The sequence below is a fragment of the Papio anubis genome, chromosome 18 (genome assembly GCF_008728515.1).
Source record: "Papio anubis isolate 15944 chromosome 18, Panubis1.0, whole genome shotgun sequence".
In the NCBI taxonomy this organism is placed as follows: domain Eukaryota; kingdom Metazoa; phylum Chordata; class Mammalia; order Primates; family Cercopithecidae; genus Papio; species Papio anubis.
Genome location: NC_044993.1, coordinates 35,344,495 through 35,416,583, shown reverse-complemented (window position 1 = coordinate 35,416,583; position 72,089 = coordinate 35,344,495). Strand labels below are relative to the sequence as shown.

Below are 72,089 nucleotides of genomic sequence, written 5' to 3'. Positions count from 1 at the left end.
CCCTGCAAGCCTCCGGTGGCAGGGAGGCCACCTGGAGAGTCTGGTTGCCTTTGGTAAAGGCCCTTGGGCACAAGGTATCACATGGGGACACGCAGCTCAAGGAGAATCATGCTGGGATTGTGGGCATAGCAGGCAGGGAGGCAGACTGACTAAACCAGTTATGTGATGGTTCAGTGTTTCCCAGATTACAGTCATTTCTGTACTACCTGTCCAGGCCTCCCATATCCTCCAGCTTCTGCACTGGCCTTCACATTTTATTTATTTATTTATTTTTATTTTTTTGAGACAGAATCTGGCTCTGTCGCCCAGGCTGGAGTGCCGGGGTGCGATCCCGGTTCACTACAACCTCAACATACGGGGCTCCAGTGATTCTCCCACCTCAGCCTGCTGAGCAGCTGGGACCGCAGGCACACACTGCCACAACCAGCTACATTTTTTGTAGAGATGGAGTTTTGCTATGTTGCCCAGGCTGGTCTCAAACTCCTGGGTTCAAGCGATCATGGGATTACAGGCGTGAGTCACTGCACTAGCCTATATTATATATATATACACACACACACACATGAACACACATGCTCATACAACATACATATATATTTGAACCACTTTTTCAACATAAATTTAGCATTTTTAAAAGCAGTAATATCTGTAATAATCACACGCAACACTAGAGAACACTTATGCTATGCCAGGCACTGCTGTAGGTAATCAAATAGATTACTCTGGTCAACATCAGCTCCCTTGAGGTGGTTCTATTTTGTGTCATTTCCTCCCATTTAAAATGTAGGGAAACTGAGGCACAGAGATGTTATAAATTACCTGCCCAAAGTCTCACTGATTCAAACCCATGCTGTGTCTGGCACCAGACCCTGAAACAGGCTGCCTCTTAAGGAATGAGTCAGATATGGATTAGGTTGATTTTTTTTTTCCCTAAGTCATATTAATAAATCACAAATAATATATACATATCAAAGTCTTTTTAAGCTCATCTGTGTACCATCTGGTTCTTTCTGCAAACCGCCAGTTTTGGGCACCCACTTAGGCATTGCTGAGCCCAGGAGGTGTAATATATGTGTCCCGTCCAATTCTGGAGCCCTGACAGCTTCCTTCCCCTGGGTGGTGGGACAAGCAAGGCCACCATTCTCCTGACGCACGTGATTTAGCTCCATCAGCTGTCTATATAATTTATACCTGGCTGCCACCTCCAGCCACTGTGGGGATTTGGTGTGCATGTGTTGGACAGGAGAGTGGGAGGAGAGAAAAACCACGCAGAGTCCTGCAGATCCCATTGATTCAAGCCTCGCTGTCATCAAGCACCTTACCTTACTCACTCCTGAAAGGTTCTCCGTGAAGTCGGCAAGGAGCAAGTTCAAGGTCCAGCTCCGGAGCCGCCCCCCATGACCAGGAGGGCATGACCCTCAGCACCAGCCTCTTTGTGGTTTTCATGAGCAGTTGCAGCATTGTTTGTCGGGTCACGATCACCTGGGTGTCTTATGGGAGAGCTGGGCAGCTCTTTGGGAAACCCTGGGGCACATTCCATTCCCCTTAGCTTCAGCCCATGCTAGAGTGAAGTTTGAGAAATTATCTTGTCCTCTTTTGAAAGCAGCAGGTCACATGGAGAAGGAATAGGCTTTTTCTCCAAGCCTTGGCCTGTGGCCTGCTACCTGTCCATCAGGCTGAGCATCTGGAACTGAGATTTTAAAGGCCTGGACTCATGAGGCCTCCTTTAAAGAATAACTTAGTCCTGTCCTCTGCTCTCAGCTGTGGATAATTAGAGCAGGTGGCTCTGGGTCAAATCCTGCTGCTCCTAATGAGCTGGTGGCAGGGCAACTCATTTAGCCTCAATTACAGGCCAGTTTCCCATCTGTAAAATGGGCATAACATTGTCTACTTTGCAGTGTTGCAGAGAGAGTGGGATGAATTAATTCATGGAGTCCTTGGCCCCTAAAAGCTGCCCAAGAAATGTTGGCTGATGCTACACCAGTGTGGTGCCTGTTGTTGGCTTGCTTGTCTGTTTCCACCCCTGTATTTATTGTGTACCTCCTCTGAGCCAGGCTCGGTGTTACATGAAATTCAGTGGCAACTGACAACAATGTAGTTCTAACCCTCATTGACCAAAATGACTATTTTTCCCTGGTTCTATATCACAGATTTTTGTATCTCTTAAAGAGGAGTCTTTTCTAAATCTTAGTGGGAAGGTCATGAACTCTTACAAAAGTCAGACAAGTGCACATAGGTACAAGGGACATAAATTTGCAAACAAGTTCTTGCTTTTGCAAAGCAGTCAGGACCTCCTCTTGGTGCCAGGCTAAGAAATCCTAAAGATGGAATGCAGATAGGAAAGGTACCTTCAGCAATTTATGCTCATTCTATTTTCCTCTTCCCAGCCTCCATGGGTGCCCAGGGAATGGTGAAATGCTCTCTTTAAAAGCCGAGTTGTTTACACTGACCATATTTATTCCCAACTTCTAATTATTGAGTCAATATCATTTTGCCTTCTCTCCTTCTGCCCCTTGGCTCACAAAGCAAGCAGCTGTATGAAATCTACCTGACTGTATCTCTTTATTCTATTTTAAATTTCACTCGCACCAATAATTAAATTACAGAGGCCAGGAGGGTCTAGAAGAGAGCCACTGTCTAGGCTGATGTGTTTGCTGCTTCTGCTAGCATTGGCACCTCCCTCTTCTCTTGACATAGCTTTCAGCCCCCCATGTCTTAGGTGAGTTTTCACTACACCTCTCTCACATTGTAAACATTTTTTCAAAGTTTTCCTCCCTAGCTATGACCTGAGACGTTGCTACAACCAATGTGGGAGGGTGAGAATTTTCTCCACATCTATGACCATCAGGGAGTTTCTGAACATACTGTGATTACAGGAACCAACCCTCTTATCGGCTCTCCCCATCACTGCCTGTGTGAGGCTTTCAGGCTCTGCCCTGCTCCTGGGCACCCTGTACCCAGAAGTGAGCTTCCAAGCACTGAGCTGTACTCAGCAAACTGATTTGTTCAGTCATATCTCAGATGCCATGGGCAGATGAGAGTGATAATACCTCCTCTGTTTTGCAATGGTGGACATGATTGAGATGGGAGATAAGGCGAGGGAGAGGTGTGGCGCAACCTCGAACCAACTCCCTGGACAGCAGTGAGGCCACACAAATCCTTTTTCTTGTTGAACAACATGTCCTATCTCCAGTAGTCGTCTTACCAATCATCCTGTAATTAACCATGCTAATAGCATTCTCTGCGGTGCTAGCGCTCAGTGCTCTCCTAGGACCCCTTAGGAACAATGCCCTGCAATTAACAGCCAATGGTGACTCAGATCTCCTGGCTGGATGGTGATGGTCCTCAGATACCATCCCAGGGCCTGCCCAATTCTGCAGAATTTCACCTGGGGCTCTTGTCATCCTGGAGTGAAGGGAACCTTCTGTTCCCCTTCCAGCAATTCCTCCTCCTGCCAAAAAATGTGGGCTCAGCAAACTGGTTTGTATCTGTACGTCTCTCTTTCTCCCCACAACAGAGCTTCTCAAAGCCTCAGTCTGTCTCTGGTCAGTTCACCTCTGGGTCCCCAGAGAGCCTGGTGCTGGGCCCAGCCTCCTCCTGACCTGTGACAAATGTTGAATGAATAAATTCTAGAGAACAAATACACCCCAGCAATCCCCCGTGGGTGCCAGTTGATTTCACAAGTCTACTTTCTATCCTGCTCCCACCTCCTTCCTAGGCCTAAGGACAAGTTGCAATCTATAAGCTGAAAGGAAGCTGAGCAGTTTAGTTCTGAGGTGTGAGTACAGCTCTTGCTGTGGGTGGATGAGATAAGGCAATAAAGGCTGGTGGCTGTCGTCGCTTCCAGAGAGCTCTGTAGGGCACTGTGCATAGGTGTTCTTAATGAACTGATGTCAGCCATCCACTCTGCAGACACGTGGAGGCTGCAGTATTGGTGAAGAGAGAAGTGGGGCGGGGCTGAAAGGGGGTGTCATAGGTGAGGGGGTGCCATGAGTTCAGCCCTGTTGTATTTCCAAATACTAGGAGCTAGGAGGGAAAGGCAGGGAGTAGATACAAAATAACACCAATATTTGTTGGTATATATCCATATAGACCTATATAAATTGTTTCTTTAATATACATGACCATTTTCTGAGCTGTTATTTGATGTGGTTGGTTCACTGATTGGAGTCACTGCAGGAAATAGATTCCAACTCAGATGGTCCAAAGGTCTTTAAGGAAGGGCCTGCTTTGGGGGATATTAAGGGCATGATCAGGGGATGACAAGAACCCCAGAAACTAGTAAGGTGTTGTGACTGCCTCTAGGTCTGAAGGGGCACAGGAGGAAATGGGACATCAGGGCTCTATGAGGGTGGAGACCATGGAGCAGCACCGGCCACCAGGAGCTGGAGCCTTGGAGGGACATGGCCACTGCCTGCAAACGCCGCCTGAAGCAAGAAAAGAGAGGAACAGCTTGTCCCGTCCTCTTCCTGATTTTTTGCTGGGGCATCCCATTGGCCAACTGGGAAGAGCCCATGGAGGTCTGAGTGTGCCATCCATGGGACCAGCTTCATACAACACAGGGTCGGGCAAAGCAGGGAAGAGAATGGATGTGGGGTACATGGCAAGTGGGGAGAGCAGCACAGTTGGGGGACAATGACATCATTGCCTGGTCCTGGGATGGAAGTCCCCCTTGGCTGTGTGAGTGATGCTGCTGGCTGTCCTCCTGTGTCACCTGCCTAGGAGATGCTAGCAGTACACAGTAGGTGCCACATTGGTTCCTTTAATCCATTATCTATTAACTCTAACACACTGACTATTACTTAGCTACTTTGATGCATCCTTTTATTTAATTCCAGTACAGTGCCTGGCACTAGGAAGATGCTCACTAAGTACTTCTTAAATAATGAGTAGGTGAATAAATTAATACATGAGTAAACAATTGGATGGGTGTGAGTCACCTTTGGAGGGGGAACTATGAAACCTCTTTGACACCACTAGAAACTTGGGTTGTGAGAGGTTAAGAGAGCAGCCCAAGTCCATTTTATCACTCAGTGCATTCCATAAATACAGTTGTCCTTTGGTATCTATGGAGGATTTGTTCCAGGACCTCTGCAGACACCAAAATCAGCAGATGCTTGGGTCACTGATATAAAATGACATAATATTTGCATATAACCTATGCACAGCCTCTCGTATACTTTAAATCACCTTCAGATCACTTACAATACATACTACAATGTAAACCCTATGTAAATAGTTTCTATACTGTACTCGTTAGGGAGTAATGACAAGAAAAAAGTCTACACATGTTCAGTACAGATACAGCTTTTTTGAATGTTTTTGATACTGGTTTGGTTGAATCCACAAATGTGGAACCCATGTACACACAAAGCCCTGTGTGTATTGAGACTATAGACTATCTGTTGAGCACTCACTGTGTACCAGTGGTGTTACATTTGACTGGAGGAGAAAAAACACACAAACCTATATATCCTGTATAATATCTAAGTGCTACAGATGAATAAAGTAGACTAGAGGGACAGGGAGCCCTGTGCCCAGCTTTTTAGAGTGTTGACAAGGATGGCTTCTGTCACAAGGAGGGACATGGGAAGTGAGACCTGAGGGAGGTGAGGACATGTCATGTGGCTTTCTGGGACAAGAGCCTTCCTGGAGGAAGAGAGTGAGTGAAGAGGCTTCGAGTAGGAACGTGTCTGAGGGATTTGGGAAAAAGCAAGAAGACCAGTGTGGCTTGGGCAGGTGTAACTGGTGCTGCTCTCTGCCCAGCAGCTGGAGGGATGTCCTGTAATGCCAGTCTGATGCCATCTTTCCCCAGTTGGAACCCTCTAATGACTTATCCTTTTACTTGGAATGCAGGCCAAACTCCTACCTGGCCAGGCCTACTTGGCAAGGCACAATCCATTCTACCCAACTCTCTGAGGCTCACCTTCCTCTGTGGCTCCCCACCTGACTGCCCCACGGCTACACTTGCCTTTGCCTGTCAAGCCTTTGCCCTGGCCATTCCTCCTGCTTGGAACACTTGTCCTGGCTCTCCGGCTGCCACTCCTGAGAACGGCGTCTTCTGACTCCCACTCCCGAGAAGGCTGTCCCCAGGCTCTCGCAGTCTATCGTGGCACCCTTTTTGGTTTCTTCTTACTTGACATTATTATCTCCTATTACCTGGTGGCAGAGGAAGGAAAGAATGAAAGGGATGACTCAGAAAATTTGCCCCAGGATGATGGGAGTATAGGAGAAAGAGAGAGAAAGATGGAGAGAAGAGAGATGTCACTACCAGGTAATTCCACATCACTCTGCCTCACTGTGAGCGTCTTGAAGGAAGGAACCTCATCAGTCTCATCAGTTTTGCTCTTCACAGGGAACAGCTCTGAGGGACATCTGCAGTCACCTGAGTATCTTCTGTGCTTGAAGCAGTGCCGGGCACACAGCAGCTCTTCAGTAAATATTTATTGAATAATGAGTGAATGGGTGAACCAGCGAGTGACCTTTGTTTGAGACATCAGAATGAGACTCAAGAACATATTATCCTTTTCCTTGATCTTTTGACCTTACAGGTTTTCTTGTGAGACTTCAGGCTTCCCAGGGAAGATTTAGGCCAAACGTCTACACTCAAATGTCCACATTTGTTGACCAAAAGAGAAAATCTGTGGGGATGCCAGGTGGAGAGGTTGGGGAAGGCTTTCTTTTGCGCTCTCCCCATGTTTTCATCAAAAAGACGTTTTATGCAAGTTCTCCCCAGTGCCAGGAGCTCCTAGAACCCTGGGCAGCCCTTGAGGGCTGATTATTGTTGGGCACACCAAAAAATCTGCTGCCAGCACTCTTGTTGTGACGTTTTTCCTTTTAGCAAATGAATTAATGAACAAGAAACCACCCACTCATAGAGCCTAAAGCTGACTCGAGTTTGTGCTTTCTACCTGGGAAGCTTTGAGAAATCCAGATTCTCTCACCTCCAGGGTGAGAGGTCCCAGATCCAAACATCTAAGCTTAGATGGGGATGGGCTTGGCATCCTGCCTTTAGAACAAGGTTCCCAGTTACTTTAATATATTTGATCTGAGCACCATACTCTGAGGGTCATACACTGGGTCTTGGGCCCCAGGCTTGGTTTTGGGTATGAAGAGGTGGTGTATGTGTGTAGTTTGTGTGTATTAGTGTGTGTGTGTGCAGTCTATATATCTAGGCAAGTTTTTAATGTCTGATAAAGACGTCTGATAAAGTCCCATCAGAACACTGGCATAGAAGTCTGCCATCATCAACCTTATCCTATCACTTTCAATTATAATGCCTTTCCTGTCCTTTAAATTTTCTAATAGGGCTCTGTGGTAGATGGGACAAGCATGTTTCTTGTCCCCATTCTACAGAGGAGGACACAGTTCTGAAGTTAAATGGCTTCAAATCTCAGGATCCTCTCACCAGGGACTCTGCAGTCCACCAATTTCCTCTATACTAATGGGCAACCATGTCATGACATGCTGGTGGCCGAAGGAGAAAGGACAAAGATGGAGACAACTCAGAAAATCTGTCCCACATGGAAGTATAGGAGAGAGAGACAGATAGAGGGAGGTGAAGAGAAGAGAGGGGTCGCACATAGGACTGTCCATCACCTGGAGTCCCGCCTGTGTATTTCAGAGAAAGCAAAATACCAAGAAACCTCATGCGCTGAGAAGGAAGTCCTGGGATCAAGACGAGCCTTGGTTCACCTCTCAGTGCTGTCCCCCAACTGTCTTGTCTTTGGCAGCACATCTCAGCCTGCGGCCCAAACAAATACCCCCGAGGAGGCTGGGCTCCAGAGAAGCCGGTATTTACACACAATCTCTGTTTTGGAAGTAATTAATCTTCGAATGCAGGAGCCCCTTTGTGGTGGAAAGCGCACGCTGACACTTTTGTGTAAACACCCAGCTTAGCATATTGACAAACTGGTGGCTGTTACTTTGATCCCAGGCTGCTGGCTCTGAAAAGGCAAGCCAGCTCTGGGCTGCCCCACCGGCCACAAAGGCAGCTCTAATCCCCTCTACACTCCTCTGCAATCCATATTTAGAATTCGGAGTCTTTATTTTCTATATCCACTTAAGCTCTGCTTGGAGTTTGTTTAGTAACCTTCTTCCTTCTTCATGCTCGCTGGTGACTCAGAAGTTCGTTTTCTTAGCAAGGCATGCAGCAAAATGCCAAAGTAGCAAATGACCCGAATGAAAACCCTTAAACTCACATAGATTTAATCACTGCAGCAAATTGGAACCATTTGTGGTCAGGTTTTGATGGCGATCTATAAAGATTTCTGCCATTCTCCCCTCTGCTTTCTTTTTAAGTGGCTTAGTGAAGGTTAGTGAGAAAAGAAGACATTGATGCCAAGGTCCGTGGGGTGGGGAAAAGGGACACTTACATTGTTTGTCATCAGCTCTCAGGACATCTGTAGTGTCTTCCAATAGCATGGGGCAAATTTTTGGGGTAGCCAGCAACTGAGTGTCTTCCAATAGCGTGGGACAAATTTTGGGGGTAGCCAGCAACTCTCCCACGCATCACAGTAGCCAGGACTGTGCAATCCAGAAAACAGGGAGGTTTCATTGCTAGAGTTTCTGCTGAAGGCTTGGGGCCCTCTTAAGAAAATATTGTGTTTTGTGACTTTTGTCGCCTCCAGATACCCTAATGAGGTAAGGGAAAGGTCGGTGCATTTTTTTTTTTCATGAACAAAGAAGAAATCGAACCCGATCTGTTATGATTTCTCCTTAAGCAAACCAAACAGAGAGAGCTTTAATGAAGACGCCGATCTGGGACTGAGGCTGACCCAGGCAGCGCCATGAGAGTGTCAGATCTGTTTCTGATAAAATCGACATTGAGGTTTTGAAGAATGAATCAGAAAGGAAGTTCAATTCTATTTCATGACTGGGCTGAACTAAATAGAAGGGGAAAGCTCATCTGTAATTAAAGGGAAGCTTTTCTTAAATTTTTTTTTTTTCTGCAGCATTTTTAGAAATTTCCAGAATTTGGATTGCTCTCAACAATCGGTTTTCAGGGTTCTGTTTGATTTCTTGAGAGCAGATGGGAAAGCAAATTTGCAGACTTCGGCAACAAATTTCACCGAACGAATGATGGAAAAAGTTACCCAATAGGGTCCTTTCCCCAACCTCCTTTTTTTTTTTTTTTTTTTCTCTCCGTCTCTAGTTTCTATGATTATAGTTGGAGAGAAAATTCAGGCTGAAAGAAATTTGATATTTATTTTCTGTGAACTTTAATAAAGAAAGTGGTGGGTTCAGGATTTTTTTTTAAGGCCCTTTGGACAAGTCAATTTTTAATTTTTAAAAATAGCACCTTTTGGCATAAAGCTGCCGGTGTGTGATTTATGGAACTGTGAAGGGGTTGTGCTGAGAGCTGTTCCCGGCAGGTTGGTGAGAGACTTTGAAGAGGCTTTTGACTCTGGGAACCCACTCTTCATAGGACCTGTGTTCACCCAGGCAGGCCTTTTAAAATGTTTAGTTCCTGAGCCTTCGCTTGAAGTCCCATGTTTGTTTGGGTTTGTGGAATCCCTTTCCTTTCTTCAACATTCTCAGATATCCTCGGTTTAGGCCCAGTGATCAGCCATAATCCACTCCAGCCCTGCCTAGGAATAGTCCACTTTGTTCGTAAGCACATAACATAACTTCAGCCCCCAGGGACTCTGTTGTGAAATGGAATCCCAGATGCTCCAAGATGTCTTGGAAGATAAGCGCAGCTCTAATCCCAGGGTCACCCCGGCCCTGAAGGAGCAGGAGTTCACCTATACATCACGACATCGTTATCAGCCGGGGACCCCAAGCAGCCACAACCCGCCACATTTTCCACAGGGTTTGGCGGTGTTAAGAAAATACCCTCTAGCACAGTGTTATTTTAGGCTGAAACAAAAGTCGACATGAATGGCTGGGGGGAACAGAGGGGGCATTGTTCTCCCTGCGGCTGGGTGCTCAGAACTGGCCTGAAACTGGAATCCAACAAACGGAGAAGTAAATGCCATCACGTACAAATGAGCTCTCGAATGTCCAAGGGATCAATGGAGCACAGAGGGCGGCCGGGCCGAGGATTTTGCCAGGCCCCAGGTCATGGGAAGTTTGGTTTCCAGAGGACAGACGGAAAGTGCCACCTGATTTGCAGTGGTGTGACAACTGCCTTCTAGGGGAAGCCACCTGCTCGTGAGAAACAGGAGAACCAAATATCAGGGGCTGGCTTTGGGGGGACACTGACCGGGGCATGCCAGGCACTCTCGTGAGCCCCTCAAACAGATTGTCCCATTCGATCTTCCCAGACACCCTATAAGGTGGGTACTATCGTATGTCCCTTTTACAGATGAGGAAACTGAGGCAGAAGGTGGTAGACTTTCCCAAGGCCACATGACCGGAGGTTGGAGGACCCATGATTTAAAGCCGGGTAATCTGGTTCTAGAACCCACACCCCTTTCATCTGTGCCTGATCGCCTTATTCTCCTTTTCCTTCTCCCTGTGTTTCTTATTCTTGGCACCTGGATGATGTGGCAGGTGCTGTCAGTACCCTGCACAGAAGCCCTCAGCTCTTACTGTGTCAGTGTGAACTGGTAGCCCAACTTTCATCTGCCAGTATCTGCATGCTTTTGCTTGAGGGCTTTCTTTTGCCGTGGGAGTCTACTCTGCCCATTTTTGCAACAGACCAGAAGTGCCAGGAAATGAACACCATAGAAGTGCTGGGAAATTCACAACCAATGACAGTTGGTGTTTCAATACCACCGTTCCCTTGTCTATCTGGTGGGAAAAATCTGAGGTGGGTGTTTTACGCTGGTCCCCAGAGTTCTTTCCTGTGGTTGAGCCCACAATAGTGACCTCCTTGAAAATGCATGTTTTAGTGGCCCCCTTTTCTTCCTGGCCTCACATCCTTACTCCCCAGCAGTCATCCTGAGATTCACTTCTTAATATCACCTTCTTTTTCTTTTTTCCTTTTTTTTTTTTTGACAGAGTCTCGCTCTGTTGCCCAGGCTGGAGTGCAGTGGTGCAATCTCGGCTCACTGCAATCTCCGCCTCCAGGGTTCAAGCTATTCTCCTGTCTCAGCCTCCCAAGTAACTGTGCCACCATACTTGGCAATTTTTTTGTATTTTTAGTAGAGACGGGGTTTCACCACATTGGTCAGTCTCCTCCCAAACTCCTGACCTCAAATGATCCTCCCACCTCGGCCTCCCAAAGTGCTAGGATTACAGGCGTGAGCCACTGTGCCCGGCTACCTTCATTTAAATCCTCATCTCTAGAACAGTTTCTGGAAGAACACAAGACAAACCTGAGGATCGTACCTCTGTGTGATTATTTGATTAATGTCTGTCACCTTCATAAACCTGTGAGTTTAACATTGTATTCCTGGGGACCAGCTGAATGCCTGGCTCATAGTAGGTGCCAAGTAAATACCTACTAAATGAAAGGATTTTGAAGTAGAAAGTCCCTTTCTATCAAACAGAAGTTTATACTTTGATAGTTCTCTTATGACATTATCTTACATTTAAAGCAGTTTTATTTATTTATTTATTTAGAAACAGGGTCTCTCTCTGCTGCCCAGGCTGGAGTGCAGTGGTACAATCACAGCTCACTGCAGCCTCGACCTACTGGGCTCAAGTGATCCTCCTGCCTCAGCCTTCTGGAGTGGCTTGGACTACAGTAGCATGCCACCATGCCCAGCTAATTTTGTAAATGAATAAAAATTATTCTTTTGGGGATGAGGTCTTGCTATGTTACTCAGGCTGGTCTCAAATTCTTGGCCTTAAGCAGTCCTTCTGCCTCAGCCTCCTGAGTTACTGGGATTGCAGGCATGAGCCACTGCACTTGGCTAAAGTAATTCTATTTAAAGTAGTTTCATTCTTCATTGAGGAGCTACTTTGTGGGAGGTTGGAGACCCCCTTCCTATTCCTCTTCTGTCTTGCCTAGAGTTAAGATGAACCAGCTTCTCTATTAGGGTCAGATTAAGACCTTTGGAAGTTGTTTCAGAGACTGGCCAGCTTTTACCAAATCTTTGTCCTCTTCCTAGACCGTATTTCCCAGTTTCCTTTGTAATTAGCTTTAGCCAATGGAATTTGAGCAGATATATATACCATTTCCAGCCCAGCCCAGCCCACAAACATCCCCCACTGGCAATCTTCTGTGCTTCCCCCTTCTGTGGGCTAAGGCCAATGAATGGCCCACATTAAGTGCAGCAGAGAACACCATACAAGAAGTCTAGGTCCTGGAGTTGCTGCTTGGAGGAGAGCTACACATTAACAAGTAACAGTCATTTTGGACTTTACTAGTAAGAAATTTTCTATTGTATTTGAACCCTCACACATTTTGGGGCTTGTTTGTTACAGCAGCTGATGTGATCCTAATACTGAAGCTCTAGGTACTAACAAGAGTTAATGTTCTTTGCTTCTTCCCAGTTGTGTATAAAATAAGTATTAAATGTGTCCAACACAATTCCAATTTCCCTATGATAGCTACTCTCATTAAAAAACAAATCAACTAGCAAAGTCTTAATTATTTTCAGTACTAAAAGGGTAGTGTCTTGCTTTACTGGCACCGTAAGTAAATACTTATTTGGCCTCCTAGATAATCCCACAAGCTGTTTTTTCTGGAAAGGACGTGTCTAATCGGCTGGTGCACAGAAACCTGCTTCATCCAATAACCTTGGGTTGACCAAATGGAATTCAAGGGCACTGCTGTTTTCTATAGAGGTTCAAGGACATTGCTGTTTGCTACAGAGGTTTAGGCAGCAGTACCTGGCCTCCTATAGGCTCCAGGACCAATGAAGGTGGGTCTGAGGATTAAGGACAGAGAAGTGCTGATCCCTCGGACCTGTCTTTCAGCTTCCAAGCTTTGGAAATGTTTTCCTAAGCTTCCATAGAACCCAGAGGGAAACACAGGCATGCAACCAGTAGAAGGCTCTGTGGTCATTCTCCTCACCAGTTGCTACCTTTCTTGAGAGGAGCTGGGCGTGCTGGGAAGCTGATGATTCTGGAACCAGGTGGAGATTAGGGTTTGACTCTTTGATCTGTCTTCTCCTTGTCATTATCCCCATTTTATAGATAATAGTTGGGGACTGATTCCTGAACCTACACCTTGACCCCAAATCAAGCCATACTTTTGTAGTGAGATATGGCCCATTTAGAGGCAATGGTCTGGGTAGAGAGTGCTATAGGGTACTTAACAGCATGGGCCTTCCCAGGCTTGCAGCATGGCTCTGCCTCCATGGACAAGTTACTCAGCCTGCCTGTGCCCATGTCTTCATGTGTGAAATGGGATGATGAATAGTATCTATGTCAGGGGCCCATTGTGAGACTGAAATGAGGTGATGCCTGTGCATTTATGACAGTTTCTGCAGACAGTATGCTCTTATACTTCTTATTGGAAGTCTGTGGGAATTATCAGACCCCATCCTTGTGGTCAACAGCCCTGTAGCTTCTCCAAAGAAGGAGCAGGCGACAGTGGTCTGAAGATACGTTTGGGGCCTAGCCTGTGAAGAGAATGGTCACTGGGGTGGGGGTACATTTGGAGCCTTTGCAGTCTCAGGAGACCACAAAGCAGCACTCCTTTGACCTACAGGGTAGATGCTCTGTCTGAGGGGTGAGCCTCCATCACAGGAAGGCATGGGTCTTTCACTGGACCCTCCTTCCAAAGGCACAGTGACTGCTGAACAAGAGAGAGGAGCCCTTTGCTGGTTTTTGGGCTTAAAGAAGCTGTTTCTAGGTGGAGGACTGGGGAAAAACCCAGGAGATTCTGGTCTGAGTTGATCACCCATGCCAGAGGAAACATAGCATTCCTTACGGTCAAGGACCTGGCCATTAGCCACACATACCTGACTATGCATTCCACACATCCACATAAGCAAGTCTTTAACTTCTCTTCCCCAGTTTCTTAGCTGTAAAATGGGACTGTTGATAGTACTTTCCTCATAGGACGGCTGTGAGGACTGTGTGGGATGATGACGTCCATATAAACACTTTGCATCATGGAAGCAGTCAATGTATCCCTGAATACATTTTTTCCTCAAGTGTAAAATTGGCATAAGGCTTAAAGGATTCTAGCAGTATAAAACGTTATGCAGCGAAGAGTAACTCTTTCCTACTCTTGACCCCTTAGTCACAGAGGGTGTCTACAGAGAAGACACTGGTTATCAATGTCTCGTGTAAAATGCCAAAGATGGTCTCCATATACCAACATGGAAATTTTATACACACACACACACACACACACACACACACAGAGCAATTTTGGATCTACAAAAATGGGAGTTTCATATGGTTCAATCTAAATGGTACGTGTGTGTGTATAAACAATGGTAGCCTGCTATATACACTGTTTACATCTTGTTTATTTTTTAACGTAATAATATCTTTTAGAGAACATTCCATGCCACTTCTTACAGACATTTCTCATTCTTTTCAACAGTCGTGAAGTCGTCCAGCATGAAGGCATACCTTCTTTTATTTAACTCTTGGTGAATAATACCTGGGTTTTTTTGTGTGTGACATTTTTGGAGGAGGAAAGGAAAGTCGTGCATTCAGGCATTCTCCATCCCCCAGACCCCAGGCCAGGCCCCAGCCTCCAGCACCTGTTATTTCTTCTCTGTTCAGTAATTCCCTGGAGTGCACATTTTTCTCATCGCAACTGCACTAGACCCAAGTTTTGGGTTCCTGCTCTGTGCCTAAATATGCCTTAGATCTCTTCATAACTCAACTTGTAAGTTGAGGCCTCTTAATTTGGCCCACAGGACTCTTTAACGCCCTTTAAACCCCGTTAAACCCATGTAATGAGTTTCCCCTTGCTGTGCTCCTGGCCGTGAAAGCTGAGAGCTGAGGCTCAGGCCTCCCACCTGTTCCAGAGATTAGGCTGCGCTGCGGAGGCTGTGGGGCCAGAGGGAAGGGACAGGGGTCAGCTGTGAAGCGGGACTTCTGGTTGCAGTGGGTGTGTGGGTGCCCTGAGGCCATGGGCAGGCATTCACTGGGAGTGTCAGAGCATTAACCTGTGGTGGCTGGGGACAGTTTCAGCACCCAGTGTTCCCATGGTGTGTGGCGGTGTGCGGGCCACTTTGCGTGGAGCAGGGGAGTGGGTCAGAGCTGTCAGGGGTTGGCTGGGATGGGACGCAGATGCTCGAGGTGGCTTCCTCTCTTTAGAGAACCTGGGGGCACAGAGATGGTGTAATGAGTCTTCCTAAAATGCTGTCCTCAGCATGTCGGCATTGTTGCAGAATCTTCTTTCCATGGCTATGAGGGATGTCTCCTGGTTTATATGCATGGGTCCCTGCCTCCTCCTTTAGCTCTCACACACAGAGTCTGCGTGACTAGAAAGGGCGGACTCCGCAGTTCCCACTTCCAGCTCCCTGCACGTGACCCAGGACTAGCCAATCAAAGTATTCAAGGCTGCTGCCCATCATGATTGGTTCAGGGGGTAGTCCCTGCCCAGCCTGTGATTGGTTAAGGGGTGGGCCCATGACCCAGATCTGGCAAATCAGAATATTTAATCCATTGGCCATAGTCGCTGTTTTAGAGACAGTCGCATAGTTCAATGGTGGTTCAAAGAAATTCGATCCCAGAATACTATGTGGGAATAATTAGGAAAGAGATACACTCTTTCCATGGAGGTAACTGGAGGTGAGAATGCCAGCTTAGAGGTTGGAGGCCAGCTTGTCACCATGAGGGAAAGCCTGCTTGACATGGCTTAGACAGAGGAGAACAGGGGCTAGAGAGAGAAAAGGCAAGATTGAGGCTGCTGGTATCCTTGAGTATCTGGATCCACCCATACCTGAAGATGTATATTTACATGAACAGATACACCTCTCTTTTTAACTTAAATTATCTTGAACTGAGTTTGTGGATTTCTTTCAACTCAGAGGTCTAACTAAAACACATCACCCACTACAGATACCACATTCTGCAATACGACTTTCAGAGTGGCCTCAGCCTACCTCTCCTTCCTTTCCTCTCTGGGCAACCTTCCTTCACATAGCACTAGAATTTGCCTTTGACACATCCTGCTTTCAGTTCATCGTTCAGTCCTTTTTCTCTACCTTGTAAGTCATTTTCCACTCCTTCTCAACAAGTCATTGCCAGCTAACATTTGGCTCCTAAGGCTCTCAGTCTGGGGAGAGCACAATGTTCTTTTTAACACACAGGAGCTTGTCATCCAGTTGCGGGTAGCTTTGCACAAAATGCGTGCTCAATAAAGAACAAATGAAGTAATTGAATGAATGAGGAAGTGGGTCAAAGAGAGAGGAGGTGGGCTTATATTAATAATGTTTATATCCATCCAAGACAGACTTAGCTAGTTTCCAAATGAGAGGGACAGACAATCCAGCGTTCTGGGAGGGATCAGGAATACGAACGACAGGCACTAGGAAAGATTTGGAGGAAGCTGCCAGTAGAATGTCAAGCTAAAGCTTTTAGATGCTTCTTATGGGCAATGGACATTCACTGAAGGTTTAGGAATGTGCGTGTCACGTGCAAAACTGTGTTTCAGAGATGCTAAGCAGACAATGGTAAGAGGGCTGGATTGGACAGGAAAAGACCAGTGACAGATGAACTAATGATGGGGGATTTGAAATACATCCTCTGAGGGTTGATGTGAGCCTGGCATAGGGGGCGATAGAGATAGATCATGGGTGGCTTTGGGGAGCTTCCTAGGTTCCACTCTTGAAAACTCTTCTTTAGTAGGTCTGAGGTCGGGCATGATGATCCCCATTTCTAAAAGAACTCGCAGAAGATTCCAGTGTACACTTGTGTCCTAGGGTTCGGGTTCATGGGTACCAGAAGGGTGATGGGAGAAAGAGAGACATATGAGAGAGTCATGGGTTTGGAGGGAAAATAGCAAGTCTCCTATTTTAAAAAAAAGTTAAAGAAATGGCAGCATTTTGGGAATTGGTAGGATGTTCATGCGTAAGCCCCCAGCACATCCATGAAGAAAGACACGTAGCTAGAAGTCAACAACACTGGAAACCAGATCGGGAGGCTGTTCTTGTAGAGCTGGTGGACTCATCAGAATTAGTTGCCAATAGATTAAAATAGGAAAATATCATAAAATGCTGGATTTCTGAATTTTGTGGAAAAGTTAGCAGATCTGCCCTGTTGGAGCCACCTTCCCATGTGGTATCCCTAGGTCAGAGCTGAGATGTGGCTGCTTCTCTTAGCAGGAGTCTGTGCTCTCAGCTTGTCACAGTTTCCATCATTCCCTAATAACTCATACACAACCCATGTGGTTCATTGACATTACCTGTCTAACATCTGTTGCCATTTATAATAGGGACCTTCAGTGTCCTCACATATGGGGATAAGCATGTGAGTGAGAAGGCAGAAAAAGACCTAAAATGTGACCCTAAGAGGTTGAGTAAAACAGAGTCTTGGATGCCCTGGAAAAATAAAGGCTGAAGTTAACAGTGTCAAGGGAGCAGCTCTGATCATGAGTAAATGATTATTTTACTGGTCCCAGTTTCTTCTTCTTCATCTTCTTTTTTTTTTTTTTTTTTTGAGACAGGGTCTCACTGTCACCCAGGCTGGAGTGCAGTGGCGCGATCTCGGCTCACTGCAACTTCTGCCTCCTGGGTTCAAGTGATTCTTGGATTCTCATGCCTCCCGAGTAGCTAGGATTACAGGTGTACACCACTGAACCCAGCTAATATTTGTATTTTTAGTGGAGACAGACTTTTGCTATGTGGCGAGGCTGGTTTTGAACTCCAGACTTCAGGTGATCGGCCTGCCTGGGCCTCCCAAAGGGCAGAGATTACAGGCATTCACCACTGTGCCCAGCCTCAATTTCTTATTTCTAAAGAAAGCGTAATAATATCTGTTAAAAGGGCTGATAGGTGCTTCAGATGTCTTAATGCTCGTGAGACTCACTTATGGCTTAGAAAGGGCTGCAGAGCAGTAAGTTATTGCTGTGAGAGGTGGGTGGGGTAACCCAAGGAGCATAGGTTTGCATTCCACTTCTGCAACTGACTAGCTGTGTGACACTGAACTAGATAGTTGATCTCCTTCAGACTAAACGTCCTCCACTGTAAACTGGGACAATGATGGCCACACATCAGGGCCGTTGGGAAGATAAAATGAGACACAAGAGAATTTCATTTTCTGTGGGTATTAGGTTCTGAGAGCCAGCACATAAGCCAAAAATTGTGTACATTTAAAATTATCATTGCAAATTATTAAAAATAGTCTTGAGCAGTTTTGAGGACAGACATAAAGCATGTACAGTGATGGACACTATATAAATAGTGTAAATACCAAATACACTTCTGTGGAATGCCAAGTATTTTCAAGTAAAATTATTTGGCTAAGCTCACGTTGAAGATTCGTGTATACTTACTAGCAGCTTCCCTATATAGGTGAGCAACACTTGAAAACTTCCTGCAGGACTTTTGGGCTGCTGACTGAATACTCTGTATGCTCTCACCAGGTGAGGGTTTTAGGAGGTCATTAAGAGGCTTCATAGTTGCAAACAAAATCTTTGAAAGCAACTGTTGGGGTTACATAATGCTTTGTAAGAGCTTTGATAGTCAAGAATAGTTGACTTAATTAATGATGTTTTATTTTAGAGAATATCATTTTAAATGCATGAAGTACGGTTAAATGAAGTGCTTACCATATACCAGATACTTTTCTAAGTGCTTTCATTGTGTTACTTCATGTAATCTTTGCAATGACTCTGTGAAGTAGGGGCTTTAATTATCCCCATGAAGGCATTGAGGCATGCCATATTAAAGTAAAGTCACATAGCTAGACAAGAGCAGAGCCACACCTGAGCCATCACTGCTGGGTCCCATATCCTGATTTTAGTCGCAGTGTGGAGGGAATTGTTTAAATGTGTGAAGTATTTGGAATGTATTAGATGGAAAAGTATGTGTTTAAATAGGTGAAAGTGATTGCTCCCTCTGTAGACCTTGGGTGTATCATCGGTTGCCAAGGGATAGGGAATGCCTTGGTTTACACATCAAAGCTCCTACACATAGGAAGGAGTCCTTTGCATGGTGGATAATTTGGTTACTGTCTCAATGAGAGCTAGTTTAGGGGCTCAAGGAAAAATCCCCGGAGGCTGGAGATCTCCCTGGAGGTGCAGATGCTCCAGAAAGGACAGTGACTCTGAGTGACAACTTTCTATTTGTGGCTACTCATTCTCAGGCCATGAACATCACGACCTTGGGGGGAAGGTGTTCCTGGGGTTGTGGGGCTTGGGAGAAGTACCAGGGAGACACATAAAACCTCTCGCTACAGACTAAAGCTGGTGCTTCACCAAAAACAAGGAGAACAGGAGAGCTGTTGGGTATGTCTTTGGGTCTTTGCATCACGGGAGGGTAAAGTGAGCACAGAGAGACCTCCAAGGGGCTAAGGTACAGAGGGGCCCTGCATGCTGGCTCACCACTGGGGAATATGGACATTTTTACAAGCAATCGATGGCTCTCAGCTCCCTCCTGAAGGTCACTGTTTATGCTGGAAACTTGGTTGTTGTAGCTGAGGTTGCTGAACCTCAAATGAACCCCTCTTTTATGAAGTAAAGAGTTGCATTGTCTTTCTTCCAACCCACAGTTCTCAGAGGTGAATTGTGCTCTCTTCATCCTCCACGATCCCAAATGCATCCCCTTATCGCATCACACTTTGGACTTTCTTATCTGAAAGTGCAAGAAGGCCCACGATACTGATATGATGCTAGTAAAGACAACCTGGTTAAGACCAGTGGCAGTTTTTAAACTATGGATCCCAGATTTTGTGACTCTCCTCCCATGAAGAGATGGAGTCCCTTAAATCTGGTGAAGCTAGGGACTACTTTGTCCAACAGGGGCTGGTGGAAGCTATACCATGTGACTTCTGTGGTGAGGACAGAAAAATGCTATGCAGCTTCCTCCTGGTCCTTGGGACTTTTGTTTTGGGGTAGCCAGACAGGTGCAAGGAGTTTGACTACCCTGAGACCACCACGCTGGGGAGGCCACACGCAAATGCTGAGATTGCTCAGATCGGCAGCCCAGCTGTGCTTCAACTGTAAGCCGTGTGGATGAGCCTTTGGGAGGTTCAGCCCCCTCAAGCCCTCAGATGTGTGCAGCCCCAGCTAACAGTTGATTGCAACTTCACAAAAGACCCCCAGTGAGAAGAACCTCCCAGCTGAGCCCTTCCCAAATTCTTGACCCACAAAGTTGTAAGCAAAATAAAATTGTTATTTTAAGCTGCTGGGTTTTGGGTACAGTGTGTTGTGTAACAGTGGTAACTGGAACAGGACCAAAGCTTCCTGAGAACCTTCTGGAAATCTTGAGATGGAATATAGACAGGGAAAAGGGTTCCAGGAACAGACAATACCAACATCTTCAGGTGTGCCTCACTTGGAAGGACTGAGTGGACTGAAGTGCATGGAGGGGAGGAAGCTTTTGTCTCATGCATCCTGAGTTAGCAGCCTTCCTTGAATTGCACTCAGGGCATCTCCCCAGAGGAAGCCTGAGGCTTCAACAATCTCCTGACTCACTGGTACACTCAGCACATCGGGCATAGTCTAGGGGTACAAGGGGAAGCCTGGCTTTCCTCCTCACCTAGTAGGCCTCATTAGGCGATATGTCCCTGGTGAGGCAGTATTGACCCATGGTTAGATGACTGACTCTGGCTTCAGAGAGATCAGGTTCAAATTCCAGCTCTGATGACACACCTGTGAGCCCATGGTTGAGTAATTTACTCCCTCTATACTTTACTTTGCTCTCCTATAAAGTGGGACTCATAGATATGCCTACCAAGTATATGGCTAGGTAGAGAATTAAATTAGATTGTAAATAGCAAGAGTTCAGAACATATAATAAAAGTTGGACACTATTTGTTATTATTTAATTCACCATGTTGAATTTAGGGATCTGGTTCTCAAGCTTTTAGGATTAGAAACTCAATTGTATGGGCCAAGGGAGAATGAAATAGTCTCACATTAACCAGAATGGAGTCTGATGTATAAACCTGAATGTTTCTAAACTAAATGACAATCAGAAATATGGCTATCCAACAATGTGGTGTGGTCACATGGGCAAAGCAGTGTACTCCTTTTACTTGTGGGAGGACTAATTTTAATGGGAAGGTTACTTTGGAGAGTATACAGTGGGAAGAAATAGGAGTAGAATCTCAACTAATCTGAGGCCTCTCACCTCTCCAGAGAGACTTCTAGAAGGAAATGCAGTGTTCAAGTCTACCAGGCCCCGATGTCCTTCCTTTGGGACCCACAACCTTTTGACTGCATAGGTTTTCTTTTTCTGTGACCTAAGCCAGCATGGCCCGGATTTCAGTCATTTCTGTTGGGAGATAATTCTCCATGGACCTCTCCCATTTCTGGGTCTTGCAAGGGAGGTACTAACTGGCTTTTGTCATCTCTGCAAGGAGAGCAAGAGATGCTGTTTGTACAGCAAACAGCTTTGGAAGATGGAGATAGTGTCTGTCTCCAAAACAAAGGACAGGCATATTTATTGCCCATTATAAAATATTCTGGTTCCCTAAGCTATGGGTTTCTCTTCCATGAGGCAACCCTCTGCATGTACAGAAATTCATCTGGCCATCTGCATCACTCCTGTGGGTTTCAGAACAACAGGAACTTTTGCAAATATGTGGTACTCACATAATTTGCTGAACCATAAGTAATCGAACTCTTTGTCTCTGACCCCAAAGTCTTGTGTCTTCTGCCAGCATCCATGAAACTGGCAAGTGAACTTAACTTGCAGGTAGGATGAAATTTCAGATCCTTTCAAGTTCTTAACTATTCCCATCCACTCTTTCTGATTTTTTTGCCATGTCTGCAGAATACCTATGCAATTACTACTTTATATGTCTATAAATCAGAACCCTCTTTGAAATTGTTGATTTATTTAAAAAGAAAACTTTATAGAACAACAGTCTTTCCCCTCTTATCTGTGGTTTTGCTTTCTGAGGTTTCAGTTACCCACAGTCAACCATGGTCCAAAAATAGGTGAGTACAGTACAAGAAGATATTTTGAGAGTGAGATGACATTCATATAACCTTTATTACAGTACATTCTTATAAATGTTCTGTTTTATTGTTGATTATTATTGTTAACTTCTCACTGTGTCTAATTTATAAATTAAACTTTATCACAGGTGTATGTATAGGAAAAAAACAGTCTACACAGTCTACTATCCATGGTTTCAGGCATCTACTGGGGATCTTGGAACATATTCCTCATGGATAAGGAGGAACTACTCTACCTTAAATTAAAAACCAGTTGCTACTTCATAAATCTAAACTCAAGATAAGTACAAGATAAAAAAAGAGTACACATTGTATGACTCTATTTTTATGGAGTTCTGGAAAACACAAAACTATAGGGACAGAAAACAGATTATTGGGTGTCAGGGGCTAGGGAAGGGAGGAGAATTGACATCAAGGAGCATGGGGGAGGTATTTTGATGGTGGAAATCTTCTTTATTGTAATTGCGGTTGTGGTTTTTCTACTGTATGTGTTTGTCAAAGCTCATAGAACCATATTACAAAAAGGGTAAATGTTATTGTATGTAAATTTTACTTTGATAAACTTGACTTGCAGAAGAAAAATTAAAACCAAGGTCATTAAATTCTGGTCAGGTATTCTTGCTTGCCCAAGGCTTGAGCCTAAAGTCTGTTCTTTCTTTGCCAAAAAGGGAGGTGATGACCACATGTTGAAGTGATATTAAAGATCTCTTAGCACCAAACTGAGACTTTGTCCTTGTCCTCATCAGATGGACCAATCCCGTGAATCATGGGATCCAGTGCTAGGAAAGATGCATCCTCAAAAAACCCCAAACCTTCTGTGTACTACCTGAAACAACAGTGGCATGTTTTGGAAACAGTGCTTCTAAGCTGACATCTCTTCTTAGCTCTCCACTGACTCCCAGGTCTGTCTGCTTGAAATTACTCCCAGGCAACACAATTCTCCTGCCGCATTGTACGCTGACAACGCCTGGTTGCTCCAGAGAGAGCCTTGCAAACCTGCTGCCTATAGAATTTATTCACCACACTCTCTGGGGGAACTTGCCTTGGTCAGTACCAAGTTCTTGGGATCATTTTGTTGTTGCTTGAATGAACAATTAATGCAATGAAACTGCATATACCTGTGCCTCCATTTCCCCTTCTGTCTCAGTCCACCCCCTCTCCCCACCCCCTGCTCCAGCCACAAATCCATCTGCCAGTCTCAGCAATGCCCCACTGGGCCCACCAGTCAGTCTCCCAGACTACAGTGGGGGAAAATGGTGGCTTCCTTTCACTAGAGGGTGTGATAAATGCTACTGTGTTTTTCTTGACTGCTCCTCTATTTTTCCTGGCATAGGCCTGGAGCAGGGAGTGCTTTGTGGCTGTGTCACTGCCAATTATTAATGTGAACATCATCATCGGTGGCTGTTGCTGCTGCCTGGTGTTGCAAGTTAAGCTCAGCCGGGCTTTGCACGGCTCCGCAATGATCTCTATAATTAACTTAGATGATTCACTGCTGTACACCCATTGTGCTCTTTTCAAGGCCGGCGACATCCATTTACATGAGGAGCTAAAAACAAGTATTGCCTTCTCTTGGAGGAGTTTCCAAGTGCTCACCCACCCGTTCTCTCCCTAATGAAACAACTTGACCTCACCCTGCCCTCGCCGCCTGTCAGAAAACCTAGTACTTGAAACTAGGCCACTGAGGATAAACTAAGTGTTTGGTCCCCCTTTTTTCAAGGCAGGGGGCCACATGCACTGCCCTCCACCTTTTTCAGAGACAAGGTCTCATTCTATCACCCAGGCTGGAGTGCAGTGGTGCAATCATAGCTCACTGTAGCCTCAAACTCCTGGGCTCAAGCGATCCTCCTGCCTCAGACTCACAAGTAGCTAGGACAATAGGCACGAGCCACCACACCACAGCTACCCCTTATTATTGACCCTGTTCAATGCTTAGCACAGGGCCCAGCAGAGAGTAGACATGCAGGAAATGCCTTATTTGAATTTTTCTCTCCCAAATTTCAGCTGTCCAAGAGGATAGAAGCTTAGAAGCGTGGTCCTCAGCCCAGAGCGCTTTTGTGCTGCAGGGGACACTTGGCAATGTTTGGGGATGTTTTTGGTGTAGGGAGGTGCTACTAGCGTTAGTGGGCAAAGGCCAGGGATGATGCTTAGACATCTTGCAGTGCACAGACAACTCCCTTCCCCCCTCCATACACCAAGGAATTATCTGGCACCAAACGGCAGTAATGCCAAGGTGGAGAAATGTCAGCTTAGACGGTATTGCACCAAGCTCATCTCGCCTGGATTTATTCCTGTTGGCCTTTGGTTGGGCTCGGGGAAGCCCGGAGAAGTTTTTGAAGCTCTGGAATGATTGACGTTTTACTGCCTGGATTTTATGTGAACTGCTGCTAATGAACACGGCCTGCCTTGATGACTCTGCAGAGGGCACCATTCAAACGAACCAATTATGAAGGATTTTTTAACGTAAACTTTTAACCAGGTAGCCCGAGGGCTTGCTGAGCATAAAAGTACAATTTAGAAAACATGAGGTTTCCTGAGGTTCCGAGAGGCCCCAGCAGGATCGATGCTGGTGCAGGAGCTTCAGGGTTGAGAACACGGTTCTCTGAAGTCGGTGGGAGGCTCCAGCCACCGTGTTGCCCCCAAACCTTCCCCGGCAAAGAGGGGCAGAGGGCTTTTTCTTTGGGAGGAGCTGGGTGCCAGGGCGGATAGGTCTGGAGTGGGGCACCTGGAGGTCGGGGTCCCTGGCATACACTCCCCAGGCCGCTGCCATGCTCCAGCCCTTGCACTAAAATCACTGATTCCCAGCACCTTGCTGACTCACTACTTTCCTGCCTTTAGCCAGAGTGCTGGGATTTTAAGTAATTTAATGATTCATTCCCTCCCTCCCTTGGCAGTTATCTGCTCTGACACCTTGTGTGTCATCCATCAGAAGCTGGGACTCAGCTCCCCCAAGATAACATGAAGGCCAGGGGCCCCCCTTTGTTTTTCCTGGTTCCTCTTCTCTCTCCAGCCCTGATTCTCCTGTAAACAGGGGATGCTGCCCAGGAAAATCGCTTCCTTCAGGGAAGCTGCTAAGGACCCTCCTGCCTGCCTCTGTTATCTGCAGTGTTATTTCTTCTGCCGCTCCACACTTCTGGGCTTTTCCTGCAGAGTCCCCCACTCCCGTCTTCTTCATCTTCCCTTTGCCACTTGATGCTATGTTACCACTCCAGGCCCTTTGCTTTGCAAACTGACATTTGACCTGGTGTGGTGACTCACATCTGTAACCCCAGCATTTTTGGAGACTGAGGCGGGAGAACTGCTTGAGCCCAGGAATTCAAGAGTAGCCTGGGCAACGTGGCAAAACCCTGTCTCTACAAAACATACAAAAGTTAGCTGGGCACCCCGGCATACGCCTCTGGTACGAGCTACTCAGGAGGCTAAGGTGGGAGGTTTGCTTGAGCCTGAGGATTGCTGGAAATAGAGGCTGCAGTGAGCTGAGATCAAGCCAGTGCACTGCAGCCCAGACGATAGAGCAAAACTCTGTGAAAAACAAACAAATAAACAAACAAACAAAAACAAAAATAACTGACATCAACACAAATCACAGAGTGGTGCTGGTATGACCCAACCATGGATTTTGTTTTATTTATTTTTTCTTGAGACAGAGTCTGACTCTGTCACCCAGGTTGGAATGCAGTGGCGCAATCTTGGCTCACTGCAACCTCCGCCTCCTAGGTTCAAGCGATTCTCATGCCTCAGCCACCTGAGTAGCTGGGACTACAGGCATGAGCCACCACGCCCGGCTAATTTTTTGTATTTTTTTTCTTTTTCTTTTTCTTTTTTTTTGAGACAGAGTCTCGCTCTGTTGCCCAGGCTGGAGTGCAGTGGCATGATCTTGGCTCACTGTAACCTCCGCCCCTGCAGGTTTAAGCAATTCTCTGCCTCAGCTCCCAGAGTAGCTGGGATTACAGGTGGGTGCCACCACACCTGGCTAATTTTTTGTATTTTTAGTGGAGCTGGGGTTTCACCATCTTGGCCAGGCTGGTCTTGAACTCCTGACCTCGTGATCCAACCACCTTGGCCTCCCAAAGTGCTGGGATTACAGGCATGAGCCACCGGGCCTGGCCATTTTTTGTATTTTTAGTAGAGACGAGATTTCACCATGTTTTGGCCAGGCTAGTTTTGAACTCCTGACCTTAAGGGATCCACCCACCTTGGCCACCCAAAGTGCTGCGATCACGAGCCACCATACCCGGCCCCAACCATGGATTTTAGACCCAGCACTAAACTGTTGGCTTTAGATATTTTCTTTTCTAGATCTGTGGGCTTTAAAATGTCTTTTTATTTATTTGTTTTCTTAGCAGGAGAACCTACTCATTCATTCCACAAATATTGAATGAGCATCTGCAGTTTGTCCAGCACTAGTCTAGCCACAGGGGAGAGAGCTGTGAACAAGATGGACAGGATTCCTGCTCTTCTGAAACTTACATTCTAATGAGGGAAAGTCAACGATAAACAAATGAAAAACTATATAGTAAGTCAGGTGGTGACACATGCATTGAAAAGAAAGAAGCAGGGGAAAGGGTGTGAGAATGACAGTGGGGAGCGCATTACTGTGGATGGGGTGCACGGGAAGCCTCTTTGGGGGAGATCTTACTTGAATGAAATCTTCCCTGAAATTCCAATATTTAAAATAGCTTAAGGCCTGCTTCAGTGTCTCACGCCTGTAATCCCAACACTTTGGGGAGCTGAGGCGGGTGGATTCCCTGCGGCCAGGAGTTCAAGAGCAGCCTGGCCAACATGGTGAAACCCCGTCTCTACTAAAAATGCAAAAAATATTAGCCGGGTGTGGTGGCGGGTGCCTGTAATCCAGCTACTCTGGAGGCTGAGGCATAAGAATCGCTTGAACCTGGGAGGCAGAGGTTGCAGTGAGCTGAGATCATGCCACTGCACTCCAGCCAGGGCGACAAAGTGAGACTCAGTCTTAAAAAAAAATAGCTTAGGCCGGGCGCGGTGGCTCAAGCCTGTAATCCCAGCACTTTGGGAGGCCGAGACGGGCGGATCACGAGGTCAGGAGATCGAGACCATTCTGGCTAACACGGTGAAACCCTGTCTCTACTAAAAAATACAAAAAACTAGCTGGGCGAGGTGGCGGGCGCCTGTAGTCCCAGCTACACGGGAGGCTGAGGCAGGAGAACAGTGTAAACCTGGGAGGCGGAGCTTGCAGTGAGCTGAGATCCGGCCACTGCACTCCAGCCCGGGCGACAGAGCATGACTCCGTCTCAAAAAAAAAAAAAAAAAAAAAAAAAAATAGCTTAAAAGGGGAGCTACTCTGCAGGGGGAGAGGAAAAACAAGGGTGATTGGCATAGAGTCCTCCAGGAAGGCTGTGCCGAAGACTTCGCATTTCAACTGAGCACTGAAAGATGAGAAGGAACCAGGATATGAAAAATAAGTTTATTTTGAAATTTAAAATGTAAGGAATGGCATTTTAAAAAATCTAACAGCACAAAACAGTATATGGGAAAAGATTCCTAATTCCCTGGGACACTGGTTTCCTAGTCTTATTGCCCTCCCCTTCACAAATTTTATGTGTCTCCTTTCAGGAGTTATTTTTTATTTACCTAAGCATTTATGTGTCCGTATCTCTGTCTCTGTTATCCTTCATTTAAAAACCAGTAATAGCATATTACATACAACCTTCTGCACTTTCAGTTTTTCATTTAACATAATACCTTGGAAAATTTCCTGTACTAGCTGGTAAAGTTTTCTTCCATTCTTTTAACAGTTAAATGGTATTCCTCTGTGAAACTGCATTTTCACTTATGCCACCCATATATTGCCGGTATTAGGTGGTTTCCTGAATGATTTCAACATTGATTTGCAGATGTGTGACACTATATATATTATACATATATCATACATCATATCATATATACGTATCATATATATTTGACAAATATTGGAAATAATTAATTTATTAAACATATTAATTGGAGATATCTATCTACAGATAGATAGATAGAGAAATTCTTAGACGCAGAACTGCTGGGTCAGAGAGGATGTGTGTTTTTCATTTTAATAGGCATTGACAATTTGCTCTACAAAAGGATTTTACATATTTATATTCCCCACTGATTTACAAAGGCACCTTTTACCTCCAATACTTATCAGCAGTGTGTCTTAAATGTTTTGATCTCTCTTGGCTACACTGATTGGTGAAAAGTATCTCACTTTTGTTTTCATTTGCATTTTATTGACTCTCAGTGAGGCTGGACACCTTCAGCCTGTCTGAAAAGCCTGTTGTATTTCTTGCTCTGTGAACTGCCTAGTCATGGAAATGTCAAGTTGAGAGGCCTGTTAGACACCCAAGAGGAGATGTCAAGAAGGCAACCAGATATACAAGTTGGAGCTCTAAGGATCCTTCTGGGCTGGGGCTATAATTTGAAAGTCAGTAGGACATAGATGGTATTTAAAACCATGGGAATGAAGGAACTCACCTAAAGAGAAAATGAAACAAGAGTGAGAAGAGGGCTGAGGATTAAACCCAGGGGCACCCCAACGTCTAGAATGTGGGGGCAAGGATTGTCAGTGAGAGACCAAGAAGCAGAAGCCAGAGAGAGGAGAGGGCAGGAAAGCAGAAACAAGGAGAAGAGATGCCTCAAAAGGGAACAAGGGGTCCCCTGAGAACACAGAGAAGAAAGATTCTCTTGCACCTGAGGAAATGGAGCTCATTAATAAGCTTGACGAGAACAGTTTCCATGGCATGGTGAGGAAGCCAAGTTGGATTTGGTTGAAGAAAGAGAGACCGGGCTTGGAGACACTTGTGAGATGTTTTGCCAAGATGGGAAATAGCAAAACAGGACTTAACTGGGGAAAGAAGAGGGATCAGGGGATATTTTTTGTTTTGGTTTGGTTTCTTGAGATGGGAGATACTGAGGTATGTGTGATTGCTGGTGAGAAGGATCCAGGACAGAGGGAGTCGTTGATGTGAGTGTGTAACTGGAAGGGTGGAGACTAGTAGGAGGGGAGAAGTTTCCGGATACAAGTGGAGGGTAGCCCATGGTGGGAGGAAGAACATGTCTTTCACTATATCCAGAAGGATAAAGGAGAGCGGGGCACAGGTGTGGGCAAGTTTGTGGCAAATGAGAGAGTGTGAATCCGATCACTTCCAGTCCTTCCACAAAGAATGAGGCAGGGTTGTCAGCCCAGGGTGAGGGGAGAGGAAGTGACACAAAATCTGAGGAGGGAGGAGAAGGCATGAGGCGAGCATCTTGCTGAGCAGGACAGGGACTTCACCAAGGACCCAGCATAGAAGTGCCAGGCAAGTTTCAATGCCCGTTGGAGCCCTGCCCTAGGCAGCTCTGCAACCAAGAAATAAATCTAGCCCAGTAGTAGGAGGCTTTGTGTTGCCGGGAGTGGTTAGTTTTGATGTGTCTGATCTCGACACTGCTCCTGGAATTATTTATGTCTGAAATGATGAAAATTCCCGCCCCACATAAGAAGTGTTGGGGAAGTGGCCAAAATACCAGCCTGCCTCCCTGGGTCGTGTGGATTACTGCTGTCACGGGCATGTTTCGCGCCCCCATCCATCTTCAGCCCAGACTCCCCAGCTCATGCCTGTCAGGACGGGGCACTGACCCCTGCTGTGGCCGAGGTTCCAGGCTTTGGGCACCATGTGGGCCTGAACACAGCTTGTGAGCAAGTGCTTTTAATAAGCATCAAGTTCCAGAGCCTCTTTTTCTTCCTGGCCTCCTTCTCAGCATCTCAAGACAGCCGACCTCCGGCTCCCACTGAGTGTGGGATATGGTTTCCTACCTAAGTACACACTTGCCGTGGGATGGGGTATGTCCTGAGGCTGTGGGGGTCATGTACACGTGGGTTTTGTGTTACTGTGTTCTACATTGTCCAGTTTCAGGATCCTCATTTCCTGGGAAATCCAACTCAAGGAAAAGTCTGGGTGGAGGCTTGTCTCAGATCCCACCCCCTGCTGTCTTGAGCATTGCCACATGCTTTCTAGTCTTACTGCATCAGTCCACTCCTCTGTAAAGTGGGATAATAATATCTGCTCTAAATATTTACTGTGTGTTTTTTTAGGGATGGCATATAAAATTCAAATTAAAGAATGAATGCAAAATTGTATTCCATCAGGAATGATGATGATGATGATTATTACTACTTTTGAGACAGAGTCTCATTCTGTCACCCAGGCTGGAGTGCAGTGGCAAGATCATAGTTCACTGCAGTCTTTAACTCCTGGGCTTGAGTAATCCCCCCACCCCAGCCTCTCAAGTAGCTGGGACCACAGGTACACACCATCATGCCTGGCTAACTTATTACACCTATTTTTTGTAGAGATGGAGGTCTCATTATATTGCCCAGGGTGGTCTTGAACTCTTGGCCTCAAGTCATCCTCCCACCTTACCTTGTCCTCCCAAAGTGAGAGCCCAGCAGTTGAGACCAGCCTGGGCAAGATGGAAAAATCTGATCTCTATAAAAAATATTAAAAAATTAGCCAGGTGTGGTGGTGCACGCCTGTAATCCCAGCTACTTGGAGACTGAGGAAGGAGAGCTGCTGGAACCCGGGAGGCAGAGGTTGCAGTGAGCCAAGATTGCACCACTGCACTCCAGCCTGGGTAACAAAGTGAGACTCCATCTCAAACAAAACAAAACAAAACAAAACAAAACAAAAAACCAGAGTATCTAATGCAGAGCCAGGCCCATCATAGGTGTTCAATAAACATTTGGAGAATGAATGAATAAACGGAAGGGTAAATCTGTGCATGTAATAATAACTACAATTAATCAACACTTACTATATGCTAGGCACTCAGCTGAGGATTTTACAAAACCACATCATTTATTCCTCACTGGTAGTAAATGGTCCTATTTCCATTTTATAGATGACAAAATAGCAGCTCAGTGAGGTTGACTTGCTTACCCAATGTCTCCTGCTACGTAAGTCCTGGGGATGGGATTCTAACCCAGCCCTTTCTGGTTCCAGAGGCTACTTCTTAACCACTAGAGTAGATATTGTGCATGACAGCAGAGGCGCCAACTTAGAAAGTGACACCAAGGTCTTGTGCTGAAGTCACATGCTTCTCCCTGGGGCTAAAAGAGTTATTCCCCTGAGTCAAAGGCTGGCTTGTGAGAACATCAATATGCAGGGATTGAATGGGTAAATGAGCAGCTTTTTGTTCAGAGGAAGAGGAAAAGGAGTTGTGTGTGGACACGCTGGGGGCCATCGTGCTGGTGTGGACACCGGTCAGCCACATAGGCTCAGCCATTGCATGCTCAGAGCTGTCCCAGGTCAACCAGGATGTTGAATGTGTTGGATTACAGAATGAAGCAGGATAAGCCACAAGAGTTAATTTCTTGGCCGGGCATGGTGGCTCATGGCTGTAATCCCGGCACTTTGGGAGGCCGAGGCAGCCAGATCACCTCAGGTCAGGAGTTTGAGACCAGCCTGGGCAACATGGTGAAACTCTGTCTCTACTAAAAATACAAAAATTAGCCAGTAGTGGTGGTGCACACCTGTAATCCCAGCTACTCAGGAGGCTGAGGCAGGAGAATTGCTTGAACCCAGGATGCAGAAGTTGCAGTGAGATGAGATCGCACCGCTGCACTCCAGCCTGGGCAACAGCGAGACTCCATCTCCAGAATAAAAAAGGATTAATTTCTTGCTGCCTCTCGAAATCAAGTAGATTTGGATTGAATAGGGCTTGTTGGCTTTTGTATCATTTCATTCCGCATCTCGGTTGGAAACAGTATGTGGTACGGTAAGGGTGGTGTTTGCATCTCCTCTCCTTCCGACTCTTGGCCTACTGGGGCCATTTGCCACCCCAAGTGGCCCGTCAGACCAGGAGATCCCTCACCAAGCTTTTGGGGCAATGGACTTCACAGGCTGAGTGGTTTCAACTCCAACCCTGTGGTCTATTATCCAGATGATGAAACAGTGGGAGCAGGCAGGGGACAGGGACGATCATTTGAGGTCCCACCTTCCTCAGCTCTCTTCTGGCCTTTAGAGAATAAAGGGCTTAACCTCAACCTCGTGAAGCCGGGTGTTTGCTCTAGAGAGAGCCCAGGGAGCTGCTCTCTGAACGTGGGTATTGTGGTGGTGCAGTTGGGGCTGGATCCAGGAGGAGACCGGGCAGGCTTTTTCCACCCGGGAATGACGGCCCCACTCTGCCGGCGGGCACGCACTCTGTGTACTCTGCTGGCTGGCTGCTGTCTCGTTCTAATAAATTAAATCTGTTATATCATCACTGTTATATTCCTGAGACAAGCACTTCCAAGGCAGATTAGAAAGGAACTTAAGGGGATTAAAAGCTTCTCTTAGTGAAAAACAATGTTTCAGATGGGAAATCCATTTACCAATATGAATTTCAGCAGAAATGCATGTTTTCTTTAATGCATTGCTACTGCTCAAAGAAACTGGGATTTCCCCCCATGCCTACCATCCTCTGTTTTGCATAAGTTATAATGCAGATTCTGTTGAGCGTGGCAAACCTCTCAGGGAGATTGATGGCTTCCATAAAGTTGCACGAAAACATTTCTCCTTTGTTCACAAGGGAAAAGAAAAGTGTCTAATGGATTTAGAGTATTAAAAGAGTGTTGGCTTGTACTGTAAACCAGGGGAAGTCTAGGAGTAAATACCAGACACCAGAGGAAATAGATTAATTGGAAATGGAAACAGTCAATTCTCAGTTATCTGCGTGTGGCTTATCTGCAATAAGTTAAAAAAATAATAAAAAGGAAAGAATGCCAGTGTTTCAGCTCCCCTGCCTGGCTGTCTATCGCTGTGTGCTCAGGGAATTGAAAGCCATTTTAATAACTTGGACCCAATATAATTTGGAAGGTACTTCTGCTGCTAGAGTCATATTTTTAAAAATCACAGAAGGCAGTCCAAAGAATATGTAATTAATTTTTTTCCTATTATTCACAGATTGGGATGCATTAACTTAAGATCATGAGCTAGTTCCTAAAAGCCAACATGGAGCTCCTACTTAAGAGGGACTTAAAAGTTTGGGAAACTGTTGTCAACCCCCAACACTCACTTGCAGGGGGTCAGAGAGAAGATTTCTCCAGGAGATGGGTGGTACCCAGAAAGCCTCTGTTTAGATCCATGTAAGTCAGAACCTGGGCAGAGAGAAAGGCCAGGTGCTGGCTCTTGGATTTGGCCACTGTTGGTTTGTTCTAGGTGATTCTCAGGAATCCTAGGGGTGCCGTGTCAAACTCTGCTTCCCACTGCACTCTGTGGAGCTGGGTATCTGTGAACATGGGTTCTTTGCCTTGGTCGTGCTGTAGAAAATCCCTCCCTGACACTTTGTATGACTGCTCAGAGTGGTGGAGACAGCTCTTTTGGTGACCAAGGAACAGAAGCCCACTCGTGATAAGTCAGGTCAGAGGAAGGTTTGTGGCAGACATATGACTCTCACAGGACCCAAAGCGAAGGAGCAGAGATGGGCTAGGATGTTGTGGACTAAAGATGGCTTTCTTCCTTCCTCCCTCTGTTCCTCCCTCCCTCCCTCCCTCCCTTCCTTCCTTCCTTCCTTCCTTTTTTCCCTCCCTTCCTTTTTCCCTCCCTCCCTCTCTCCCTCCCTCCCTCCCTCCCTCCCTTCCTTCCTTCCCTCCTTCCCTCCTTCCTTCTTTCCTCCCTCCCTCCGTCCCTCCCTTCCTCCTTCCTTCCTTCCACAGGAAAGTTCCCTCGTCCTCCGTCCTCCTCGTAGGGTGTGTGATGGGGGTGTGGCTTGCTTCTTCAGTGCCCAAACCTCTAGGGGAGCAAGTAGCTAGGCAGATTATAGGGCTCTGACCCCATGGCAGTGTCTGGGGCGAATATTTACAGCTGAAGCCACAGTGGGCTGCGTTACAGGGTGCTCTTTTAGTTTAGCCTTCTATAGGCAACTTACAGTAGTCAGCTCAATTAGACCCCTGCCTTACCGCAAGGACAGGGTTTTCTGTAACATGGGGTTTCTTGCCTTTGTGTACTGGAAGAATCAGATCACATGTGGGCTTGGAGAATTAGTGCAAGGTTTTATTGAGTGGAAGTAGCTCTCAGCAGATGGGGGAGCCGGAAGGGAGGTGGGTTTTCCCTGGAGTCGGGCTGCTCAGTGGCCTGGGCTCTCCTCCCACGGCCCCAGCCAAACTCTGAGTCGTTTCGCCAGCCTGCCAGCGACTGTCAGTGTGCTCTTCCACAGGTGCACTCCTCTCCACGTCCAGCCACTTGTGTCTCGGCCTGTTAGGGTCTCAGAGTTTTTATAGGCACGGGGGGCGGGGGGGGGGGGGGGGGGGGCATGGCAGGCCATAGCGGTTTTGGGAAATGCAACATTTAGACAGGAAAACAGAAATACCTGTCCTCACCTACGTCCGCGGGCAGAGGTCCAGGGTGAAGTCCTAGCCAGGGACCACACCCTTCTCTACCCAGCACTTCCCTACCCCTCTTCCCTATCACTTCCTTCCTTCCCCCTTTTCCCCCTCCCTCCCTCCTCCTCCCTCCCTCTCTCCTCTCCCTCCCTCCTCTCCCTCCCTCCCTCCCTCCCTCCCTCCCTCCCTCCCTCCCTTCCTTCCTTCCTTCCTTCCTTCCTTCCTTCCTTCCTTCCTTCCTTCCTTCCTTCCTTCCTTCCTTCCCTTCTTCCTTCCTTCTTTCCTTCCTCCCTTTCTTCTCCTAGTTCCTCTCTGCCTTTCTCTTGCCTCCTTTTTTTTTTTTTTTTTTTGACTGAGAGAGGCCAGAACAGAGTCTCTCTAAGTTCCCCGGCCTCCGCTGCACATTTGTCTGCTCCAGCTTCTTTAGGAGGCGAGCATGAGCCCTCACGCCTGAAGCCAAGATGTTCCTTTCGCAAAGCTCCCCAGCCTTGGCTAAGGGGCCCCATATTTCTCCACGTAAGAACTTCCATTTTGTCTGCACTGTGCTGCTCTCACATCTGGAAGAGGGCTTTGCCTCTTAAAAGGAGAGGCTGAACTCCAGGAGTTAACTTTCCTAATTCTCAGCCCTAATAAATAACAATATTTGCCCACGGTTATTGGGTGTAAATTAGGTGCCAGGCCACTGCGTTAACCGCTTTGCCCAGAACATCTTGTTAAAGAGTCTTGGCAACTGTAAGAATAAGGTGCCATCACTGTCCCAGTTCACAGCTGGCAAAAACGAGGCTCCAAGAAGTTAAAGAATTTGCCTAAGGTCACACAGCTAGCACACGGAAAAGTAAGATCGGAACCCAGGTCTCCTGGCTCGAGAGTCCACACTTTTAACTGTCTTATTATATGGTCTTCATGATCTTCTAACCGGAGTTCTTGTGCGTGACTTTACAAAAGGTTGTTTTTTTGAAAGAATCTTTCAGATTACAAATGCCAGTCTACAGGCCACGAAGCCAGTTTTCTACATTTATATGGATGGAGGTGAAAATAGTAGATTAAAAAATAAATATTGTTAGCTGTGCCTGGCGATTCTGAATAGCATCTGTGGGATTTCTTACCTATGTTGCAGAGAATCCCTACCCCTCCCCACAGACACCATCACCCACTCCGCCCTCCTCCCCTGGGCCACCGCACGTTTCAGGATCCTTCTAGAAAACCTGGTGCTAAAATGTTGCTCAATTTTAATTACACTTTCGAGCGCCTCGCTGTCAGCTGTCTTTCTGAAATTGTTTTAATTGAAGTTCCATGAATCCTGGTGAGTTCAGATGGAGTTCATCTCTGAGCCCATCCTGATTTCATTAAAGATTTGATCTTTCTTTTTTCGCCAATAAAACATTTATTATCGTTATCTGTTTTGTAACCATTTTCTTTCCCCAAAGTAGGGGAGAAAATCAACCTCATTTTCATGCCAATAAAACTAAGGAATCATCTGTTGATTTTTCTGCATGCGATAACAGTAACATTTAAAAAAACTAATAATTAATTATTTTTCTTGTATATGAAGGCAATCCTCATTCAAGAGGATTTTTTAAGCCTGCAGGTGAATATTTATTATTAAACCGCACACAGGGCTTCAGAAAGAATCCCCTTCCTAAACATAGGTGTTTTTTGTTTTTGTTTTTATTTTTGTTCTAGTTGAGGAGATGTCAGCGTTTTTTAACAACTGAAGCAGAGATAGTTCTCAAACACTCTACCCCCACCATCCCCACTACCCCACCACCCTTACCACCCCCACCAGGAAGTAAATTATGGGAAAAATAAGTAAATTATGGGAAAAAACAGTTACAGATGAAACGTATAATACGAAAGTAAAACGTTACCCAAAAGTAGTAGTTTGTTGACCCCTGAGTGTTAATAATTAACAGTTAATTACTATTAAATCATCATTGCCCAGCCTTGGCTGGGATCACAATTTATGCTCAGGAGTCAGGTCTCAATTTGTGTTTGTGATTATCTGCTCTGGGACATTCTCAGCAAACTCGATACCTGTCTCCTGCTTGGCGGATTTGAGTCACAATGTTTTTGTTAAGATTTCAGCTGCAGCTCCTTCTAGATCTTTGTTTCATGTATGTAATATACTTAAAATGCACTAAATGACAGTTTATAATATCATTATCTACAGTTAAAGATATTATAACTTCAAAAATGAAAAGAAAGTGTAGCCATATGTGGAAATGGTCTATTTTGTGCCCTTTTAACCCTCTTCTCTCAATAGTTTCAACGGGACCAGACAGGCAACAGCACAAAAATCACAGGTCTGCAAAATCATTTTGCTCTTTTAGCCCACAGTTGTCATGAAAGGAAACTGGGTTATTTAGACAGTAAATAACAATGAGGACTAATTTATTTTTCTTTTCTTTTTTTTTTTTCTGTTATTTTGGTACTGGGTTTCAATATGTTATTACATGGTTTAATAATTCAAGGATGGTTCAGAAATCCCTGTTACTCTGCCACCGCCCCTCAACGCCCGCCCCCCGCCAGCCCCCAGTAACATGGAAGTTGATTTAAAACTTCACTCTGAACAGCCCTGGGGTTATTAGGAACAGTGTGGACCGAGTATGGATTAGGTTTAAAAGTAATAAAAAAGTAGACCTGTTGGTTAGGTGAAAAATTCACTATCAGATTCTTGAGTGTAGCGTTCCTTTTCATGTGCAAACGGCACTAAATGAGGCATTTAATTCAACAAATCCAAAGTTCTGATCCGCCAGAAATAGAGACTGGGTTAGTTCAATTTGTAACAAACGATCTCCGTATGATCAAAGTCCTGAGCGCTGATTTCAACATGCTGCTTAAATTAGTCTAACACCAAAGTCTTTGGCTCGGAGACAGTATTTGGAATGTCTTACCAGAGGAGAAATTCCTTCTCACACATGGTTCTAATATCATGCCATGCCAGCTTTGCTTTTTAATGGGCTGACAAGGAGGCGCAGTGCTAACTTTCTGACTCCAGAAAGTTCTTGTGCTGTCACCCGCAAACCAGCTAGGATAATTTTTCCTTGGCTTCCTTATTAAAGACTGAATGAAGGGATTGTGCGGCTTTCTTAATGTCACTTGGTCTGTTTGCCATAAATTCAGGCGCTCATGATGAAAGCTGCACTTATATTTCGCTGGGAAATGGAATCAAGGAGAATGCACCCAGGTTCACAATAAATAACTACGCGTGAGTTATTAAGTGAATTTCATATACTAGGGCCTTATTACATCAGCAGTTTAGATAATGGCTTCTGAAAAACTGCATCTATGTCTTTTGCGGCCAAAGCTTGCGGGGGTGGAGTGGGGTCTCCAGAGGGCGCCGAGGTGGACAGACAGAGCCAGCTGGGGCGAGAATGGAAAAGGTGGTATTTGAAAAATAATATAATATTTACATTTTTGCATGCTGTTTGCCTTTTCAGCTCAGCAGGGAGACTAGCAGGCCTGTTGGCCAACATGACATGCATCACTGCAGGCTTCCTGCCTGCGATTGTTTGTTTTTTTGCAGAAGGAAGACTTGGGGTTGTTTAGACTATGAGCCTAATTTTAGAGGATGATAATTATGTTGCTTCTAAACCACATATTTTCCAGAATTTGCTGCCCCATGAAAATAACTCGCATGTGTGTCCAGCCTGGCTGGCAGCCAACCGGATGCCCAGGGCCTCAGTCTCTGTCATCCTGGGGTCCTCTCAGTGACTGGGACAGGGTCGCCTGGTGTGACGAAAAGGCCTTTGTTTTAGGAAACAGAAGAACTGGGTTTGGGCTCCCCCTCCACCATCCTTTTAGGTCTCGGGGAGGGTCAGGTAACTTCTAGGGCAGTGCTTTTTAAAGGGTGTTGCTCTGCAGAACATCAGTGCTATGCAATGCTCTGTAGGATGCCAGGATCAAAAATCCTTGGGAACCCTTGCCATTACACTCTCTTTTCTTCATGATTCGCCATGCACATGGATTCATCCTCCATGCTGTCTTTAGCCTAGGCTTAGCCTACCCATCCATCCTCCAGGTCTCCGATTCTGAAATTCACTCTTTTATTATGGTATACATCACAAATATAGCCAAGGAACCAGTTACTTGAGAAGTAATTTGTGGATGTCGGTGTCCACTCAAGACTAACTCCATGAGATCAGGTGCGATTATCTGTCTTGTGATGAATCCCTAATGCTCGGCACAATGCCTGCCATGTGGTAGATGAGGGGCGTCCAATCTTTTGGCTTCCCTGGGCCACACTGGAAGTAGAATTGTCTTGGGCCACACATAAAATACACTAACACTAATGAGAGCTCTCGAGCTGAAAACAACAACAAAAAAATCACACATAAAAAATTTCACAATGTCTTAAGAAAGCTTACGAATATGTGTTGGGCCACATTCAAAGCCATCTTGGGCCACATGCAGCCCATGGGCCACAGGTGGGAAAAAATTGTAGTAAATACTCAATAATGATTTGAGAAACCACTGACTTAAGACAAAGTTCCTAAACTTCAGTGAACATTCAAATAAACTGTGGAGGGGGCATTTCTTCAAATGCAAGTTCTGATTCAACAGGTATGAACTGGGGGCTAAGAGTTTGCATTTCTAATGTGCTCCGATGTGATGCTGATATTTTTTCATTTTGAATAGCAAGGAATTGAAGAGTTTAACTGTGATTAATCCTAAATATATGAAAATCTGTTTGCCTTTTTCTGGTGCAACACCTAGTAACGTCTATGAGCTGAACCTCAGTTTGTTCATTTGTAAAATGAACTCAATGGTCTTCAAGGACACTTGCAGCTTAAAACATTATAGCCTTTGGGTGCATTGCTTTGAAATTGTTGCTGAGGCAGCTCTGGGATGAGGATGAGGGGAGCTCCCCCAAGCATATCATCTCATGAGGTACACGGGCATTTCTGAAGTCTACTGGGGGCCTTATTTACTGGGGGCCTTGTTTACTGGGGACCTTAGGGATGTCCAAAAGGGGTGGGCTCAGTCTGACTGAGCTTTTTCAGGCTCAGCCAGGACTCTTAGGCAGCTAAGTGGTGGTCACAGCTGGGAAACTGCTCCTTTTTAATTCTCTGAGCTTTGGTATGCAAGGTTGGGGACATGAAACATTTCATATATTCTAAACTCAGAATGATTCAGATGCAGGGAGGTAGGGACAACACGAATGGAGCTGGCCCCAAAAGTATGACAGAGATAAGAAAAAAATAATTTATTAAAAATATACAAAGCACTCTTAAAATTGAACTGTGAGAAAACATAATGACTCAATTTAAAAATGGGCAAAAGGTTTGAACAAATACCTTACTAAAAAAAGAGATGCAGATGGCAAATAGGAGTAAGGAAAAATACTTGGCATCATGTGTCAGTAAGGAATTGCAAATTAAAATAACAATGAGACACCACTACACATCTATGAGGAGGAGTAAAATCCAAAAACTGTTGATACCAACTGCTAGTTATGCAGCAACAGGAACTCTTATTCATTGCTAGTGGAAATGCAAATGGTGCAACCACTTTGGAAGACATTTTGGTAGTTTTTTTTTTTTTTTTTTTTTGAGACAGTATCTTGCTCTGTCACACAGGCTGGAGTGCAGTGGTACAAACATGGCTCACAGTAGCCTTGACCTCCTGGGCTCAAGCCATCCTCCTGCCTCAGCCTCAAGTGTAGCTGGAACCACAGGTGTGTGGCTAACCAATAAGCCTGGCTAACTTTTTTTGATTTTTTGTAGAGCTAAGATCTCCTTTTGTTGCCCAGGCTGGTTTTGAACTCCTGGCCCCAAGAAATCCTCCTGCCTTGACCTCTCAAAGTACTGGGATTACAGGCATGAGTCACTGCACCTGGCCTGGTAGTTTCTTATTAAGCTAAACCTAATCTGACTATATGATCCAGTAGTTCAACCCCTAGGGATTTTCCCAACTGACTTGAAGACACAGCTACACAAAAACCTTCATGCAAATGTTTATAGTAGCTTTATTCATAATTACTCAAAACTGAAAGCAACCAGTATGTCCTTCAATAGGTGAATGAATAAATTACTTGTGGCATGCTCATACCACAGTTTTATTGTTTTCAGTAATAAAAATAAATGAATTAGCAAGCTTCAAAAAGACAACGCAAAATGAAAAAAGTCCATCTGAAGAAGCTACATATTGTGTGATTTCACCTATATGAGATTCTGGAAAAGGTAAAAATAACAGAGACAGTAAAAAGATCAGTGGTTGCCAGGGATTCATGGTGAGGCAGGGGGATGATTGATGAGATGAAGCACAGTAGATTTTTTAGGTGAGGGAAACTATTCTGTATGTCATTGTAATGATGAATATGACGCATTTGTCAAAACCCACAGACCTTTACAGGGCAAAGAGTAAACCTTAATGTCTGCAAATTAAAAAATAATAACTTAAGAGGTTGGGGAATCCCAAGATGGAGTGCCGAATGTGACAAAGGAACCTAACTATGTTACAAATGTATAAACCAACTTCACTGAAATAGATGGGAGAATAAGATGCTGGCTTAAGTAACTGAAAATGAGGGGAGTCTGTAAGACAACGGAAACGTACCTAAGCACTGTACTCTAGTTGATATAGTTGTTTCCTACAAAGGGAGAGGTTAGCAATTTGGGAATTACTAGACATGTGCATTGGAGCAGAACTACTAAGCCAACAATGGCAGAGGGTGGGAGCCAAGATTTTCATGGTTGGAGTGGTTGCTTACAGACACGGGTCTGAGGTTAAAATAAAGCCATATAGTAATGGTTTATAGTTAGAGACATCACGGTGGACTCATGTTTAGTTTGTTTTGGAAACATACATGTAGACATTTTTATACATATGTGTGTATTTATAGGTTAGTATACATACCTATGTCTTGTTGCACTGCCAGCTGAAAGGGCTTAGAAGTAGTGATACTCACATCTAGTTGTGATGTCCATGTCTAGTTCCCTGATCTTGGTTTCTAATACCATTCTCCAATAAATGGAATCAGGCTTTAGCGAAATGGCGGATTCTAGGATTCTAGATCTGGGGCAACAAATCTATAAGTTGGAAGCATGTTATAGTGCTAGAAAGCAAGAAAGTGCTAAAAGCAAGACAAAACCAAACCCAAATCAAGCCATCAGACCAAACCCCCAACGATGGGACTATGTCCAAGAGATACAGCAAAAAGCTCCCAATGGCCAGAGATAGAGCAATCTGAACAATACAATAAAGTAGCATTGGGTTATAACCTAAAGAATAAAATAAATACCCACAAGTTCATGATGATATAAATAAACAGTTGGGTAAATAAATAAATGGGGAAGAATACATCAATCTTCTGTGCAGAAGAATGCAAAATAATTTATGTAGATACCCTGCACTTAAAGAAGTTGAGGACAATTCTCCTCTCCTTAAGTGTGGGCTGCACATAGTAACTTTCTTCCGAAGAGCACTGTGTGAAAAGTGAGAAAAGAAAGAATCACTTCACGATGGTACCTGAGCCAGATGATCAAGGTCAACATCAACAGTGGTAAGTCATGTTGGCAGTGTGGTCCCTTGATATGATGTGATGGGAATGACACTCTATCTCTGTCATCCTCCTCCCCAAAACTCACCATCCCACTCTAACCATGAGAAAAATATCAGAAAAATTTCAGTTGAGAGACATTCTGCAAAAACCTGACTGGCCCTCTTCAAAATTGCCAAGGTCATCAAATACAAGGAAGGCCTGAGAAATGGTCACAACTCAGAGGAGCCCAAGGAGACATGAGGACCAAATGTCATGTGGGGTCCTGGATGGGATCCTGAAACAGAAAAATGACATTAGTTAATAATAATGTATTACTATTGGCTTATTAATTATGACACATGTACCATATTAATGTTAAAGTGTTAATAACAGGGAAACTGGGTAGGGAATATGTGGGAATTCTCTATACTGTCATTACTGGTAGATGGTCTGGACTGCAAGTTGTCCAGGTTCTTGGCATTTTGAACAAAGAATTGGACAAAATGCACAGCAAAGAAAGGAAAGAACGAAGCAATGAAAGCAGAGATTTCTTGAAAGTGAATGTACACTCCACACTGTGGGAGTGGGCTGAGCAGCAGCTCAAGGGCCCCAGGTACAGAATCTTCTTGGGTCCAAGTACCCCCTAGAGGTTTCCCATTGGCCATGGGGCTTACCTCATGTAAGTGAAGTGGTGGCCTGCAATCAGTATTGGAATCAGTAGCCTCTAATCCTTTTGTTACTTAGTCAGGGAAAGTTGGGGTTTTCCTTTCAATTTAGTTCTAGGAAGTCAGCATGAAACGGCGTTAGGCTCCCTGCCTCCAGACCCTATTCTCCTGCCTCACTATCTTCATGATAACTCTGCAAGTCTGAAAATAAAGTTTACTTAAAAATGTGTCTTCGTCAAAGAACAAGACTTGCCAGTTGGAATAGACTTGGGGAGAATGATGTTAGCTTAACCTGAGCACCTAGTATGTGTCAGGCACTGGGCAAGATTTGCTTTGCCCTGAGCAAGAGTTTTTTTAATCTTTACAAGAGCTTTATAGGAAATGTAGTGTAATCCACCTTTTTTGGATGTGGAAAGGAGTGGAAAGGTAGGAAAATTGTCCAAAGTCAGATAGCTATTATGGGAAGAATAGAATTCTACAAAGTCTAGAGTTTGAAATACACTTTTTGTGCATTTCCGCTAAAATACTCAATAAATTATTGTGAGCTCTCTGACCTCCACTCTCTTCACCAATTGTGTGGTGGACTGGGATGGGAGGGTGTTTCTATCCAGTGTCTGAAAGAGTTAGCAGTGACTTTCAGCTGAACACCCTTGAGGTGGAGGCCTCGTGGTTGGACATAGGGTGGTGTAGAGTCCACGGCATAGGGGAATAGCCAACCTCGAGGTGATTCCCAGACACATAGGAAGGGCCTTTCTGTTTTTATTATGTTGCATGGTCAGTGCAAGGTCACTGCATAAGCAGACTCTTTGGCAAGGGAGACCATTCAAGTGCTGCCTGCAGATAGGTGTAGCCAGAAAGTCTTAGGCCCCTCTTGCATGACCACTGTGTCTCATGAAGTTTCATAAATTCTTTAATAGGGTGTTCAAGTCCTTCCTAATTAGAAACCCAAACTCTGCCTTTTGCTATCATTTCCCCCACCAGGTGCTGTGATCCTGCAGAGAGCGGGACTGGAACTATACCTCTATGGGTGCCCTTCTATGCTGTGTGTTTGTGCAGCTGCCTAGTAACGAACATGTGCTGCTGCTGATCCCAGTGCCCACACAGCCACTCTAGCCTTGCTGGTTTTCCTCCAGTAGGAATATTTGCAGTCAGACTGGGTTTGTATCCCAGCTCCGCAGTTTACAAGTTGAGTAATACAGGGAAAGCTACGTAATCTCTTGGAACCTCAGTTTGCTCATCTGTAAGATGGAGCCAACAACAGTCTCAATCCCTTAGGTGGTGGGAGAGTTAGGTGACACAGTACATTAGTGCATGGCTAGAACAGGTGCTCAATAAATGCAAACATTACTATAATAGCATTATTATTCCTAAATAACTCTGCCTCCTCTATCTGACTCTCTCTCCATTTTGAAGGGCCATTTCTTCTCATCTTCACTCAGCCAAATCCTTCCCTAAGTTGGGCCTTTTTAACTTGTGTTCTCTGCTTTTGTCTACACATTGTAGGGGCTTCAGGGACTATGGATGACTCTACTGAGAATAAGGATAAGATGCTGGGCTGCGAATGAGGTAAGGGGTAAATGAGGTAAGGGGAGGAATGTTCTCCAGCAGCTTGAGGGAAGGATGGAGGTGTAGTTTTGCTGCTAAGGTAGAGAACTGCTTTCCCTCTGATTTCTAGCGCCAGAGGGGGCTGCCTTGGGCATGAGTCACAGCTGTCGGCGTGGGGACAGTGCTTCCCATCACTGGCTGCTGGTGTGGGTCCCTGCCTGCCAGCCTGTCTGCTTGCACTGTAGCACAGAGCCTAAGAGACTTCCTCCTGCCTGCATGGGGTGACACTCATGAAGCTTTCTCGCCCCAGGTCTCTGTCTCATCTTCCCTGTCTTCACAGTGGTGGCTGCTGTCTGAGGGACAGAGGGTTACCCATATGGTATTCCTAGAATTCCACTAGGAGCAACCCTGGAGCCCATTTCTGAAAATGGGCAGGAGCTACCCGGAAAGGGCTGTCCCGCTCCCTTCAGGCTGCTACACTTCCGGGCCATGACCATATCGCTACTTCAAGCCCTGCGTTCTGACAACTACATCATCTTTTGTGAAATAACCGCAACAGGAGTTGGTAATTTTCCTTTTCAAAATGTTCTTCTTTAGGAAAAAAAGGTAATTTTAGGGGAATCACCTTAATGAATGCATGAAAAAAGTTTAATGGCCAATGAACCTAAAAATCTTGGCCCATTCCCCAGGCCACACAGACCTTTACTCCGTGAAATTTACTCAGTGGGTGAGAAACCAGAAGACCACGACAAGGAGATCTCTGTATTGCTTAACCTACTTGAATTTGGAAATAGACACTTATGTTTCTGTGGCCCTCTTAATAATGATGATGGTAATGATGAGAATAATAATAATAAATAATGTTAAGGAGTAAATGCCTTCCTCTTTTTTTTTTTTTTTTTATGATGGGGGAGAATTCCAGAGCAACAGATTTTTCAATGCCTTTCAATCCTCTCTCAGGAGAAAGAGTTCAGAGACACTCTCGGTCAGATAATGCTTCTCCTCTCCTTAAAATGTCCACTCAGATGGCGTTTAAGTGTCTTTGTTCCCTCTACTCAAGTTGCAAGAGATACATGTCATTTCAAGAAGTATGGAACTAATTGAGGAATATGTCCAGCTCTTGTAGAGGTGAACAGGGCAGATAAATAAAAACTCCATTGCACATAAATCTTTGCTCCCAACATCAAAGAAGCAGGATCCTGCTAAGTGTATTTGTATAATGCAGTAATTTATGCAAAAAGCAGCTTTGATAAATGTCCCCTAATTTATTGTCATGTATCTCAAATCAAAGTCAAACATTTACAGCCTGAGCCTGAAGGAAGCCAGGCCTCAGAGAGCCAAAGGGGTTTGAAGTAAGTAAAGCTGTGTTGGGCAAAAGGTTAAACAGGATCTGGTTTGAATGTTATGAACTTTCTACCAATATGGTGAAAGAAAGAGGGGACTAGTTTGGCTCCTAAAAACAAAGCGAGGCAGAACTCTCATACATTTTTCTTCCCAGTACAGACATGATCCATGCACTGAAATGGTCTTAAGGGAACAGAACAAAGGGATGCCCTATATCCTTTTATAGATAATGATAATAAGACAAATAATAATAAGAGCCAACATTGATTGGATTCTTAAATATAGGTCAAGCTTCATGCTAAGCATTTTACATTTATTATCTTATCACTTCTCAACACAACCCAATGAAGGGATAATCTTACCATCCTCATTTTATAACTGGGGAAACTGAGGCAGCACATGGAATGTGGAGTCAGAAGACCCAGGAGGCTGTGTAGCCATGTGTTACTGAGCACTGAGCCATAGACCCTTTTTTCTATTTGAGTTACTCATTTCTTTTATGATTATTTGTTCCAAGGTGGGTATTGTTCCACAGATGGATAGGAATCACTATGAGTGGGGAAAATCCCCAAAGGTAAAGGCCTAGGTTTTATCATTAGGAACACCTTGATTCAAATTCCCTCTCTACCAATTTCCAGGTGTGTAATTCTGGGTGAATCCTTAACACCTCTAAGCCTTGAAATATCCATCTATTGAATGGATCAAATATTGCCTACTTACGCGGTTGTCACGAGGATTAAATGAGACAACACCTGCTAAACACATGGCAAGCGTTCAATCCATGGATGTTGTCATTGCTGTGCAATTCTCTCTTACTGGCAACAGTTCCTCATTCTGGCCCCAGAGTATAAAAGAGCCTAGGGTTCCCCAAGCTAAACTCCAGGGAGCAGCTACACTCCTAAGATGCTGGGAAGTTGAACCAGCTTTTGTAAGATGGTCATTTTGATTTTCAGTCTGAAGGGCTCTGTTTGCCTACAATCCCTATAAAATCAACTTACAACTCCAGTAGTGGCATAGCCATAGACAGCAGCTGTTTAAAAGATTTTACTGCCCATCTGGTGGCTTGGCGTGGCCTTCAGGCTGGTTCCAGGAGAAAGGGCTTTGCTCTCTGATTCCACCAGCTGGTAACTGGTATTGCAAACCCACAGTCAGCTCTCAGCCTTCTGGTTAATAAAACTGAGAAAGGAACGAACTTGTAAAGGGCAGGATTTTTTTCCCTAGCCAGGGGTTTAGCCTCCGAGGCCTGGATCGTGATGCTGGGCTGGTTTCTAGCCAAGACGAGGCCCTTGGCAGTTGCAAATCTCATGGTTCAGGGTGTGTGTGGGTTGGGAGGAGGTTAAGGATGTGTTTGCCATCGACTTGTTGGCTTTGCTCAGTTCCGGTTGCCATGGACGGCGTGGGAGGGCAAGGCTTTTCCCACCCAGATGGTGGCTGGGAAGTTTCACCACTTGACTTTTGAAACATGCTAACAAAGAACTTCCTGTCGGCCAGGCACGGTGGCTCACGCCTGTAATCCCAGCACTTTGGGAGGCTGAGGTGGGTGGATCACGAGGTCAGGAGATGAAGACCATCCTGGCCCACATGGTGAAACCCTGTCTTTACTAAAAATACAAAAATTAGCTGGGCATGGTGGCGCGTTCCTGTAGTCCCAGCTACTCAGGAGGCTGAGGTAGGAGAATCGCTTGAACCTGGGAGGCAGAAGTTGCAGTGAGCTGAGATCACGCCACTGCACTCCAGTCTGGGCGACAGAGCGAGACTCCATCAGAAAAACAAACAAACAAAAAAGAACTTCCTGTCCGTTTATACCTTCATCCAGAGTGGGAAAATGTTCCCTGTCCTTTCACATGGAAATTGGGCCTTTATAGTTTAGCCCAGAACATATGCTGTAGGGAGTCCTCACCTTGAGAGAGCAGCAGAATTGAAAGAATCTGATTCTTGAGTTTGAATCCCAGGAATACCACTTCCTGGTTTTATAAACCTTGGGTCTGTTCCTTGACTGCTCAGAACTCTAACTTCCTCATCTGTACAATGGAAATGAATAATAACAGCCATCTAACAGGGTTGTTTAACACATGAGATGAGCAACCTACTGTATTGCTCAGGGGAGAGTTGACACAATAAATGTTTTTTTCTTGGCCTCAGTTTCTATAAAGCACTGGGTAGTTGTGCTGTGAGAATTCATTGATACCATGGTTGCAAAGCACTTCACTCAAACACCAGAGTATCCCCCCAGTTTCCACGTCATCCCTCTATCCCACTGTAAACTGGTGGAACTGGGTACTTCAAACCAAAATCCAATACCAAAATCCACATTTCTTCTTCCCCAGTTCTGGCGATCTGGGTAAAAGTCCCATCTTAACACCAGAGACTTTTTAAAGGCAGTTAAAGAAAGGATGGTGATATGGTTTGGCTGTGTGCCCACCCAGATCTCATCTTGAATTGTAACTCCTATAATCCCTACGTGTCGTGGGAGGAACCTGGTGGGACTTCATTGAATCATGAGGACAGGCTTTTCCAGTGCTGTTTTTATGATGGTGAATAAGTCTCACAAGATCTGATGGTTTTATAAAGGACAGCTCCTTTGCACATGCTCTCTCGCCTGCCACTATGTAAGATGTGCCTTTGCTTCTCCCTCGTCTTCTGGCATGATTATGAGGCCTCCCCAGCCATGTGGAACTGTGAGTCCGTTAAACCTCTTTTTCTCCACAAATTACCTAGCCTTGGGTATTTCTTCATAGCAGTATAAAAATGGACTAATAGAGGTGGCCAGTTCTTTCTTGAAGAGGGATCCAGGCATCACATCTCCATTTTGACCCTCTCCTGGTGGAGAGGATGTAATGCTTTACCAAGGGCATTGGATAAGAGTCCCTGGGGCCTCTGTTAGAGGCCAGTTCCTGGGAAGTTGCCATTGGGCACCAGCTACCATTGTCCACAGAGTCGCCATGCCAGACGTCCAAGGGGAACAGAGAGAGGACTTCCTTCTCTTTGCTAGTGGTCCTGGGAGGTTCCCAGCCAAGAGGAGAGGACGGATCCCTCCCAGCGAGTGCACCAGGGCTCAAAGAATCCTTCAAAGCCATACAAAAGCAAGCGCCAGTGAAACCTGGGTATCAGCTCCCACACTACAAGCTGCCCAGAAAGCCCTATTCCGATCTCAATCTGTACCAGTGTTCTTTCACTCTTTCTGGCTCCCAACTCCACCTCCAACTAGATCCCAGAAAATTGCCACCACTGGGCCCTCTGCCAAAGTTTGAAGGAATATGTACCGTGTCCTGGGGGCCAGCAGGGGGAAATGAGCCACTCCATTTCCAGTTGCACGTCATGTACTGATAGCCACCGTATGTGGATTTTGCCGACGATCTTCATGTTTGTGTCTCCACTTGCCTCTGGGCAGTGAGCAGACCAGTCTAATTAGAAGAAATGGAAGAGTGTTTGTTTTTATTGCATTGTTTTCTTCCTTTCTTTTTTTGCTTTTGGTTACACTCTTAAGTTCTCTCAGCTGCTTGGAAAGCGTCCTTTGTCTAAACTATACCATGCTTTTGTGCAAATTAGAAAATGATGCCCCACTCCAGGCAGACACATAGCTTCTCAAGCGAATAGTGGTGTCCTTTCCCTTGGCAGGTGCCTCCCTGTAATAGGTACACTGCTTGGTAACTGCAGCACAGGCTGGATTTTAGTCCTTGCTCATCCCTCAGAAGGGCCTTTTGCAGTGTGTGACATATACATCTGTCTGTGGCCGCCCTGTTCCTGGGCTCCCCTTCTCCTCTGCCATCCCAGTGGTTTCAAAGCTGTTGTCCTCTGTGGTGTGAAGGCTTTCTCTCTCATTACCCTTCTGAAAGCTCTTCATAATGTGACTATACTCAGAATTAATACCCTGAAAGGGGTCCTGGAGTTGGGAAGAGTCACACAGACGGGTTTGGGAGCAGGAATGGGACCCACTTGGAACCAGTTTTCTGGAGTGTCTAGAAGGTGGGGTAAGAGGAGGAAGAGGTGCAGGAGAAAGTGCAGCCTGAACAGTGTCTGCTGAGGCTGGCTCCATGGCGTGATTCCCAGGCCCTGCCCACCTCAAAATAACTCCTCTAGCTATCTACCATGGCATTCTGGGTGGGGCTGGCTTCATGGGAAGGAGACCTGTGTGGTTGCATGGAAGGGTCCTGCTCTTGGTCTAATGCTTTGCTGTCATCATCTTGAAATTTAGAATACTTTTGAAGAAGGGGCCTTGCATTTTCATTTTGCACTGGGCTCTGCCAATTATGTAGCTGGTCCTGTTCTCGGTTCTTATCAGTCGTTTTGGGGAGTTGTTTTCCTGTAGGTGTGTTTGTTACCTACACCTGCATTCAACACGTCTTTGTGGTGCACTTGCTGTGTGGCAGGTGCTAGAGATACAGCAATGAGAAAAGCAAGGAAGGTCCTGGCTCTTAGGAAGCTCATAGGCTGCAGGTGCACAAGGGAAAAAGCATCAATGTCAAATAAGCAAATGGGATAGTGTCAGAGGCTGAGGAGTCATGAAGGATGAAGAGCGGAATAACCTGGTGGAAAGGGCTTAGAGTGCGGCTCCTTTGGACGAGGCCATCAGAGCAGGCATCTTTGGGAAATGACATTTGAGCTGACATCCCAATCATGAAATAAGAACCAGCCACGCCATAGTGGGAGGCAGGGGAAGTGGGACCAGCATCCCAAGTGGAAATAACAGTGAGTACTAAGGCCCTAAGGTGGGACAGATCTCTGCTGCTTGGGGGCTGAAGGCACAGAAATGGGTTTGGATTTTAAACACAGGAGAACAGTAGTAAGTAAACAGCACTAGTAAGAGCAGTAAGAACTACCTTTGTTAAGTGGTTACTCTGTTCCAGGCATTCTACAAACATTCATTTTTCTGATCAGCCATGTAAGATGTAAGATATGTATTATACCCATTTTCCAGATGAGAAAACCGATATCCAGTGGCCTGAAGTCAACCAACCCGTCCATAAGAGAGCTGTGATTAGAACTCAGATCTATCTGATTTCAACGACACTGCTCACCCCTCTACTTGGGCAGTCTTGGTCCCACGTGGTAACCTGGCTGCCTGAGGGTGGGGCTCTCCACTGGGGTGATGGCTCCCTCCCTCAATGTCTTATGCCCCATTTTGGGCTGAGGGACTTCTGAACACCAGCCCTGGAGTTGATAGATGAAGCAGTCTTTCGTCACGTTCACTGGTGATTGTGATGAAATTTTATCCCATGATCACTTAAACAAAGCCAGCTGGAAGTAGCTGTTGAGGAGACACAAACAAGAATTTGGTCCAAGATATCTTTGTTTAACACCATATTTTGGCTGTGCCCAGCTTCAAGTCCAGAAGAAAGGGAGAGACCAAAACATTAATTAGTTGTGATGGAAACTCTGTGTTTAAATGCGTGCCTTCCTTTAGCCCAGTGGTTTAGAAAGGGTGAGTTGACTTGTATCTTACGGACAAGCTCCAAAACCTCCTGATCTATGTATCTATGTTCCTGCCTCAACTGAATTTTAGAACCAGGCAGGGCATGATTCTAAGCACTGCTGCAGGTGCAAACACAGATGCCTTCAAAGGCCTTTTAGTTTAGAAGGGGCTAGATGGGGTGGGATGGGGTGAGCGTGTAAGGCAGAATGCTAGTGCCATAAGGTGTGTAAAAGACAAAGCATGGAGGTTTTAGGGAAGGAAAAGTTGAATCCACAGTGGAATTCATTCATACATGCAATATACATACATATCTATCTATCTATCTATCTATCTATCTATCTATCTATCTATATTCATCTGTGTATATCTGTATACCTATATATACACTGTGTGCCTACTATGTGCCTGGCACTGGGAATTCAACAAAATGGTCAAGGCCAAGGATCCCTGTCCTCACAGATCTCACATTTCAGAAAGTGAAAAAGACAATGAATAAGTAAACAGATGAACAACCACCATCATTTCAGACTGGAAAGGAAACAAGGAAGGCGACAGGATGTGACTAGGACATGGTGGGGACAAGGTGACTTTGGACTAGGTCAGTAGAGAGGGTCTCCTGACTGGTGACCTTCAAGCTGAGACTCAAAACATGAGCAAAATAAAAAGAGAAACGGCGTCAAAAAGGAAGCAGCCATCACAAGTTGAGGAATCCCAAATAATATTTGTCATTGTTTTTATGAGTTTTTGGTTCATTCATGTAATGCTGTGATGTTTGAGAATACATTCTCATAACAATTTCTCAGAATTAGACTGGTACCCAAACCTAGCATGGTGCATAAGTAGAAGTGGTGTGTGGTTCACCTTATTTCTTCGGCAACACTAACTGAACATAGCTGTTAATATCAAAGTGCTGGTCTTGATGCTGCTGTGTGACCTTGGGTAAGTCACTTAACTTCTCTGGGCTACTACTCCTCTGAAAAAGGGCCAGGCAAAACCCAAAGATCTCAAACTTTAAAGGTCAAGGATTCCACGATCTAATAGATCAAAACAAAACCTCCTGATGGGTCATTGGGAACACATGGATTCCCCCACTTTGGCAGAAAATTACATTACCAGGTTCTGACCTGGGATCACAGCAAAGGTTGTGAGCTAGGGGTGAGCTCTCAGCCTTGATCCCCAGCTTGGGCTACCCACGAGCTCTGGGGACATGTCCTGACCATCACCCACATGTGTCTTGTATTAGTGTTATTTTCTTAATGGCAGCAGCCCTGAAACAGACCGATTTTACTATTGAGTTACTCAGCTTAGTCTTTGTGTCACTTACACATAAACACCGGCTCTGGCTGATGAGTCCACTGTTTTGTTTTTTACTTTCCCTACCTCTTCCTTCCTCACACAGGTGTGTGCAGCAGTGATCAAAATAAAGTGGATCAATCATTTTGCTGCCTCTGAACAAACCAAGACGTGTTTTTGAAATTTTGCTTTAAGACAGAAGAAAGGAAGGAAGGAAGGAAAGAAAGAAGGAAAGAAGGAATGAAGGAACGAAGGAAAGAAGGAATGAAGGAATGAAGGAACAAAGGAACGAAGGAAAGCAAGAAAGCACACTTGTTGTGTGCCTTCAGCAATCTGTTCTCTTGTCCACGTGGGATTCATGAAGAAAAACAGAATAGAGGATGGTGTTTTGGATGAGAGTGGACAAAAACAAAGAAAACGAAAGAGCAGAGGGAACAGCTGCCTTTCTTTAATGGCTGCTTGGTCTGCAGCTGGAGTTCAGATAGATCCTTAATTTCAGCTACATTATGCCCTTGGCAAGCACCCCTCCTGGAGACCTGTGACAATGGCCTACGCTGCCCTGCAGGGTGGAAACGATCACCTTTGACTTTTTGTGGGAAGAGAGTATTCATTATTAAAACCAGCTTCTTGAAATAGTTTATCATACTTGAGGGTAACAAGAAAATGGACACCACTTGAAAATGTCTCCTAAGTGCCTTGACTCAGTTTCCCAAATTTTCATTCCTGCATGCTATTTCTACTATGAGTTCCTTAGCTCACACCCTTCCCCAACCCACTGGCTTCCATATTTAGAAACACATTGTCCTAGGTGACCCTACATTAGGGTTTCTCTCAGGCTGTGTGTGTAGAGCTCCAAGTCAACTGTCACTGTAAAGCAGAAGAGTGACCGAGCTAACTGATGAGTTCAGCAGACCATGCCAAATATACTGACCCATTTAAAAAAAATTTTGCCAGTTTTTGTTGGAAAATATTCTGTACATCACCATGATACCACTCCCAAAGGCCAGTTGAACAGCCCAAGTCAATGGTTTCTTGTTTTTGTTTCTAAACTTACTGTCTTTTAAGTTTTCAAAATGATAACTATTTACATAGCTCAATAATTCAACAATATAAAGTATTAAGTGAGAAGCCTCACTCCAGTTCCCTGCCTGATTATCACATACCCTGAACAGTTCCTTCATGTAAATATAAATACATACCTTGCATCTTCCCTTTGTTTCACTCAGGCAGCAGCTTACACAAGCTGTTCACCTTCTGCCATGGCTTTGGAAGGAGGGCCCTTGTTTGAAGCTGTATCTATAAAGCTACCAATGTTATTTCTAGGGTCTGATGATGTTGTAGAAAAATATTTTGAAAAATAATCAAGAAAGCCACACACATTCAGGAGAAGGAGGTAGAGGGTGGCTCCACCCTTTGCTATGCGAATTTTAAAAATGGAGTACTTACATGTCAGAAAAAAAGGAAAGAAAGAAAAGAAAGTTCTCGAATCACAGCAATTCAAACTTAGATGAGCCTTTAGACCCAAATCAATGTTATATTAAGCAATCTCAGGTAGTGATTATGAAATTTGAGAGAAAACCAATTAGGAGGTAAGGATAAAGCATTTTTTTCATTAATTTTGTTTTTGAGAGAAAGAGAGGGGATTCAGAGGGAGGGTGGATGAAAGAGAGAGAGAAAATGAGAAAGTGGTAGATCCAGGCTTTGCCCACATAAAGAGAGGCCTGTTTGGTGAAACTGAGCAGCTTGTTGACTTCTTTGATGCTTCTGGATAGAACTAACCATTGTTTCTATCTGAGACTGAATAGAGGAATGATGGAAGACACAGTCATGTGCCACCCCCAGTGTCACAGTCCTTGAGATGGAAAGCCATGTGTCCATCCACATGTATTAGTCTGTTCTCATATTGCTATAAATAAATACCCGAGACTGAGTAGTTTATAAAGAAAGGAGGTTCAATTGACTCACAGTTCCGCTTGGCTGGGAAGTCCTCAGGAAACTTACAATCATGGCAGAAGGGGAAGCAGGCATGTCTTACATGGCAACAGGAGAGAATGAGAGAGAGGAAACCACAACCTATAAAACCATCAGATCTCGTCAGAACTTACTCACTCTCAGGAGAACAGCATGGGGGAAATCACCCTCATGATCCAATCACCTCCTCGCAGGTCCCCTTCTTGACACATGGGGATTGCAATTCAAGATGAGATTTGGGTGGGGGCACAGAGCCAAACCATGTCACACAACTGTGTATAAAGTGAAGCAGGTTTAACTTAAGGATCCAGGAGTCTTCAGTGTATATAAGCGTGTGTGTACACTCCCCTAGACCCTTACCTGCATACAAGCACTCAAGGGACTGAACACCCAGCCCCAAGCATCAGAACACACAGGCACGGCCAGTCAGGGTACAAGTGATCCACCAGTGAGAACCTGAACACCTTCATGCCAGCTCAGAAGAAATGCTCCTTCTCTTTCTGTAAGGGTGGCATCCCAAATTACAGCTTTCCTCTGCTGAAGAAACTTGCTGTTTATTATGTTACTAAAGAAAAAATTGAAGGACTATGTAGTAGAAGGTTAGGATGAATTACTAACAAAATATTTACAGCCAACGTCTTGCTCACGCAGATTCTCCTGTTCGTTTAAGTGCCACAAACTCTGAGAGAGGGAACTAATTATTGGCTTGCTCCAAAATGAAGGAGTATCTCTAACAAAAAAATGAAGGCGATAGAGCCAACTTCTTTATAGGACGAAGAGAACAGTGGGGCAGTTTTTTAAAATGCGATGTTCCACATCAAGAACATTTGGGCCTGTTAATTACTTGAATGCACCTCTCTTTGTCGCCTGAGTTTCCTTGCAGCTGTTTTTGTTTTGTGATGCAGTTTGACATCCCTGGGGTTTTCTGTCCTGGGATTTGACGTGGAGAAAGCTCCTCTCAGCTCGGGCTGCTTACCCAGTGTTTATTGTGTGCACAGATGAACCCCAGCAGCAGGCGTCCTGGCCACATGGTATTGGCAATGTGTTTCTAATGAGCACGGTGTTTCCGAGCTCTGGTTTTCATATGTTGGAGAGTGGAAAAGACCTCAGAGCTCTGTGCTCCTTTGCAACTTGTGACCCAAACTCAGGGCAAAGCAGAAACCTATTCTGGGGGCAATATGTGCTACAAGTTAAGTTCTGCTAACTGGCCTCTTAATATGGATGGAGACTGCTTTTTAAATTCTCTCTCTTTCAGAAAAATCAATGGAAAAAGAGTTTCTCTTTGCCTACCCATTGGTTGTCTCTCAAATTCCATAATCACTTTCTGAGATTGCTTAATACAACACTGATTTGAGTTGTTCAACTGGCAATTGGGAGTTATATGACTGGGAAGTGTAGAATATTTTCAACCTCATATTTCATGTTATATTAGTCGAAAACATATTTTTAAGATGTGTATTATTAATGATACAATAAAATCTCATTAACGATGGGGTTGATAGATGTGGTTTATCTAACATTAAGCAGAAATTGACATCTTGAGGGGAGTATCAAGATTCTGTGATCCCAGACACTGATATTGAACAAGCAGGGGCCAGGAGCAATCCGCTATTGATTAGATGGTGCAAGTAATTATATTTACCGAGCCGTTTTATTGGGTGGGGCAGAAGGTGAGGTGGCTCTTCTTTAGAGTGCAGAGAGAGCAATCAACAAAGATGTTGTCGGCAAGAGCCCTAGAGCCAGTGTGATTTTCTCGGGCTTTCCTCTGGCTTTGCCCTGGTCCTAGTCATTATTTAGAATTGCAGCTTATGCTGGAAGGGTCCCAGTGGCTTCCATGGTCCAAACGCTTGTGTTTCCCAGCAATTTCCTGGGTAGGGCTCTGGTAGGGCTAAACCTTGCATTTTATTCACTCGTTACCCCCACTCTCCTCCATACTCTCATTATTGCCACCACCACCATCACCACTACCACTGTGACCACCATTACCAACACCTGCAGCTCCAGCAGCATTAACACGACCGCTACCACCATCGGGAATCATGTCACCACCACCACCACTGCTATAATACCACCATTGCCACTACCATCACCATGGCTGTCACTGCCACCAACCTTACCGATGATGCCAACATCAACACAGATATCATTAACCACCACCTCCACCATCACTATTACCAATACTATACCACTGCTTCCACTAGCGCCACCAGTATTGCCACATCCACAACCACCACCATTGCCACCACCATTATCACCAACATCATCACCACTAATACCAATGGCAGTCACACCACCACCACCACCACCCTGCAACCAGTGAGGAAGAAGTAGGCTTTGGGGCTTGACAGTCATGGGTTTGAGCTACTGCACTGTCCCAGAGTCCTCCTCATTGGTTAATTGCTACCTGACTCAGATGGTGGTGGTGAGTTTTAAATGAGTTAAACCTGTAAAGTAGCACACAGCAGACATTCAGTATATAAAAGGCATTGTACTGTGTCTTTGATGAAATATTATGAATTCTTAGCTTTTTTAAGATGCCCCTTTTCTATCTCAAGGGAGGTTATGGGCTTTGACCGTCCCTTATTCTCTTCCATCTTCCCTCCCTTTATTTTCTCTAGATTCTTTAGTCCTGTGGCTAAATTGTTTGTAAAAATCTTTCATTCATCAGAAATACCATTATCCCAACTAGATGATGAGTTCTTGGGGGCAAGATTCATGTCTACCCTACCAGCATACCCTCACCACAGTGCCTAGTACCCGGTAGGGGGCTTAATACATGTGCTTTGATTAAATAGTCGTGTGTGTGTGTGTGTGTTTATGTGTGTATATAAATGAGGCTTTTACATATATTGGGCCTGAAGGCAGATTTTATTTTTTTCCTATTCAAAGTTAATTCCACAAATGACAAATGCTCAAAGACATGCATAGAAAGAATTTTAGCACAGCATTGTGTATAATAACCACAAAAAAGGGAAATAATGTAAAAGCCCATCAAATCAGGAATTGGTTAAATGCATTTCTGTTCATCCATATAACCACATACTTCCGAGTGTTTTAAAAGGTAAGCTAAAAATATATTTATTGATAAGAAAATTGTTTGCAATATGTTATTAATGTAAAATGAAGTTACAAAAACGCAATATTGTAGGGACTTTTTTTTTTTTCCTGTTTTGATGGGAAATGCATCAGTGAACAGAGGCGTCTATAGACAGATACCATATAACAGTCTTGGGAGACACAGACCAGTTCAATAGCATGTTAATCTCTGGTAGGGGCAAGGCGGGATTACAAGCAATTTTCTTCTTTACATTTTTCCATTCTCCTATGGATTAATTTTGCCAATGAACCATCATTAGTTTAGCAATCACCAGGTAAAGAACTAATGCTACAGTAATTAGGGCTTGTCGTCATCCCGTTATTCAGATTCCAGGTCTGACTTCTTTGCCACAATCACACATATTCCCAATCTCAGCAGAAATGCGGTGGTATGCTCTGGGGGTTTCCAAGGAAATTCAAAGGGAAAGAAAGTGCCAGGTGGTCACAGGACTTGGGACTTCCCAGACAGGAGGAGTAGGAGGTATCAGAATTGTTTGTCCTTGCTGGGAATCTCTCGCTGGTTGTCAGAGAACCCCCAACATGGGGTTCTAGCTGGGAGGCTGAGTCTGCCACTTGTGAAGTATGTCATTTAAGCTCTCTTAGCACTTCCAACACTTTAAGAAAACATGCCAGAATCCTAAGACAAGAACAGGAAATGTCTTCCCGTAGTCTATCACCACCATGTGTGCCAAAAGGCGTCTCCTCCTCACCTTGGCCTCAGCCATTTCCTCCTTCCCTACTGTCCCCTGAGGCCTGGAGCGAAACATGTTTTTTGGACAAGCTCTTAGCATCAGGTTGTATGAGAAAAACTTTCATGCTCCCACATTTTTTTTTTCTCTTTTTTGAGATGGAGTCTCACTCTGTCACCCAGGCTGGAGTGCAGTGGCCCAATCTCTGCCCACTGCAACCTCTGCCTCCCGGGTTCAAGTGATCCTCCTGCTTCAGGGGACCCACGTGGCCAACATGGTGAAATCCTGTCTCTACTAAAAATACAAAAAAAAAAAAAAAAAGCAAACGAACAAAATTAGCTGGCATGGTGGCAGTCACCACTACACCCAGCTAATGTTTTTTGTATTTTTAGTAGAAATGGGGTTTCACCATGTTGGCCAAGCTAGTCGCAAACTACTGACCCCTGCCCTCCTCGGCCTCTCAAAGTGCTGGCATTATAGGCGTGAGCCACCTTGCCCAGCCCATGCTCCCACATATTAAGAGTCTGTGTGTTCTATTTGATGAATAGAGAGGTTTCCACTCCATAGGTTGAATTCGTTTGATTCATCAGGACATTCACTTTAAACCTGCTATGTGGTAGGCACTATAGTAGGGGTTGAAGGATATAGAATTTAATTAATTAATTCATTCATTCATTCATTCAACAAACATGGATCAGGCACTTTCACGAGCCAGGCTCTGTGCTGGGAATACAAAGATGGACAAGGAGATCCGAAAGGAGGAGACAAACTTATGAACAGATCATCTCATTACAATAACATTTCTCCCCGACATGTAGGAAGGGATCTACTAAAAGTGACCACGTGGCTTTGGGGATAAGAAGCGAGCTCCTTGGTGCAGGACTGCCCTAGCCTCCATGGTGCCTTTGTGTTGATTAGAAAACGTTCCCAGTCTCAAGATATTTTACTTCCATCTGTCAGAAAAGTGTCTATACTGATTTTTTTTTTTGAGACTGAGTCTTGTTCTGTCACCCAGTTTGGAGTACAGTGGCACTATCTCAGCTCACTGCAACCTCTGCCTTCTGGGTTCAAGCGATCCTCCTGCCTCAGCCTCCCAACTAGCTGGGACTACAGGTGCATTCCACCATGCCTGGCTAATTTTTTGAACTTTTAGTAAAAGCAGTTTTTACCATGTTGGCCAGGCTGGTCTCAAACTCCTGACCTCAAGAGATCCACCTGCCTCGGCCTCCCAAAGTGCTGGGATTACGGGTGTGAGCCACCGTGTCCAGCTGATTTTATTAAAACACATTATTGTCATTGTCCAGAAAGTTGTCATAATAAATATGGAAATCTACAAAAGCTATGATGTGAATGGCATCCCTTAAATATGGCCTCGTGCACAGTGCACAACCTGCACACCTGTACATATGGCGGCTCTGTCTGGGTGGACCTGGATTGGAGGTGGGAGCATGTCCTGGCCTGGTTGAAAGTCAGGACTGACCTTGCTCCATGTGCCTTTCCCTCCGCATATAAACTCATGTCAAACAGTTTCTTATGAAGATCCTCTTGGTTTTAGCTCTGTCCTGAAGTCTGGTCTAACTAATCTAAACAGATTGAACTGATGAATGTACAGTCCTTCATTTCATGGCTCAAAGAGACTGTGTGAGCCCATGGCTGGCATACCTCAAGAGACAGAATTGGAAGGGGGTTCTGGAAAGGGGATTATTATCAAGATCATGGAGGTGACAGATGCTGGAGGAAGCAAGGAATGGATGAGGAGAGAGTAACAATTCAGCTACTTCTGGCCCAAGGAGAAAATCAAAGACATCTAACTCTTAACAGGCCCACAATTTATTGCCTCCCCAAGCTAATCTAGAAATTACCTCGGCATTGATTAACCCTGACTTATGCAGTCAGTAAATCTCAATTGGGCCCCCCAAAAGGTCCTGGGTTGAAAGGCACCTGCCAGGAAGAATGGGGGTGTGATTTAAGCCGTTGGAGGATGTGGCAATGAACAGAAGGCCCTCCTTTCTGGCAGGCCTGCCAGCTCTCTTCCTGGAGACCCAAACCTTTACCCCACTTCCAGCGGGGCCTAGGAAGGAAATGTTCCCCCTTTCTGGGGCAGGGAAGTGTCACACTGAAAACTTGTCCTCTCTGAGTGGCCCCTGATGGGAAGGGCGACTCAGATAAAGGAAACAGATACATATCTGTCGTTGGGAAGCTTTGTTTCCACACATGATATATGGTTCCGGAGGAGGAGTTAGAAAACAAATTATTGTGTCTCTTCACCACCGACAGGTCTTTAGTGGTGCCGACCAGAGAGAAGAGATGCCAGAGATTAGCAGTTACCTCACAATAGGTCCGCAGTACAGGAAAAGTGTCTTAAGTTTATCTATTGTTAAGTGATATAATTTATCGTCGCCAAGGGTTAAGGAGCAATTCCAGTCCTTTCCTACTTCAGGAACAGAGATTTATAAGATGATGCCCAAATTTAGACATTGAGGCACTGCCGGCAGAAATGTCCCCAAAGGCTGATGGCTTGTGTGTGCATTTGAAGCCAAGTCATTCACAGAGCTAATTTGAGGCTCTCCTCGGAAACTATATTTGCTTTCTGAGTGCATGGTGAGTTTTCATTTGGGCCCTGACCAGCTGACAGCTATGCAAGTTTGTAGATACCAGTAATTGAATATAGATAACCTTGATGGTTGACCTCGTCAGAGCCAGGCCTGCCTGTTCCCCATTGTTTCTGGTTTTGCCAGTAGATACTAAACTGCTGCTAGATGAATTTATATATTAAGAATTCGCTGCAGTGAGAATTGCTTATCGTTCCCTGGTCTATCCTGTAAGCTTCTATTTACTTGACGTAGTGAGCTGGGAATAAAAGCCGTGATTTGACTGTTCACTATTAGTGGCGGGGGGCAGTCTGTTGGAAAAGCTCTATTAATTTCTAAAAACAAAGGAGGCAGAGAGATCATGCTTTTGCTTTATCCAAATCGCAAAGAGAGGTTCTTATCTCCCAAAGCTGCTTGTGGTTGTCCGAAGTTGGTTCCCAGCCATCTTTTTAGTGTTCAATTTAGCTTAAAAGCAGAGTTTGAATCAAACACTGTACTGTCACCCGTGTGTAGCTCTTGTGTTTTAAGGGAAGCATTTGGAAGAGGTTCAGAATTTATGTTTAATTCAGAGAGATGCTTTAAGAAGTCTCTAAGTGGGAAAGGTGGCCATGATCCCCCTCGAGAGGGGAGAGCAGGTGACAGGGCCACATTCAGAGTGGGGTCCAAGTGAGGTAGAGTGTTAAGCTACTTGGATATCTAGGCATACGTTCACCAGCAGAATATTAACTGAGAGAATCTCTCCATGAGTGGTTCTGTAGCAATCTCTACTTTTGCCTTTATATTCTTCTGAGTTATTGAAATGTCAACAGTGAACACAGATCACTTTTGCAATAAAAAAAAAAAAGATAAAGCTACTGAAAAAAATATTTTCTGGAAATCATGTTTTCCAGCCTTCTGGAAACGGATGTGATGTGTATTTCTCGAGACTCTCCTTCCACAGGCTTTGAACTTTGCAGCTGGCACAGACAGGGGCTTAGGAAAGGACAAGTCTGTGTCCCTGTCAGAGGTGTAGGGGTAAGAGGGTGGCTTCATAGACAGGCGGGGAGGAAGAGGGATAAATGCAAGTTAAGGAATATCCCAGGTAGCCACTGTCTAGCGAGTGGAACGTTGGCCACTAATAACGCAGGGTCGATTCAGAGGGTCTGGGCTTTGGATGGTGGGGGTGGGAGCTCCGGAGGCCTGGCTGCCGAGCGACTGTGTGTCACTGCTCAGCTGAGGGGATCAGCCTTTGATGCTTTCAACATCAGAACATCAGAGCTGTTCTTCATCCTGAGAAGGAAGGTTCGGGTTAGTCAGCCAGGGCAAATAGCTCAAGGGAAATTTCATTTTCCCTTTGTTGGACCCCTGGCTTTCATCTGCTGGGGATGTACATGTACATTCCCACTACCACACGGAGGGAAGGAGGCTCGCTGGACCCAGGCGTGCGCAGCCAATTTGGGGCATCTCAGTGTTGGAGGCCTTGTGAGGAGCCGAGGCACAGATCAAGCCTGCAGGAAGCCTGAAATTACCTCTCCACAATGTCCCCTGCCGTCACCAGCCAGCAGTGTGGGGACTGGCCAGGGAATTTGTCAACCCTGGCCAGTCCAACCGGTCTGACCTCCCTTCCAGCAAGAACATCCCTGTTTCTGTGCCTGCTGATTAAGGTGCGTTTGCCTTGTAAAGAAGGGAATGAAGAGCATGTGAGTGAGCCAATCATCAGCGCCTTCCATAACTGTAGTGCGTGATGCCATATGTCCCGGGTTCAAATCTAGACTCTGCCTCTATGAGCTATTTAAACCTAAGCAACTTATTTCATCATTCTCTGGCTTAGTTTCCTCATCTGTAGAATGGATATGGTATTAACATCAGCCTGCAAGGCTGTCATGAAGATACAGTGAATTAACACGCACACAAAGCTCAAAAAAGGGTTCTTCAAGCATCAGCTATCATGGCAAAGAGCCATTTGATATTCATTTGAACACAGTCCGGAAATCCCCAATATTTTAAAAGCAGCTTCAAGAGATGACTGCTTTTTCCAACCATGGAAATAATGTTTATAAAGCAAAACCAGCCAGGCGCAGTAGCTCACACCTGTAGTCCCAGCACTTTGGAAGATTAAGGCAGTAGGGTTCCTTGAGGCCAGGAGTTTGAGACCAGCTTGGGTAACATAGTGAGACTCCTCTATTTCTACAAAAATAAAGATAAATGTAAAAATTAGCTGGGCATGATGGCACACACCTGTAATCCCAGCTACTCAAGAGGCTGAGGTGGGAGGATTGCTTGAGCCCAGGAGTTCAAGGCTGCAGTGAGGGATGATGGCACCACTGCACTCCAGCCTAGACCAGAGAGAAAAACCCTGTCTCTAAAAAAAATCAATAAATCAATAAAAACGAAAATATAAAGCAAAACTGTGATTAAAACATGAATATAGCTTAGCAACCTTACCTTCCATCCCCAAATATGTATTGAGTGCTTTTATTACAATGACCTACACTGGCACTCAGTTCTTGGGAGCTCAATACTCCCCAGCTAGGGCTGGGTCTGGAGAGAGGTGGGAGTGGGTGCAGGTGGGACATGACAGTGGGAAGAGAAGGATTAAAGGCGATGGTGAAAATCAAGCAAGGGACCGGGAGCCCTGCAGTCCAGGGAGAAAGTGACTGTCACAGATGGGACTTCAGAAAGGCAGGAGGAGCCACCGGATCCTGAGCCCCAGGCAGGCCATAGCCTGCAAGCTTAAGAGGTCTGATGAGGCCAAGTAGAGTGATAGGGTGGCTGCTGAGGTGAGCTTGACCTTGGACTGTAGACTATTTTCCGTCTAGCATGCTTAATGGTGTCTGTGAAATTCGGAGGTCCCAGGTGTTTTCAGGATGAAAGCAGGTCCCAAGGTGACAGCAGGTGCCCTGAGGCTCCCTGGAGAAGCAGTACAAGAGACATCACCACAGGGGCCCTCTGCCTCCTCCTCTTGGGAGCGCAGTGTGGCATCAGAATGTAGGCTCTGAGAGCCACACTGTATGAACTGTGGCTGAGAGGGTCTGATGAGCCTCCATCTCTTGGGACCACGTGAGTGTGAAAATCCTATAATTAATACCTGAGATGATTAATTTATTCAACCAACAGTATTTATTGAATAGTATGTGTAAGGAACTATGCCTAGTACTAGAAATAATTTTCTCTAGAGCTGGAATTATCTACAGTCTCTCACCCAAGGCCAAAAATGATCAGGGAAGGTATTCAAAATGCAGATTCCAGAGCTCCTCCCAAGTGATTCTGATCCAGTGAGTTGAGACTGGGGACTGATTATTTGCACTTGGACAAATGCAAAGTTTGCCTGCTGAGGCCAATGAGCCATACATGACACGTATGTTTGTCCCTCTATCTGGCTATCATTTACTGAGTACTTGCTATGTATCAAACCCTGAGTAGGTGCTGGGGATTGGAATGACCCTTGCACTCAAGTTATTGAAAAAGATTGGGCTCAGCAGCTGTAATGGTTCCTGCTATTTCAGACACTACAATCTTTAAAAGGTGCTTTTGCAAAAAATCTAACGCAAGAGGCAGAAACATATTCACTAACCTATAGGTCCAGTTGTTGTAAAGTTTATAGTGAACAAAATGTACAAGACACTTATTATAAGGCAGGCACTAAGTGTTATGCCTACTTAATTTAATCATTAGTCTTTGCAGCAACTTTATGAGACTGATGTTATACGAGTAGTCCCATTTTACAGGTAAGGACATTGAGATGTAGTCAGGATTAGTTACCAAGGCCTTGAAGCTAAAAAGGTGAGCCTGCTTTTCGAACTCAGACAGTCTAACTTCAGAGCTTTCACACTTATCCATTATACTGCTTCGCAACTCAATGTGCTATTGCTGCAGTTTTGAGGCTGCAAAATGCTGTTGTAAAACTAGTTATTCTGGAAGTGGATCTATACAACCAAAGGAGAAAAGAATCGTTGTTTGGGCTTGTTTTTTTTTTGTTTTTTGTTTTTTTTAACTAAGAGACAGGGTCTTGCTGTGTCAACTAGGCTGGAGTGCAGTGGTGCAATAAATCATAGGTCACTGTAATGTGAACTCCTGGGCTCAAGCAATTATCTCGCCTCAGCTTCCCAAGTAGCTGGGGTCACAGGCATGTTCCACCATACCCAGCTAATTTTTAAAAAAAAAAATATGTAGATACAGGATCTTGCTATGCTGCTCAGGTTTGTCTCGAGCTCCTGGGCTCAAGCAGTCCTCCAGCCTCAGCCTCCCAAAGTGGTGGGATTATAGGCATGAGCCAACGCACCCAGCTCTTGACTTATATTTTAAAGGACCTAGGGCATCTTTATTTTCTTGAGTGCTGAGGTGGGAGTGAGAATGTGGGGCTGAGGGAAAGGCTTAACTTCACAATGGCAAGTTCAAGGGTTTAATTTTGCAAACAGCTGAAAATCTTAACTTTGAAAAGTGCATTTGGATTGGCAAAGCTTAAAGAACTTGGTGGTACCAGAATGTTGTCAAAGAAGTGGGGAAAGAGTTATTCCCATATGCCATATAAATTTGTTCAGTAATCTCGGAGGGCAATTTGGCAATACCTAGAAAAATTTCAAGTGTGTGTGTGCCCTGTGATTGTGCAAAATCACGTTTAAATATGTCTGCGTGTGCCCACAGAGATGGGTAAAAGCATATTTATTAAAATATTAAAAAGACTGGAAACAACCTAAATATCCACCAATAAAGAGGGATGGTTAAAAAAGAAGGTTTCAATCCATGGAATACTTCTAGCCAGATCTCAGTGTGCTGTGACAAACCCATGGCTTGAGAAACTCTAACTCTAAGAGACTTTGTCGCCTACTGGTCAGAAACACAAGTTCTGGCTTCCATTGCCTGCCATGAATCGTGGCTCATTCTTTTGCTCACAGTGTGATCATAGGCAATTTTCTAGGCCTCTTTGTGCCTTAGTTCCCTCATCTACAAATTAGAAGTGACAATATTAATATCTTGTTCATAGGTATCATAACTATTGTTATAAAGTTTAAAGGTATCAGGGCAAGCAAATCTCCTAGAATGGTGTGTGTTTCATGGTGTTTGCTGCATAGTATTGCTAAATAGTCTCAATAAATGTGAGATGGGATAAGGTGATGGTGATGATGATGATAAGGATGATGAACTATGGCTTGGATGCATCTCAGAGAGTAATTGAAAAAGTAACAACAAGCAAACAATGACAGAGAATAAAGTTCAGAGAAATGAACTAGGCTGTTATGAACCCAGGCAAAGATTTGATCCTTACTCACAAACTAGAGTAAGAAAATAATCAGTGGTGGCATGTAAACAAGGGGACATGGGAAGCCTTTCTACAAAAAAGAGATTTTAAGGGTTCAACATGGAGGCACTGATGTTTATGAGGGGTGAATATGGTGGTCATATATCTTCACATGACTATGGTGAAACTAACAAAAGCTTAATCCCTTGGAGGCAGAGATGCTGTCGTGGCAAACATCGCCATTCTGGCTGCGACGCCAATATCTTTTGTCATCCTGAGAGTCTGAAATGTTGTTCAGGATTTTCCCACAGGGAGAGAAATGTTTTTTTTCCAGTCCCCCGTGAATCCCTTGGATCCAACAGAAATCTTGCTGCTTCCAAAAACATCCCTGAATTCCACTATCCAAATGTGAGTTCTTTCTCAGTGATCTGGCTACTTGCAGCCTTGCCTACTGCCTCTTAGAGGTTCCTGAGGACTAGCAAAGGGGATTTCTTGATGTTTAGCAATGAGCAATGTCTCTCGGAAAACACGAGCACCTGGCATGGAGGAGATCGCAGTTCATCTTGCAGAAATTTGCCCAGTCTTTTTCCTCCAGGATAAATGACAGATTGTTTGGGGTATTAAGGTAATACTGCACCTCCAGTTCCAGCACCAAGGCTTCTGCCCTGTCATGAAGCCATTTTCGTTTCAGTGAAAGATGTAGGAGTCACGTTCCAAATTGCTGCTGAATAATTCTGAGGCATCTGCAGAGATTCCAAGGCAGCCACTGTGCTCTGTTTACCAGCACAATTAAACCTCGACCATTCCCTGCTGCAGTACAAATATAATCTTATCTACTTAACGTCAGCCGATTAAGTCATCGGGGCTGCAAAATGGTAAACAGATATTAATAACCAACCTATAAGTGAGTTATTTGAGTGAAGTGGAATATCATGGCAGGTTCTTAGGCCTTAAGGCGGAAAAGTTCACACCTTCTTGACACTGCTATAAAACACTGCAACATTACAACTTTTCAACCATATCTAAAAGGCCAATTTAGGTTTATTCCCATCCGCGTTTATGGCCATGGTTCAGCAGGTGTAAACCGGTAATAGCTGCAGTCCAGCTTTGGGTGGATGCCAGCACAGATGTGTTCAGTCAAATGACTAATTGAAAACCTTAGACAAAATCAGCAGCCTGGCCATTTTGCCTGCATAATAAAACAGTGCTGATAAAGGCAGTGGAGAAAAAAAATCCACCCATCTCATCATCAGTGCCATTAACAATCATGAGTAAAGATGAAAACAACGCATGGTTTATTCTGCAAATGAAGGCATATAACTAGATGGTTTCCCAGGGGCCCATTACCCATTTTAATAATACATCAAGGAGCCTGAGCAAACAGTTTGTATGTGCAAACCAAACAGAACAAACTATTTACAGTTACCGCATACAGAGACAACTCCCAGCACTCTGGATTTAACAAATTTATAAAGGTACATAACATGATAGCTATTAGCAAAATTAAAAGAGAACCATTATAGACTTAGAGGCTGCCACGCTCACCAGTGAAGAAGGAACGGCAACACCAACTTTCTATTGAGAAGAATCCACCCCCACACTTTTTTTTTCTTTCTTCCAAGAGAGCAGCCTGACTTGGACTCAAATTATGTGCATGAATAATAAAATACCATCTAATTAAAAACTGTAGTTAAATATGCAAAAATTAATGGTAATGAGATTGTGCAATACCTTCGAGTATACACACTTTATGAATTACTCACAAGAGTTCCTTTGCTTGACCTAAGCAGAGGATAACAGAAGCGACTTTGAACACTCTTGGTCCTGGTGGCCCATGGTACCCATAACACTCACGACCATGGCAGTCAATGGCCAACCTGGGGTGGAAGGTGGCTTGGCCAAAGCCTTCTCTTTTGATTATTGGAGGTGACAAGAACTGGAAGCATTAAGGTAGGCATTGTTCAAAAGGCCGGGTAGGAGTCCAGGCTGGGGCAGTGGCTTTTCACCCTAGAGTAAGAAGGGCCTTCACACAAAATCATGATAGCTGGACAAAAAGACCCTCGATAATAAGAAACAAATAAAAATATCTATTTTTGGACTCACTTAAGGGTGTTTTCCTACGAGCCATCCAGAACCTTCTTGCCTTCCCTGTCACCAGTGCAAAGTTTCACTCATACTCTGGATTGTACCAGATCATTCTAGGAGAGCATCCCCATGCCAACACTATTGCCCGGGACAAGAGCTGCTTCCAGAACCTTCTTCCCAGTGTGCAACCTGCTTTTCTCCCTTGTAGTCTCTGAAGCCTAGGCGACATAGTCAGCACGAGCTCTTGTGCATATTTTCCTTAGCACCATTTGAAGAGGCCACTGGTCTCCTTTTTGCCTTTCAACCCTTTGGGTACTTGACCATGCATTTGCGACTGGCTCAGCCTCAGAGCCGTCCTGACATGTGCTCTAGAGGCAAGGGACTAGATCTTACCCATTGCCTTTGCTTAGAGCTTCTGAATCTCAACTTTCCCTGATCTCTATCTTCCTATTTCTCCACGGCTGGCGATTCTTCTTGAGAAAAGTCGATGACAGACTGAATGACAGCACTCCTTAAGAGGAGAACACGATTCTAGCACAGTAGACAATTTCACATCCACTGACTATGACTCTAGCTTTTGCCTCTTCGTCTGTTGAGATGGAGGCTGACATGCTGAAAAGTAAGCATTTCTTTGGGGAAGTATGTCTCATTCAGATGAGGCTGATGGAAAAACTTCTCTCTCAGCACCTTCTTGAATATACCTTGTCATCCTGCTTATGATAAGGGTTTCTTGTCAAGTCAGTAGTATCTGAGCTAATTGACACGTTCTCAACAGCCCTGTATACCAGGTAGGCTCATTAGCTATGCAAAAGAATAATCATTGTGATGTCAGCAGAGTGATCATTTTGTTCACTGCCAGCTGACCTTAACCAGTTCCGAGATTTGCATTTTATCATTTGGGGCTTATGAGAAAATGGTGAACTTGATCTACCTTTTTTTTTTTCTTTCTCCCATTGAAAAAGTCAGAATTTCTCCTTTCCTCTCTCATAGGTTCTACCTGGCCTTCTCAATAAGTAGCCAAGTTTCAATGGTAGAAGCACAGTGGTAAGAATTGTTAGTGTCTGACATGGTAAAGGTACAAATTTGAACAGGCTGAGCCTTCTTAAAATCATTAAATAAATCCCGATTTGTTTAGGGATCTTAAAAAGACTTGGTGCCCCAGCTTGGGCAACATGATAAGACCTCGTCTCTACAAATTAGCTGAGCATAGTGGTATGTGCCTGTAGTCGCCGCTACTGGGGAGGTTGAGATGGGAGGATCACTTTAACCCTGAGAGGTCGAGCCTGCAGTGGGCCATGATTAAGCTGCTGCACTCCAGCCCAGGTGATGGAGTAAGACCCTGCCTCAAAAAAAAAAAAAAAAAAAAAAAAAAGACTTGATGCCTCATAAATATTTTCTTATTGATATTGATTGATTGATTGATTTGTTATTTACATCTCCCTAATAAGTGGGATTTGAGAAATCATTGAACATAGAGCCTCTGGTGTCATTGAGACTACATTCTGTGTTTCGGCTTTGCCACTTTCTAGTTGTGTGAACTTGGGCAATTTTCCTTACCTTTCTGAGCTTCAGTTTTTTCATCTACAAGTGGGAATAATTATAGTGACTCCCTATAGGGTTCCTGTGTTGATTAAATGAGATAGTGACCATGCATTTGCAACCGGCTCAGCCTTCGAGGGCCACCCTGATATTTGCTTTAGAGGCAAGGGACTAGATTGTACCCATTGCCTTTGCTTAGAGCTTCTGAATCTCAACTTCCCCCGATCTCTATCTTCCTATTTCTCCATGGCTGGCGATTCTTCTCGAGAAAAGTTGATGACAAAATGAATGACAGCACTCCTTAAGAGGAGAATGTGATCTTAGCACAGTAGACAAGTTCAGACCCACTCAATATAACTCCAGTTTAGCACAACACCAAGCATTGTAAATGGTCGATGAATAGTAGCTGCCATACAAGAACCACCACCACCGCCACAATGCTTACTAGAGCTGCTTTTCAATAATATCACTGAAAACAGCATAGGAGGCCGGGCGCTGTGGCTCAGATCTGTAATCTCAGCACTTTGGGAGGCCGAGGGCAGATTACCTGAGGTCAGGAATTTGCCAACATCATGAAACCCTGTCTCTACTAAAAATACAAAAACTAGCTGAGCGTGGTGGCAGGTGCCTGTAATCCCAGCTACTCGGGAGGCTGAGGCAGGAGAATCGCTTGAACCCTGGAGGTGGAGGTTGCAGTGAGTCGAGATCCCGCCATTGCACTCCAGCCTGGGCGACAAGAGTGAAATTCCGTCTCAAATAAATAAATAGATAAATAAATAAAAACCAGCACAGGAAAAACAGAAGGAGTCAAGAAGATTTGGGACAAAAAGAGAAATAGATGTCCTGGGAATAAGCATAATAGAGTAGTCTCCCCTCATCCATGAGGGATTCATTCTAAGACTGCCCCCCACCGCCCCCACCGGAAGATGCATGAAACCTCAGAGAAGACTAAAGCCCATATACACTACACTTTTTCCTATACATACATACTTTTGATAAAATTTAATTTGTAAATTAGACACATAACAGATCAACAGCAATAACTAATAATAAAATAGAACAATTATAACAATATACTGGCGTGATGGTTCACACTTGTAATCCCAACACTTTAGGAGGCCGAAGTGGGAGGATCACTTAAGGCCTGGAGTCTGAGATCAGCCTGGGCAATGTGGCAAGACTCTGTCTCTATAAAAAATTTAAAAATTAGCAAGCGTGGTGCCATGTGCCTGTGGATTCAGCGGCTCAGGAGGCTGAGATGAGAGGGTCATTTGGGCCCAGGAGGTCGAGGCTGCAGTAAGCCGAGAGCTGCAGTAAACTGAGATCACATTGATGCACTCCAGCTTCAGAGAGGAGCGAGACCCTATCCCCCAAAATAAAAAATACTCCCCCCAACACCAATATACTGTCATAAAAGTTACATGAATGTGGTTTTTCCTTCTCTTGCAAAATACGGTAATAATTTTCGACCAGAATTCACCAAAGATAACTGAAACTGTGGAAAGCAAAATCAGGGATAAAGGGAGACCACTGTAATTATCATCCTTTTATAGATTTTCAAAGTGTTTTTTTTGCTTGTCTGTTTGGTGTTTTTTTTTTTTTTTTTTTTTTCTGAGACAAAGTCTTGCTCTGTTGCTCAGGCTGGAGTTCAGTGGCGCCATCTTGGCTCACTGCAATCTCTGGCTCCTGGGTTCAAGCGATTCTCCTGCCTCAGCCTCCCAAGTAGCTGGGACTACAAGCATGCGCCACCATGCCTGGCTAATTTTTGTATTTTTAGTAGAAACACGGTTTCACCATGTTGGCCAGGCTGGTCTTAAACTCCGAAACTCAGGTGATCCACCCGCCTCAGCCTCCCAAAGTGCTGGGATTACAGGCGTGACCCACCGTGCCTAGCCTTTCAAAGTGTTTTGATGTACATTATTCAAAGTAACTAACGGTTAACGTATTTTTGACTGAAAGAAATAGAATATAAACAGCTTAAAAGTTTAGGATATCTGTTGTCCTACATAGCAAGAAGCCCAGAGGTTTCCAGGGATGTTTGGCAGTTCCTGGATTGCAGGGTTGTCTCCCCGGAAGTGTCTTGGCTTCCTATTATAGCTCCAAGATGGCTGCCATGGCTCCAGCCCTAACAGCCCCACAGAAACCTCATCCAAAAGAAGGAAGACTTGGGAGCAGGGGATGGGGCTGGTTTTCTCCTTGCTCATCCCTCATGGAAGAAATCTCTTCCCAGGCTGTCCAGCAGGCTTCTCTTTATGACTCATTCACCATAACTGGGTCACATGTTTATCCCTACAGCAGTCACAGAGAAAAGAGAATGAGATTCTCATATCTGGTTTGGACTCATCATGACTCATTCACTAGAGGGGCATTTCACTACACTCAGCTGTGCAAAGATGTTAGATCAGAAACTTCAAGCTTGCTGGCAGATGGAGTAACAAGACCAAGAAGATGAACTTGGTGGTTCATTTCCTTATGATCTGATCAAAAGGAGGCATACGTTTATCTGGAGTGGAAAATTTTTCTTGGCATTAAATTCTTGGAGGAATTTACTGCAGGGATTCTTCCATAACGGACATAATAACATAATGCATAATGTAAAAAAAAAAAAAAAATCAAAACAGGCAGATGCTCTGCCATTATGAAAAAGAGCAGTGGTTTTTTAACATTTTGTTTTCTGTTGGGATGTACATGAATGTCACGAACCCAGGTTTTGACTAACGTTAAAAAATTTGTCAAAGAAGCTAACCTCTACGGTAATGGAATAGATCAGGATGAATAATAGTACACTGGAAACAATCAGTACATTTTTTGGCAAAGATAAACTGGGCTTTGGATTATGTGTAATTCTGATGTATCCTAAATCATATCCTCTTCTCTCCCATT

At 44.8% G+C, this 72,089-nt stretch overlaps 1 long non-coding RNA gene across 1 annotated transcript; it reads right to left on the bottom strand.

The window, feature by feature from the left end:
• Nucleotides 1-48,009: 48,009 nt before the first annotated feature.
• On the bottom strand, nucleotides 48,010-68,916 carry LOC116271284. The gene is made up of 3 exons (XR_004179775.1): nucleotides 67,346-68,916; nucleotides 50,330-50,559; nucleotides 48,010-48,715 (listed from the first exon to the last, which is right to left on the bottom strand). It is a non-coding gene; the product is annotated as an uncharacterized LOC116271284 (long non-coding RNA).
• Nucleotides 68,917-72,089: the final 3,173 nt, after the last annotated feature.